Source organism: Drosophila mojavensis, unplaced genomic scaffold (assembly GCF_018153725.1).
Source record: "Drosophila mojavensis isolate 15081-1352.22 unplaced genomic scaffold, ASM1815372v1 contig_74, whole genome shotgun sequence".
In the NCBI taxonomy this organism is placed as follows: domain Eukaryota; kingdom Metazoa; phylum Arthropoda; class Insecta; order Diptera; family Drosophilidae; genus Drosophila; species Drosophila mojavensis.
The window spans coordinates 11,965,459-12,018,238 of NW_025318899.1; the positions used below are offsets into that span (position 1 = coordinate 11,965,459).

Genomic DNA, 52,780 nt, shown 5'->3' on the forward strand with positions numbered 1-52,780 from the left:
GCATTTATTTTACAACAACAACTGTAGTGCTGTATGTGTGTGAGTGCGTGGGTATGTGTGTGTGTGTGTGTGTTTGAGGCTGCTAATTGTTTGAGACACGCAAACAAGTTTAACACAAAATATGCTAAACATTCGCGACGCAAAGAAAACTGTTTAATAATTTAATGTTATTTGCATAGATTTGAGCTGGCGCGGCGCGTTGACGTTGCGCAATTAAGCTCGACACGCAGCACACTAAATCGCCAACAAACCAAACCGAACCCACCAAAACGCGCACCCCACCCAGCCCAACCCAACACCACACAGCACACAGCGCACCACTTGAACGGCAAGCGCATAATTTGTTTGTACTCATGTTGGCCAGACGAAGTTTTTGGCGACAAAACGTTTCACTCGGCACGCACACGCACACGCACACACACACACAAACACGCACTCGCATCTGCACTGGCGCACGCTGCGTATACGCAACGTGGCACAACAACAGCCAGCTTAAAGCCGTGAGCTTCAATTCGGTTAACAACTTTTGCCACAAGCATGTAAACCACTTGGGCACACTAACATTATCATAATTATAACATATATAGACAGACGCAGGCAGACGGACACTGAGACAGACAGACGGAGGGACACCTTTTGGTTATCTGGTGGCTGGCGGTGGCGCCACTTGAGCAACTTTTCAAAAGTCATTTAAATTATGCGCACAAAAGCGCGAAAATTATGCCACAACGTGAATTCAGGCGCCACTTACAGCCAGCACAAATACACACAAAGACACACACGCACACACATACACACACAGAAACAGAGCAGCGGAAACCACATTTGTCGGCAAAGTTTTGCCTACAGCCGCTTCAGCATTCAGCATTCAGCGAAAATAGTTGAGTGCAAAGCGTGCGCACACTTAAGATAAGCTTCAAGCGCAAAACTTTCATCTTACAAATTCGCAGAGCAGTCAGCAGCCAGCAGGCAGTCGACAGTCGGCAGCAGCCGGCAGCACCCACAGCAGCACGCGGAGCGTACTGTGATTTAGCCCAACCACCCAGAGCCATCCACTCAGATGCATTCAACAAATTAATTCTGTCTGTCTGGCGCACCGTGTCGCCGCTGTCTGTGTATTCGCGCCGCTTTTACAGCTGCAGGAAATATGTTTAATTTCATTTAAATGTAGTAAGTGCAACACTTTGGTTAGCTTTTGCCACGGCTTGCTGCGTCTGCTGCTGGTTTTTTGGCTGGGCGGGGCTCTTGGCACCATGCAAATGCAATGATAAAAAGCTCCACTCTTCACTCCCTCTCTCTCTCTCTCTCTCTCTCTCTCTCTCTCTCTCTCTCCCTCTCCCTCTCCCTCTCCCTCTCCCTCTCCCTCTCCCTCTCCCTCTCCCTCTCCCTCTCCCTCTCCCTCTCCCTCTCTCCCTCTCCCTCTCCCTCTCCCTCTCTCTTTCCATGTGTGCTCTGCCTGATTTTACACATGTATTTGTACAAATGAGCTGTAGCAGCATCAAAGGCTGCATTTGGTTTGGTTAATGAGTGGAGCAGCAGCAGCTTTATCAGATAGAGGAAATAAATCTATTTTTTATTTTTTGCCACTTTCCATGCCCAGCTCAACTCTTTAAAGTTCTCAACTAATTTCATGTTTATTTCACACATTTTCAATTGAGTTTTGAGCGCTTTGCAATTGAGTTTCAAGTTTTAAGCACTTCAAATTGAATTGAATTGAATTTTCGTTTATGTTGCGGCACTTAATTTTTGCCAATGCCAGCATCATTATAAACATTCTATAAGCCAAATAAACTTACAGAAATTACTACAACAGCGATGAGCGAAAACTCTTGAAGCCTGCGGGGATTTGTGAAACTTTTGGTGCATTTTTTAACAGACGCCGCAAATTGCAGTCAAACTTGTCGAGCAGTTAAATTTTTGTTGCCACATGCAGCATGCAGCATGCAGTGTGCAGCACTACTTACATGTATTTTACATACTATGTTGCCATTGCTGCTGCTATTGTTGTTGCACTTTCGCCCTGTCAACGCCATAGAGTTTGTTGCCTTTATTTGTCGAAACTCATCTGTCAGCTTTACATAGTGCCCCCCAGAGAAATTTCATGTTTGTTGCATAAAAATTACATAGCGCATTGTTCGCCAGCAGACTTTTGATGGCAAATGACTGCCACACTCACACACACACAGTCACACTCATACTCGCACACTCACATTCGCTCACTTAGCACTCGTACTTCAGCTTGTTTAAGTGCGTGTCTGTGTGCGTGTATATGTGAGCGTGTGTCTGTATGTGTGCTGAGTGTTTCTCTGTTTTTGGCATTTGTTAAAAACCAACGCAGCAGCTGCAGCCACCGCGGGGACTCATTGACGTGACTATGACAACAAGCGAGCTGAAACTTTGCTCTCATTTGGAGGGCTGCTTGGACCTGTGGGCGTGGCAACGAACTCATTGCAGACATTTTATGTGGTCACTCGCTCGAATGCCACATACATCATTCGAGTTGACGAACTGTAATGCCACAAAAATGACTTGACTGAGCTTTGATTGGGATTGTTATTCTTATTGCTATCGATATTCTTTTCATTATCATTATTATCATTGCAAGCGACATATTCCAATCATTAATAATCATTATTATTATCAATACAATCGACTTTTACATGTTTAAGCAATAGCTATTTTCAAAACCATTGACATTATTATGAATATTATTAACATTGCGTGATTAACAATATAATGTTCATAAATATATTAATACCTTTCCTTGATTATCATTATCAATATAAAACTGTATTTTTCATAATATTAGCATTAAAATTGTCAACACAAATTGTCAACTTTTATTTTAATTTCATTTTATTACATTTATTAATCCCATTAGCATTCAATTTCTCATTATCATTATAATTGTTACCAGCAGATGCACAAATAATATAGATATTTCACCCATACGCCTTTCGATCATTCACTAATTTAAGTTTTGACCCAGTTAATCATTGTCTAGGTGCATAAACACTCCCTTTCGCAGTTGCTCAAGTCAGAGCTCGCTCCACAGCTCCCAGACTCTGCAACTTGGATAGGTGTAGAGGGCAGATTATCTCTGCTGCGTTCTTGTAATTTGCACGCAATATTGTTGAAAGAATGAAGCCGAAGACTTAGAGTCGCTGACAAGGCTGTAATTGCAGCTGCAGCAGCAGCGTCTACTGTTTCCCAGGCAACCTTTTAGCTTATTAATTTTCTCACTTATTAAAGACAACTACTGCCAGCGTTGAGTAGAAACAAGTGAAAATTATGACAAAGCTGGCAATTCTTTAAGAATAAATTTGCCTTTGTCTCTTTAACTCTTTAAGTTGTCCATGTCTTGACCACCGCAGCTATGCAGTGAATTATATGGATGGCCTTTGGTGTCGCTTCTCTTGGCCATGCTGCACATTTTAGCCGTCGCGCATATTTGTTTGACTTTATTTTTTAATTTTCACAAGTTTTGACAGCTTTTCAGTTGGTCACGTACAGCCACCTCGCCCGTCTGGACCTCGCATATTGGCTATGCCGGGCATGTTTGTATGTCTGTATTTGCTTGCAAGCACATATACATACATATATACATATATATGCGCGTGTGTGTGTTGGCCAGCATCTGTGTTTGACGCACGTGCAGCTCATCCTTTTTGCCGCACCCAACCCCCGTTTCGTTGCCAATTTTAATCAAGTTTTCTCGCCTCTCCTTCTTGCCCTCTCTCGTTGTCCCTTTCCCACTGTTTCTCTCTATTTAATTGTCAATTTGGTCGGCGCGTGTCCTTGCTGGCCTGATAAATTATGTGCCAGCCAAAACAAATACCACAAAGGCATAAAATAAAATGCAATCACAGACACAAACATTCAAACACACGCACGTTAGACAAATCATCTTGGAGCAGCCTTAGAGACACGCACACACACACACACAGACGCACATGCACTATGTGTGTGTGTGTGTGTGTGTACGTATTTAACTGGGATTTACAAGTTGGAATATATGCAAACGTTAGCTCGGCTTTTGGACTATTGCGGTGGGCGTTCAGTCAGGCGTTCTTATCTCTGCCTTGCAGCCCGGTTCGGTTATCTTTTCCTAATGATTCCATTGTCAAACTCATTGCTCCGGAAATTGTGTACACAATTTAAATATTCAACAGGATATTGCATGCAATATACATAAGTACACTACCAGACAGGCACACACACACACACATACACACATGGCCAGAAGACCCTAATGTCCTGAGCTAGTCTTGGCTTGGCCAGTTGACCAGTCAACACTGCGGGCGAGAAAATCTTGTTGTACGCAAATGTCCTTTAGTTGATGTCCCTGTTTGCACATAGCATTTATATTTTTGTGTTTTTTCTAATCTCAGATTGTGTGTCACTGCAAATATGTGCTCGAAATATTTCTCTACCTTGCTAGCCAAAATGATTTACAAATTTGATTTACATCGAATGCAGTTAGTTTGCCAAATTGCATTAGAAGCTCCAAGGAGCGTCTGCCCAGTGAGCCTCAGCTTCAAGATGATAAACTAAAACTTTTCAACAGCAAGATTAAAATGCTAAACAAATTATTCACATGTAAATACTGTTTAATAAAGACGACAGACTTAATCACATTCCTTTTTTTCTTGTAAATAGGACGTGTGCAGATTTATTGCCATTCATACGTCTGTGGAGTGACTAGATAAATTTGAATTTAGGCATTTCAGGAGTGACAGTTAAATATAGAGGGAATCCAAGTTGAAGTAGCTGATGCTCCTACTCTTGAGCAACTAAAACATGAGAGGAAAAATAGAGGTAGGTGAAATGTTGAGAGCATAAAAAAAGGGCAGCTAATGCTATCTCTCACTATCGCTGGTTCTATCAGCCCGCTCTCATCTTCATATACTCTCCCTATCACATTCTCGCTCTTTGTCTCTATCTCTCTCTCTCCCTAACTCTCTTTTCTCTATCTGCCTATATTCTCTCCCTCTCTCTCTCTCTCTCTCTCTCTCTCTGACTTTCTCTCTCTCTCTCTGACTTTCTCTCTCTCTCTCTCTGTTGGCCTATCTGTTCTGTAACTCTCCCATTCTCTCTCCCTCTCTGTCTTTCTCGCCTCTAATTCTATCTCATTTTCTCAGTTGATCACTTCCTCCATCTCTCTCCCTCTCTCTCTATCTCACTCTCATCTTTATCTCAAATCTTTTATTACTTTATTATGTCCTGAACATTGATTAGCAAAGGAATTGAATTCTCTTACAGTTAGGCCTGTCACTTGAGAGAAAGTCCGCTCGCTGGCCCACGCACAAGGTCCTCAGAGACTGGACCCTGGCTCCCTTAAGTGGTGATGGGTTTGTGGCGAGGGGGCAGCTACCCCAGCCCCCAAGCGCGTGTCAGTAACAAATGCCATTCATTTCCGATGCCAGGCTGCACGTCGCTGCGCCCCTGTTGAGCTGGGTAACCGAAGGGTGGGGCCAGGCCTAAGCCTACGAGTTGCCTACTCCGAGAGCGAGTTGTGTCTTACTCTGGCGCTGTGGCAACAGTAGCAGCTGCTGTTGTTTATTGTGTTTCGCTGCGGCTCCATTTGTAGCAGTGACTTTGACAAGTTTGCTGTTATAACATTAGTTTGCGTTAATCTTTTACTTGGCCATGGTCACGGGGGAGATCAAGCCGGAGCGCCGAACAATTGAAACGGGGCATAGATTTGATGGACTTTCGCATCAACTTTTCTAATGCAACTTGAAAACTTTTTGATAGCCCAACAAAAGCGAGGAAACAGCAAGCAAATCACTTTATGCTGCCAACGCTGCCACAGGATGCCTCGTAAACTTTTACGCGCTCAAAAAATCAGCAGCAGCAGCAAGAGCAGCAGCAGGAGGAGTGCGAAGGGCAGACAAACGCGGCGAGGATTTGGGGTAGTCTTGATTATTGCGTTTCCATTTCATGGCATTACTCGGTTGCTGCTGCCACTGGTGCCGTTGCAGGTTTTGGTTTGTCGCACAAACACTTTGCCCCAAAATAGCTTTTCATTGTCTGCTGTTGCCGGCGCTACTCCTGCCGCTCCTGCCGCTCCCGCTGCTCCTGCTGCTCCTGCTGCTGCTGTGCGTTGCGGCTGTTAGTTTGTTTAGGTCGGCGGGCAGAGACAGCGACCAGGAGGCATACAAATGTCAATAAAATAAATACTGTTGACGCAGCGCGGTTATTTTCCAACACAATCTCCATTACGGCATTTCCATTTTTGTGTGTCTGTCTGTGTGTGTGTGTGTTTGTTAAACACGTCTGCCTCTTGCCCTGAGTAGCTGTATTTGACTTTAAGCGGCGTTAACGGCAACAAAGATAAAGACATGAAGCCAGACAGTGCGCGGGGTGAGTGAATGAGGCAACTGAGCTGCCTGCCACTCGCAGATACGTGGCAGCAATTGACGGTCATTGTCATTAAGACGCGCTCAATGAAGATGAGTTTTTCCATTTTTCCCATTTTATTTGGATTCCTACTTCTTTTTCACGCCTCGCTACTCGCTTAGTTCATTTGCCTTATCAAACTCGGCGACAGGACACGCCAGCCAGGCAAATGCTGAATCAGTTTCCTGTATGTGTGGCTAAAAAACATAGAAGTTAGCTAGGATTTTAGCTCAGAGAGTGGGAAAGGAGTGTAAACTAACTTCTAATTTAAAGTATATACTCCCCATTAAGCTGTTATATATCAAATTACTGTAGCAATAGCAAGATTTTGATTCATGCCTTTCGTCTGCTTGAAAATTGAATCTTTTTTCAACAACAATCCATCAAAGAATTACGAACTAAAACCTAAACAACTTCTGTATAGACCCTTAACAAAGTCTGGCCTTGATACCTTTGGCCAATTGCCACTTGGCTATAAAGCGCTTAGACCAAGAGCCAAACCACGTACTGGCCCACGTGCCAGGCCACACTGCTGCCCACTTTTGTTGGTTTATCTACTACTTTATTACTGTAAATCCTCAGATAATTTATTTGATTTGTACGCGTGTATGCCACAGCGTACCAGCAGACAAACATCCACTCTCACTCACACACACAGACACACCCGCACACACACACACACACAAACACACGCAGAGCAACAACAATAGAAGCAACAGCTGCGCTTTTGGGTTGCTAAAGTTTCAGTTTCTGTTGGTTTTCTGCTTATGTGTGGGTGCTGATTTCTATCTGTAGACTGTAAAGTGTATCGCATTACAATCAGATTAACTTAAAGCCCTCATATGTGTATCCCAGCAAACACACACAGAGCGAGAGCGAGAGGCTCTTAAATTGAATTTAAAAGTTGTATTGAAACAAAATTGAAAATGAATTTGCCTGCTCGCAGCTTTCGAGTTCACAGACTGGATTTGTATTTTAAGTAAATTAGGCAACGCCCCAGACAGCCGTTTGGCCTTTAACAGAGACCCCACGGTGACTTCAAGGCGTCGCCTAGATCGCATTTTAAATGCCTATAAATATTTATTTACAAAAAAAAGATGAGAAAGATAGGGGAAAGAGAGAGAGAGAGAGAGAGAGGGAGAGTCGGTCAGACCATTGCCGGTATTTGCGGTTAACCAGCCAGACACAAGCACCGACCCGCTGCGTCCCTCACTCTGGCTATTGGACATAAGTGGAAATTTATGGCCGGTCCTTGAGCAAGATATGCAATTGAGTATTCAGACAGACGGGACTCGCATGTGTCCATTTATATTCAAAAGGACATTGGCGTAGCAATTGATGAAGCGAGCGTAAAAAACTGCTGTACAAATGTTGTAAATGCAAAAAGGATACAATTGTCTGGCGTCTGGCTCGGCCTGACTCTGAGTGTGTGTGTGTGTGAGGGTTTGCATGTGTGCTTGGCTAATGTGATAAATCAATTTTATGCGAAAATCACAGTGCATAAATTCGCTTAACTAACGCATTTGTCAAGGCCAGTGGGAAGCGCATTAAGTTGGCCATAAATTCACAAAAAAAGCCAAGACACACATTTTGGTTACCTAAGCTTAAGCTGACAAATGCTGATAGTGGCAATCAAATCAATCGAATATGTTGGCATGCGGGATTCTATGAGCTGGCACATGCTTCAAATAGAATTCATAACTGTCTGTATTAGCAGCTTGTTACAATAAAAGCCATAGCTTTGCCCATCCAAAGTGTCCAATAACCGCACAGTTTGCGACAGTTTTGGGAGCTGCAACAAAGCGCATTTGGGAAATCAAATCGAATAATAGCTGCTCCTGCTGCTGCTGCTGCTCCTGCTGCTCGGTCAGTGCTATTTGATTGTCATTTGCCGCTGGCTATGGCTGCGCTCGACAATCAGAAAAACCACAGAAATGTCAGGATACCTTTCGTTCTTTCTTCGACAGCAGCGCCACCATTCACCACATCGCAGCACATTCCAGCGAAAAAGCCGTGACTGGGATTTGATTTTTCTTTTGTGCAGTTAGCACTGCGACTAATGCCCCAATAGCTGACAGGCTTTATTTCTGTTTGCGTTCCGATGGCTGTTGACCAATTTGTAGACCATCATCAAGTGTGAAATTTCCAATTTCCGTCAATCGAAATCCACGCAAATGGTGTAGAGCATGACTGCCACCCAACCACCCAACCATCCAGTCAGCCTCCATGTGAATGCAATCTGTGGGCTAGATTACAATTGTTGGGCAGCTCGCCCCCAGCTCCCAGCCCGAAATGCAAATGCAACGCTCAACGTGCGCGGTTTGTTTTTCTTGTATTTCATGTGTGCCCAATACAAATTGTGCAATCTGTACAGCGATACGTTTGTTTGAGCTAAGCGCTTGAAAACTAAAAAAAAAAAACTTGTTCAAATGTGGTTCTGCTTAATAGATTCAAATGAAGTTAACAACTATTTGAGCAGCTTAAAATATTATAGCAGCAGCAACAAATTGTAGACATTTGAGCCAGTCTCTAGCCTTCCCTTGCTTCACTAATTAGCCGAGCATTCCGCGCGAACACCTTGGCTTAGCGCATTTCGAACTTCAAAGCGGCAAAGTTTAATTGAATTTAATTAAAAGCCGACAAATTGATTTGGCCAAAAGTTCAGCCCCTCATCGCATCTCATCTCACAGAGATCATTAGCCAAAGGTCAAAGTCGCTCGCCTCCCTTCGCCGTCCTTAGCCGCCTCAATTAATGGCGTTCAAGCGAAAGTTTAATTGAAGTATTCCGTTGAAAGATATGCGTATCCTATCGACACGGCCTAAGCGACCCATAATTACACCTGTCCAAATTTGCTGTTGGAAGTATTTTAATGCCTAGACATCGCTGCTGTTGTTGTTTGTTGCCTTAATTTCACGACTGATAAAACACAAAGATTGAGTTTTAGTTCAATTTGCCAAAAAGAGAAAGAGAGAGAGAGAGAGCGAGACAGAGCGTGCTTGATATATTTAAGTGCGCCTTTAAGAGCTTGTTTGCATTTCCATGAATTTCACTCAGCTTTAGTTTCATTTTATTATAAATTCATTGAGCTGGGTCAGTTCTCTCTGCTGCTGTTGTTCAATCAGTCAATATGTACTTATGGCACATTATATCAGCTGCTGATTATGTGCTGTGCGCCACTTAAAGCCGCAAAAAGGGCATTGCCAGACATTTAATGGAAATAAAAGAAAATAAAATAAATATCGTTGGGGCATGGGGTTTCGCCGTCTTCGTCTACTACAACTTCTCTTCTTTTTTTTTTCACTGTATGCAGCAGACATTGAACTAAAATAAAAACCATAAATGGACCCCAAGCAACCCTCAGCCGGCCGTAGCCAGGCAATCAAACAGAAAGGCTGCTGCTTTATTTCCAATGTCTATGAGAACCCCGCTCCCTCTCTCTTACTCGCCATGTGTGTGTGTGTGTCAGCAAAATGGCTGCCGGTTAAATTGGCAACACTTTATCAAAAAATATAAAAAGCACTAAAAGTCAAAACGCATGGCAAACGGTTGCCAGGCCAAAGAAAAAAGTTCTGATATACATTTATACATATATATAAAAGAATAAAACGGGGTCTAGGCAACAGCCGGGATCTGGACGAGCACATGACTATATGCGGCTTGCATATAGATTGGCAATAAGGCCAACTTGAATCATCATAAAGCAGCATGGGAAAAAAGGCAAACACACACACACACATACACACATGGAAAATATGCAAATGTCGCAGGACCTCGCATAATTCCTATGATTTTCCATTTATAAAATGCGGCTAAAGTTGACGAGACAGTTGCAAAGTGAAGTTCAATTTCGTTGCATGTTCAAAGCACAATTTATGCATGCTAAATGTAAACAAAATATATGCATGTGTGTGTGTATGGTTGTGTATGGTATGTGCGTGAAAGCATTTGTATGTCTACTTTAAGTCTAGTTAACTGCTTCATTAAAAAAATGAAAAGTTGCTGCTAGACAGTAATCAAAAAAGAAATTGAAATATATCAAAGATTTTTCTGACTTATTGGAAAAGTTTCTTTGACGGAGGTGAGATGAGAGGTGACTGATTTTTGTGATTATTGCTTGTTTGGCTACTCTTATATCTAATATGCATATCAGATCTATATATTTAGAAGAAGCCATATAGTGCCAAATGACAACAGTGCAGCTAATCATATCAGATCTGTATAGAGCACAGTCTCTCAACTTGAACAACCTTAAATCATAGCTTTATATTGCACTATATCTCTTGTAGTTCATAATTGATTCCAGTAGTCATGTGAGCTCATGAAATCGATAAAAGTCGTTAGCAAAATAGATTTTTAATAAATAAGAACAAGAACAAACAAATTTGTAATGTTATATCAATATATATACAAAATATGAAAGTCGCTCAAAGCATTCTCCCTTATAATGCTTTCAGCTACAGCATTTACATTCCTTGTCTATGAAGTGAACAGAGTAAAGTATAACAAGCTGGAGATATTTAAATAACAGCACAGCATGAGGCTGAGAGTCAGTTACGCGCAGTTTCTCTAAGCCAAAGAGCATCCAATTATTTTCCCTAAGGAGCTACAGCAGAAATGGAAAGCAACAAGTATTAAATGAAGTCTCATTAAACAATGATATAAATGGGCTTAGTTTCAATTCAGCTGACCAAAACACATAACTAACAATGCTCATATTTCCACAACAAATCCGTTCAATCAACTGTCAATTAACAAGCTATTGAAAGCGCGTTTGACTGGCACAAAACACACAAACAAATATTCACCCACACACACACACACACACATTAATAATTGATTTAATTCAAGCGAGGGTTTATGACACAAAAACAAATCGCTGCATATATCAAATTGATTCGTTATGCAAACGCCCTTTCGCCCGTTCGCCCCCTGTTCGAAAAAACGCGCTGCAATCCAATCGCCGGCTGTGCTAATGTCATTTTAATCAGCGGACAAGCACCCGAAAAACATAATTTCAATAAAACGAAAATAAACAAGGAGCATGGCTATGCGGCATGCGGCATGTGGCATGTGGCGGCGTGTGACGTGCATATAAGGCCGCTGATTTTGTCAGTTGACAGAGTGTAATTAGCTTGAAATAACGAATTATTATGGCCTGACATTGTATTGTTCTATCGAGCGTAGAATAAACACAGCAAATTAGCTGCAATTGGTTGCAGCTCGTCAAGCCACACTTAAGCAGATAGAAAGAGAGAACGAATGAGCCCGGCAAACCAATTGAGTGTAGCCGAAAAAAAAAAAAAAATATATATATATATATAAATCAGTGCACAAATTCCATGATGTGAAGTAACTCAATGGCAATTAGGCTTTAGATACGCCCAAGTAGCAACTGCCGCTGCTGCTGCTGCTGCTGCAAGCTGCAAGGCAAAATAGAATCACAAAAGATGCCAAATCTCCAGACAATGGACAAGTACAATGTAAATTATTCAAAAGGTAGCTAAAAATACGAGTATAGCGCGATGGATGTCATTTACATTGCGGTTTCCTCAGACGGCGTACTCATCAGACAACAGACAACAGACAGAAGACAGAAGACGGCAGCAGGCAGGAGGCAGACTGTAGCAAATGCCAACGCTTGGAAATGGAATTGTTTGTCGGGCACAAAAATGCACTGAGCAGGCAAAGAAATGGGGCCGGCCTGCAAAAGTGCCTGGCGAATGCATTAAATTCAGTTTTCGTGCAACTGAGACAACAGTTGAGTAAATTATGGCTACGAGCAGCAGCAGCAGCAGGAGCCGACCAAACTGGCTGCTCGTCCTGATGCTGGCAGACGTTGTCCTGTTGAAATTTTTATGAAGTTGGCAGAGCAGCGACCGAGCCGAGCAGAAGCAAAATTTGAATTTCGCTGTTGAAAATACTTGAGAGGCAACTTTAAGTGCCACAAACTACAGTCCAGCAATGTTAACTAACACTTGAGCAGCAGCTTACCTACGGCGGCATAACGAGTGCAGCTCTATTATAATATCTATCTAAGAAGCAGCTACTGTTCGCGGTATGCTCAGACGGCTACCAGCAGCCGCGTCAGCGGAAAATGTTGCATGCATTTAACATAAATAATGGCCAGCATATTTTAGCGACAAGCCGTGTCTGCACAACTTGAGAAGAAGATGCCAGCCAACCAGACAGGCCACAGGCGGGAAGGCTGCCTCTACTGCAGGTAAACAGACGCCAAATCGAACCGAAAGCCAGCTAAGCCAAGATGGAGCATTCCGCTGCCGATGGCAAATGGCGTGCAATAAAAACCGCAGTTTAAGCAGCAAATATAAAGCCATCAACCGAACGCATTAATTGCCAAAGATTTTAATTAATTGCTTCTATAAAATGTTAATTGCGCCACAAAATTTCGTTATCTTCTGAAATGAAACAAATTTTATTAATATCAAAAAGCTGTTCAAGTTGAACTGTTAACCAATGTATTTGCTTGTTCAAACTGAACTGAAGTCCCGAACAACACGAGACTATAAACTCGGCTTAAATTCTGAACTTCGTCGGTCTTTCGGCTCGTTGTTCGTTCAGTTTTCCGAGAGTTTCGTGTATAAGAGACGAAAATGCCTCTAAAACTATGCGCTTGCGCTTAAGCTAGTTAGCAGAGTATACAGATTGCTTTTTCGACTATACATATATAAGAAGTAAAAGAAATATTACATTGAGTCTCTTTTTCTTTTAAATAAATATTATTTTAGCATTAATACTTATTTTATACTCTGAAATGCTTCCTAACTAATGATTATTGTTATAGCATATTCAATTTATCACAAACTTTTGCTAGCATACCAGAAACTTTGACTTTCTATTCGCTATCTCTTTCTTCGCCATATCTGTGATTGTTTTTCTTCGACTGTCTTCATCGGAAATACAAGTTTTTGTTTGCATTACAAGTTCTAGAAATAAACAAACGAAGCACTTCCTTTGTGCCACATCTTCAAGGAAAGACATGGCCACTGCCTCTGCCTCTGCTTCTGCCGGAAGTGCGCGCTTATACCAAAATTTGTTTTGTCTTACAGCATAAGAATCTTGTTTGCTTTGTGGCCAGATTGAAAAGGCCAAAAAAAGGCCAAGCAGACCGACAAGCCGGAGCTGTTACGTTAATGGACATTCGCTGTGTACTCGTTTATGATATAATACATATATATATGATATCATGTCTTATCATATCATATAATATTGTCGACAAAACACATCATAAAGTGGGCTCTGGATTTATGTATATTTTGGCTAACTTCTGCATATGCTCATCATCTTTGTATCTCTCTCTCTCTCTTTTTCTCGTGCTGTCTGAGTGTTTTCCCTTTTTTATATTTATTGCATCATTCGTTGCTGTAAACTCGCATATTAAGTGGATTGATGTATTAATATTTAAACGGCGATTTGTGGCTTCCATCAGCAGCTCCCTGACTCCCTGGCTCGCTGGCTCGCTGGCTCTCGGGGGGAACAGACATGTGAAACGACTCTGGGGCCGTTGGGTAACTGCACTCGACCCTTGACCCTTTCCCGCATATTTATGAGTGCTGGACTCCTGATAATGCTTAATCTGCATATAAGAAAATCGATTTCGGATACAGCTCGACCACATATGCTCGTCTTTGACTTGCCCCAATAATAATTACCTCTATAAAAAGTTACCATCTTCCCATGCAGACTCTCTCTCTCTCCCTATCTCTTTCTCCACTCTCCTTCTCTCTCATCTGGTCACATTAAAACGCGACGCGCATTGTGGGCCCTATGCTAACTTTTTGTGGGCGTGCTTTGGCTCATAAATAAAACATAAAGGCGTCGGTGCGTAGAATTCCTTTTTTATGATGTCGGCAGTTGCCTCTGCTGCCTCTGCTGCTTCTGCTGCCTCTGCAGACTCGCGCGGGCAGCATATTTTGAAAAATGTTTATAAAATAACACGGAAAACGTACAAGTCATAAATAATGCGTTCGAGGGTGAAAGGGAGGGGCTCTTCGAGTGTCGCAGTAATATAAAATTACCACGCGTTTGACATGCAAATATCGGAAAACAAGTTGAGACTGATCCCAACTGGCAATTATGGAAGCAGCAGCGGGGCGTATACTCAATATGCAATATGATAAACCAAAGGATATTAGCTATCGCAAATTGCGAGAATTAACATCGATTGCAAATACTTCTCTGGGGGTCATTCACATTGACGTCGTCAAATAAATTATTTGCATGTGACAGTTGCACAATTATTAACAATTAATTACGCAACTGACACACAAAGAACTCCTCACTCCCACTCCCTCTCGCCCTCTCTCTCTCTCTCTCTCTCTCTAACTCTCTCTCTTTCTCTCTCTCTCTCTCTATCGTTTCACTAAAATAACTTGAAATTGATGGCTCAACAGACAAAACTCAGACCAAGAGCAGCCCACAGAGGGAGGCAGCCAGAAAAGGTCATCAGCACCATCCTCGCTGTCTTCCCAGCCAGCTGCAGTTGATTATGCAAACTCACACACACTTCTATTTCTCTGTGTGTGTGTGCGTGCAGGTGTGCAGGTTGTGCTCTGTGCACTTGACTGTGGGTATTTCGAAGTGCTTCTCCCTTTCCAGTTGGCGAAGTGCACACACAATCGATTAACATTTAATTGCACCTGCGGCAGCACAAATTTCTGTTTCTCAGATGCACTAATCGAAATAATTGTTTGGGTCTCTTCAGGCTAAACAGAGGCCTGCAGTTCCGAATATTTGCTCAATGCTCGACTCCTGCTATTGGCAGCACCCACACAGAGTACGCAGAGTACACAGCCAATGCACACACCTGCTCATGGAGAACTAGTTGTTGTGCTCAGTGTTAGTTTTAACACCAAACTTGAATGTTCGCTACTCGCTTTCAATTTGTCACGCCTCCTTTGAGCAGCACTCACAGCAATTGGGAGGGCACTCAATGGTTGAGCAGCCATAGGGCAGAGTAGCTGGAATATTTGTCGCATTTGGAGTTTTGTTTCAGCTTTTGACGACCCCTGTTTATGTTTTGCGTGAATGCACAGCCAACATGAATCCTTTTCCGGCTTCCACTTCGACAAATAAAAAACTAAACAATTTAGCGAAGAGTTTGAAGGCGTTTCGTAGCTGCGGTCGCTCGAAGCCTTATCCGAACATTTCGGTGTCAACAGCAACAGCAACAACAACAGCAAGAACTTCCGCTTTTCACACGTTTTTCTCCTCTGCGCTGGGGCATCAGAAAAATTCCACAAATGCTGCGCCAAAAATAACATTTGAATACCAAAAAAGGTTTTTGTGCCCCGTCAGACTAACGAGCCAGAGACCAGACATGCGACTCAGATGTAGATGTAGATGTATGTGGAGACGACTCTATTTGGAGTTATTTCTGGCGTTGCCAAGGGGACATTCCGAGGATGAGCAGCACTCTGCGCTTTAAATGAAAACATATCTCTCTATTTTTTTGGTTGTTTGTTTATTCGGCAGTGCCTAAATGACAATTTGGACGATGTTTCATTCGTTTCGAAGGCAAATAGAGAGCGCATTGCATTGATTTTTCTAAATGGCGCTGTTTACTCAACGCCAGTCAACGAGCGAATCGGAATCGGAATCTGAATCTGAGTCTGAATCAGAGCTCCACTTGTCCACAATGATCAAATTGAAGCACCCTTTGGATATCGCGTTACAGAACATTAATATTTGATTTTACTGTTGCTGTTTGTTTTTAATTTAGTCAAAAGCAAATCTATCTAGATTTTCCCCATATGAAGCAGACGACACCCCAAGTAAATGTCTCCCTCCCTTGTCGCCTATCTCTCTCTCTCTCTCTTTGTGTCTATTTGCATTCTGTGCACTCATGGAAATCGATACTTTCCTACTTCCGACTTGAATTGCACTCGATTGCGACTGTTCAGAGTGGAGGGGGGAAGAGCGATACAAAAGGTGAACAGCCACGTGAAATGAATTCGCCATTCAGCAAACCATTGGCGGAACTGTAAAGGGATTGAAGATTGTTGTAAAATGTTATGAAAATTAATATCTAAAGTATTTATAAATGTTTAGTTTGGCACCTAAACAGACGTATTTAAGCTTGGGGCAGCTGCTGGGCCAAACAAAGCTGACTAGGCTAGTTACCCTGACTGCCTTGACCCACATTCTCGGCAGTTGGCAGTCGCAAGTTCACAAATTTGTTTGCCAAAATATATTTCAAAATAGTTAAATTCCTATTTTTCATCATCTGTGCCAGTCTCAGCCTCAGCTTCAGCCCGGCCAGAGGCTTAAGCGCTCACATGGGCAGAGAGCTCTGCTTGGACTTGGAATGCTGGAATGCTGTGCCAGCTGTTAATATTTTGACAATGACGCACAAGTCTCGCACAAAGGGCCAAGGGACAGGCAGACAGACAGAAACGGACAGATAGACAGCCAGCCTAATGCCAACCAGTTGGACAGACAGTTGGCAAGATGAATGTCGACAGTCGGATGAAATCCAAATTTCATATTCAGGCCGGGAACTCGAGCCTCAACACAATGTTTAACCCTCTTGTAGTAGTTGTTGTTGTTGCTGCTGTTTATGCTGCTCTGTTATTGTTTAGGCTGTTGTTTTTCTGGCACCTTCATTAGTTATTCAAAAATTGTCGAGATCGAGGTCGGAGCACAACTGGAATTATGGCAGAAGTGCTCAGGCTCTCTCAGCCTCGCCTGCAGACGCACATGTGAATTGTGCCCGAGGGGCAACTGAAGTGGAGTGGATGCGGATGACTGATGAGGAGTGAGAAACATTCGAATGTCCTTTAAGTGGAACTTAGGTTACCATTTGAAAAATTTTCAGTGATATCACATTTATTACGCTCTCAAGGTGTGAAGAGATGAAAGCCTTAAAGGATAATAATCTTGACTTATTACTATAATCTTAAAGTTCTTACACAGAGGAGGCAAAGGACACCTGGATGACCAGCAATTGATGTAATTGCTGAGAGACTTATCCAAATCAGCTCTGATTGTAGGGCAATCAGCAATTGAATGGATTTGTGGGATCTGCCTTCGTGACCATTCAGTTGTCTTCACGATTCAGCTAATTTGACAAGGGTTATCCACAAGAATAGATGAATGAGTGAATGAATGATTAAACAATTGTTAATGCTTGAATTACAGCTTTTTAAATACTTTAGCTTCCATTGCTGTCTGTTTGCCTTGCTGTTGTTGTTGCTGTCCTTTCCGCTGAATGTGTTAATGAGTTGTTAAGTTGTTCCAAAGAGACCTCGAGTGGGCGCCAATCTCATTGTATGGCGAGCGCCCAACTGCGATAAATGTCAATTGCAGAGCAGACGACAAATCTTCTCCTGGATTTCCGTTGAGCGAGGGCGGGCCACAGTTCAATTATTCTGCTCAAAAGGTCCACACCGCACACCAAATTTTGAAGCAGGCGGAGAAAGGGGTGAGCCTCATTTTCATACGAAGCACCAGCCGAATTCGTGCGGCGGCAGCTAAGTATGCAAACAATTGCTGGATTATGGCCACGATTCAGTATTCGCTCTCTCAATGGTCATCCAGTGGTCGAGGGGCGTCATAAATCGGCGCCTGCTAATGCCAAAATGTGCCCTTTCAGTTACTGGACTGTCGACCGTCTGCCTCTGGCAGTCATTGGGCACTGTCCGATGCATCCGATACACTCGGTACTTGGGACACTGACTGTGAATCAAGTTCAGAGTAAGCTGAGATTGTACTTAAATTGAGGAGCATGTTTCTGAAAAAGAACGAGGGTGAGAGAGAGAGAGAGAAAGTTCTCTTCTTCGTTTTTCTTGTAACTTTTTAGATTTTCATTGATTTTGAATAAGGCAACTGAATGCTTGATTTGTTTGTCTGGCCTTAAGAGGGAAAAGTGATACCAAAGTAAGCAGACACGCCCACTCACAAGTCTGAGAACAACCTTAATCTAAGGTCATTGTATTTGACAGCTTTTCGTTTGACGCAATTGATTGGATTTAATTTCAACGATAGCGGATAAAATGCCCTACAAATCTTTAAGCAAATAAATATTTTAAGACTTCTGTGAATGAAATATTATGATAGTTCCCTTTTATTGTAAACAAATAAAGTCTGTACTACAATTGCATGGCTCAACTATTATCTAACCGAAATGCCAAATTCCCACTGCAAATACAAATTTGCTCTGTTTGGCATGGAATGAACAAGTTCTAGTTCGAGTCGTGTCCCCAGCGATTAGAGGCAAATGTCAAGACGTCGGGCGAATTGATTTATTGCTTGGCAAAGCCACAGGTGTCCATCACCTAGCCCCAACTCCAAACCCAATGTCCTCGTCCTTGTCTTTGTCCACTTCCAGAGCTTGTCAGCTGTCCCCTGTTGACAGACGGTTGCGGTCGGCATCTGCGAATGGGTCGCGCATTTCAAATTTTCACGCTGTTGTCCCTCGACGGCCTCAATGGCCACTAACTTTGAGCTTCGCGTGTCCTCTGCGGTTTTGGGGTTTATTTCTGTTGACAGTGGGCCCACCTGCCAAGGCCATGCCCTCTGCTCCAAGGGGGTATGAAAAATGATAGCTTCGATAGCGATAAATCTTGGTAGCATTTAAAATCGAATTTTTCGCTGAGTGTTTAGCATAATCAGTAAGTGGGGCGAGTGAGGAGAGTGTTGCGGGGTTTGTATAGGAAATTTCTCACGCTGTTCCGTTGACGCCTCTCTGCTAATTCGAATTTAATGCACGCTGCTCAGCATGACAAATATTGCAGGTGTCGTATGGGGCAAGGGGGCGGTTGACGGGGGGACAAGGAGCACGTCTTGAGGGTCTGGCTTACCCGCTGACAGTTTAATTGAATCTAAATCCCGCTGTGTGCCAGACCAGACTGTGGAGAAAACATGTTTTTAATTCCATTGTTTGGCTGCCTTGAAATGGTAAACATTCTGATTTACGGCCACAGCAAATCCCGTGATTCAATATCCCAAGCATATTTGGAGACTCCCCTAAGCGCACAGCGTTGCCATGAAAATGCTAAGCAAATGTGAGAAAGTGCAAGCTGCACTCGTTCTCTCACATCAAAATGCATAGCAAACGATTTGATTACGCATAATTTAAACCAAGCAACGAGGCCATAAACCTTCAAATTTACAACTCTTGTTTATTCATTGTTGGCTTTTTGCTGCCGCTCGAGGGCGACTTTTAATAAAAACTTTTTGGTTTACTCAACTAACAGAGTTACATTTCTGATATGTGGCCAAGTTCTACCCATATTTATTTACGTATTCAATTATGCAATTGAATTGAATTTAATTTTTTTAAATCATAAAAGTTTGATTAATTTATGGACATTCAAGACACATTTGTCTTCTGGCTGTCCGAAAAATGTCAAAAGTTTCTTCTCAGATATATTTGCCATGAAATAAATCTAAATTTGGACAAAAGGTTCGACGCACATGTGAAATCAGCGCGTAAAAGATTTATCGCTCAGCAAGTCGCATAAAGCAGCTGCCCAGACGGGGGACTATAATAAAAACTGTGTGGTTTATGTGCGATACAATGGTATATGAGTGCAAGTATATAAATATGTAAGGAGATAAATAAATATATGAGGATATGTATGCACATATACACATTTGCCATTGACTTATATGCAAAGATTTTAAAGCTATGGATTACGCGCGGCAGACGCTGCGTATGCGCAATATTAATTAATATGCGAACTGCCTCTCGGTGTTGCTTCTTTTGCTGCTTGCCATGCTGCTGCATTATTATTTACCCTTTGCCAGTTGCTCTCGCCTTGCCACGCCTTGCCCACCTTCTTGGCCATTGCAGTGCTGGCAATTCATTAACAAAATGAATGTAGCTGCACCTGGCAAGCAATTGACGACTTACACGTCTCTCTGACATGCAGTATATGTAAACAATGCTGCCCGTTGTTGTTTATTGATGTATGTACTCTATATGACTGGCAACAGCTCTGGCAGCTGCTTTAATTTCGGTCTTAAATCTTATCTGATTTTCAGCTTACTGGCGTCTGGCTCAAAGCTCTTTATATACAGATACATATATTACGATTACTCTGGCTCGCCGTAACCAAATACTTCCACTGGCTGGCTGGCTGGCTGGCTCGCTTAATTTGAAAGATTTACGCACTTGGCTGGATTCTAATGATCTCGGATAAATCAAATTAAGGTTAAGTGCAATTGGACCTGTTTAAAGACCAGCTCGAACAATGTTTCGCTTTGTGCACTCCGCTCAAATAACTGTGCATTGTGGCAGCATGTACTGGCTCAAATACATGGCAAACGTCGATTCGACAACAAAGCAATTCGATTGCCAATATTGAAATGTAGTTGGCTCCTTTGTTGCGCACGAAATGCGAACTAGAAAAGCAGCATTTTAATTAACTTGTTGTTAAGACAACATCTGAACCATTCCGATTCATACTGAACACTAAGCAGACTAGCCAATACTCTGCCAGATGAGAGAGCCCGATATATTGTATTGACCCACATGTCAAGGCTTTCATCTTGCTCACATTTTGTTAGCAAAGTTATTACAGAAGTTTGAAACATGCCAAACTCATTACGTAAATTGTCACTAACACTTTTGACTTTCAATTTCGAAACTGTAAATAAAGCAAGTGAAAACTTGTAAAAAGTTTATGAAGCCAGTCAGCCAGCTTAGCACAGAGAGCTCAGGCACAGATGTGCAACAGACTTCATATGTTACTTCCTTGTGCAAACACACACACGCACACACGTACTTACAACATGGTTTCTTTCGGTCTCCCACTCAGCTATCCATATCCATGTGCACACATAACTCATCATATGGCAGAGACGCATGCAAAGTCATTACTCAAGCAAAAAGTCGTTAAGAGTGAAAGAAATCAATTCAAGAGTGAAGGTTAAGTGAAAAACTTTTGCCATTAAAACTGACAAGGTGAGAGAGAGAGCCAAGATGCGACGACTGTGGGCAAAGTAAGCTGCCTGTCTAATGGCTGTCAGCAGCGTAGGCAGGTGAGAAATGTGCCCCGGGTCAATAGACTATGCGGCAAAGGAGTAACTGAAACTCACAAATTCAGGCTAAGCACATAAATCACATTTGTTGCATACTTCAGCTAACTTCACGCAGACTCTGGTCTGCCAAGGTGTATACTTAACACAATTTTAAGTTCAATTTCTTCAGAAACAATTGTCTGCAAGAAGGCAGCCCTTGAGCAGATTCCATTGTAGGTCTCACGCGTGTAACCCAATTTCCTGGCCAACTTTTCGACTGCAGTTGGGCGATGGAAGAATATGTAAACGACAGGCAGAGCCAGCATTGAGCACCGCAGGACATTCATTCGAATAGCACACATATTTCATACGGAAGCATTTCAGTTCAAAATCGTTTCATAAATCCCCTGCATGCATGCCATAGTTAATTAAAGGAGAACTTCCCGCCAGCACACACTGGGCAAAGTGTGAACTTATCAGAATGCGACTTGGAAAACTATGTAAGCCTAAGCAATAAATATTTAGTTAAATTAAATCAGAAATTCGAATTTATTGATTGGATATTTTTAATACCCAAAGAAATGCTCTGGTTGCTTACAGGAAGTGTATATTTTATTTATGTGATTCTTTATTTGTATTAAAGTTTTCTCTCTGGCTGCATTTATTTTACTTTTATAAATAGCATTTCAGAATTTATTGTGCTCGCTCTCAACAGCCATTAAATATGATTTAAAGTGCACTCAAATGGACTTTAATAAAAGCAAAGCAAAAACAATTAAAGCGTTGACTAGGAGTTACCCTGTAAGAACTGATAATCAAACTCTTCAGAACTAAGCAACCACTTTTGATGATGACATATAAATATGTATATATGAACCAGAATTTTCTGTACTTCTGCATTAATCACATTTTCTATCTCTTTCGCTCTCCCATTTGAGCACTTTCTGCATCATTTACTAATTATTACAGAGTATTGGGAAAGGTAGAAATGTCACAGCTGGACAAGCTTTTAAATCGATTGCATTTATCGATTTTTATGCCTAATGCCAGTGCAAACATATTTGAAAGCAAGCCCAATTTGTTGTAGTTAGTAAGCGAGCGAAATGCGGGCATTGCTTAAAGCACAGGACATAGACGACCAACTGACTGCTATCTGGCCAAGCTGCGGAAAATCCTTGCACTTGCCAGCAAGCGGAAGCCCGCAACAACAACAACAGCAACAACAACAAGAAGAAGGGGCAAGTCATCAATAACAGAGGCAACAACCGGTAGCAGGAACTTTAAACAGAGCACAAACAACGTCCAGTCAGCTAGCCAGGCAGCCAGGCAGACAGCGCCAGTCTCTCCACGTACTTATCAGATTAAGATAGAAACACATGATCAGGAGCCAACAGCACCAGCCCAGCGCCAGCTTCTAAATTTGTGGCTGCACCGAGCAGGAGCAGGAGGTGCCACATCCGCTGTTTGCCCGCCGTTGTTTACGGCAGTTGCGCACACTAAATGGCCCTGCGGTCGCCTGCCCCAGCTGGCCCGCCCCCTGCCCCTGCTCAAGTCTAAGCGCGTCTGATGTGTTCTGCGGCTGCCTAATGAACGGCGACATTAAATAAAATGTCGGTCAATTGTCGTTGCGGCTTATCAGCGCCAGACAAGATGCCGCATCCGTGGCGCTCATCGGACACGTTGCGTGGGGTAATTGATTTTCCGAATGGCGACATCTACGCTTTTCACTTTCTTTTTGCAGTTACCTCCCGATGCGCTTGCCCCCGTTGCAGCATTCAATAAACTGCAAATATTGTTAGTCTAATGCACATCTGACAGTCGTTGTCCATGGAATGCTTAAAGGCTGCGCCACTTCCATAAACATCAGCGAAAGTCTTCAATTGACACGCGAACAGACAGACGGACAGAGCGACAACAGTGGAATGTGCATGCTGTATTGGAAAATAATTCAATGCGACGCGCACATTAAATATTAACAATTTAATCTAGTCGATGGCAGTCACTGTGTGTGTGTGTGTGTGTGTGTGTGTGCAACTTAACAGCTCTAAAAATATAAAACAGCAACATGAGTATATACAATCTAGACTGACAGACTTTTGTGCTGCATTCCCCTATGCCCCCGCCCCCCTGCCGCATACCCCTCACCAGAAAGCCGCGTCGTGCGCCGCATGTTAAACAGTTTTGCAGTGCGCACAAAACTTGGCAATTGAAAAGTAAAACAAGCTAAGACATAAAACTTGCCAGCAAGTTGTCGAGCCGTAGAGCTATGCCCGCACAGCACGCAAGGCCTTAGACTATAAATTCTCATGCCAAGCCAACACACACACACACATACACACATATACACTTAGACACACTCCCGCACAAAATAATTATATGGCTAAAAAGCGTGAGGCCAGACCGCGACCACAAATAAAATCAACATGAAACGCCCCGAACTTTGCAAAATATGAGTCATTAATATTCACGCCCACGTTAAAAGCACATAAATAGGCGTGGCACACCAAACTGACCCGGTACAAGGAAAGGCAGCCACGGCGGCAGCCGGCAATAGGTGCAGCGCTTTGTGCTCCACATCCGGACACCGTCTGAAATTAGACCACAAAATATGGCCCCAGCTCCCAACTAAATCAGCCAAAAGCAATGAGACAGCGGAGCAAGTGTTGCAGTTTGACACGCCCACAGCAATTGCAGTACAAACTGGGCGAAGCATCAGCATAATTGAATAAGTTTGTACAAAATACTAGTGTGGCCTCTGCCCGCTAACCCTTGAGAGACCCATGCGATTAAGGTAGGCAGTGTGAGAAAGAGAGAGAGAGAGAGGGAGGCAAATTCACTTGGATTTATTATATACACATGAAGTGAATCGAATTTATATTTTCGGGCTAATATCGTGCCCAATGAAGTAAGCTTGATCAGCATGATGAAGTGAGGCAGGCTGACTATGTTTTATATGAAAACTAAATATATGCTGCTTGGGTCAAAAAAAATTAGAAAAGACAGTCATTGAAGAACAAATTATTTGAAACTGAATTCAAGAGTTGCTCAAAAATAAATTGAAAAGCTTAGCTTTTACCCAAACAGCCTGTCTACGCGTCTGCCAACAAAATTAACGAATTAATATTGAGTTGCCATCAAGAGAATTGAGAGACTAATAGATATTCTATACGAAATAAATAAATGACAAAAATTCAATCATATTTGGTTTTGTTTAACTTAAATGCATAATTTGTATATAAAAGTTGCCTATTTAATTCTTTAAGCTCTATTCACGTAATCAATCGACTAAAGTCATACTCACTCACTCTCAATCTAAGCCTGTGACTTTGGTTCTATTCGTTCTTTTCTTCTATTGTCTTCTATTGCGCTCTGTTGAGCGTCCTCGGTTGAACTATTCGTGTGACGCTCTATGAACGAACATTGTTTATGGGGAGATACGATTGACGTTCGCAGAATGAGAGTCGGTAAGTAAACTCACATACACATGGACACACACCATACACGTATGCAGTTAATGTGCTCGCCTATATACCAATACATCTACAAACGAGTCTTTTCCTCAACTTAAAGATCGGAGAACAACCCGAGCGAAATCAGACAGCCCGAAAAACAGTAGCGAGCCGATCGCAAACGAACTTCTTGAAGAACCAACTAAATCTATTGCTCTCCGAGTGTCTTCACAGAGTGTGAATCAAAGAAATTGGCAGACATCAAGAAAACGGTACTCAAACATTCAATATACAAATAAAAACAATGACAACAATTAAATAGACTTTAAAGCATAGTATTAATTTAATTAAAATTTGCCTCTTTATCATATGTATATTTTTTATTGCTATACGAACTATACGAACTACTCCAGCTTAACTTACAGTGTTTAGCCTTGTTTCACTAAACCAAGGCCATAAATTTTGGAAGCGCTGACCACAAGGAGCTGCAGCTAGGCAGAGCTTGAAAAGATTTGATGCCACTGCAAATGGTGGACAGTAACTCAAGTGTTGTGTGTGTTTGTCACATACTTTTCCAACACATATTTTATAGATTGTGCAATAAAATTTCCAGTGCTCAGCGGTCCGTTGGCAAATAACAAAAGTTTCACATATTTAATGGTAGATCGCTGAGCGCTGGTCCTTCACACACTTCAAGCGCCACTCAAATATTAAATATTTACCACACTTGCCCGCATTTGCATTCATATTCAAATAACACTCACTTGTCCATGCAAAATAACTAACAGCTGCTCATGGCTGTGCTAATATGTGGGTAGTTGTCTCCCTCTCTCTCTCTCTGTCTCTCTCTCACTCTCTGTCCCTTTGTCAGCGTGTGTTTTGTCATGCATATCCCACACACATCATGAGCTTAAATATTGTGCAATATGTTCAACTGAGATTTGCCATTGATTAAATTGCTTTTTGTCTGGCTATACAAATGTTTGTTGGATTCCCGAATTTTAAGCTGCAATTTTCACATTACCGTAATTGAAACCTCATCAAATCATTTCCAATCACATTATTTGCTAATTGACCAACATTTTTCTAGCTTGATGAATTATACATAATAAATATATAACCAACTGTATGTTTATTAATAGCACTCAATTTCTATAGGAATTTAGATGAAAGTCATTTGATAATACCCTGTAAATAGCGAAGCGGCAAATTGTTTTATATCTGTCCTGCTCAAACTCCTTGCAAACTGCCTCTAGGGAATATCTAGCAAAGTGCCTTGAAACCTATTTCGACACTTTAGAAATTCTCTGGCTGACGACAATCAAATTCCACAACAAGGCACACGAGCGACTACACTCAATTACATATGTGTGAATGTGTTAAGTGAAACACAAATTAGTTAACGCAGGCTCATAGTCCCAAAAAAAAAAATACCCACCCATCACAGCAGCTCACAGAAATCTAAGCAGGATTTGATTTTGTTTGCTTAACTCAATGAGATGGCGATATTCTGCGCTGCAAATATTTTCACAGGGTGTAGCAGCAGGCAACAGCATCATATTACACATAAATTCTATCACACACACATTGTTATTGTTGTTGTTTCCGTAACGTCAATTGGCGGCGTCGACAACAGCAAAAAATATGCCACAAAAATGCGAAGCGGATGTGAGTTATGTGTAGGAAGCAGCCAAATCGAATCGTTTCCCACAGCCCAACTGCTACTCATGCTACTAATATATGTGTGTCAGTGTGTGTGTGTGCGTGTGTGTGTATGCTTGTGTTGAAATGACAACAACAAATAACACAAATAAACACGATTAGAGTGAAATTGTTTGGCAATAATGTTAACTTAATGCGTTATATTTGTCGCACTTCAGACCGATAAACACGCACTCAATTGTGCCCAGAGCGAGCGGCGAAAGATTTGTATTACTTATTGCTAACACAAGTGGTAAACATGTTCAATTGTCTTTTCTTTATTGAGCGAGCATGTTAACTTCCCGTTAACTGGGTGCCAGCGCAACAAGTTGTGCTGTATCGCTTAGCCACTTAATAGATAAACCCGCTAATGAGCTCACAAACAGCGCTCAAGTTCTTCTGCGCTTCTGTGGCAGGACGCACACATAGAGAGGGAGACAGAGAGAGAGAGAGAGTGAGCTGAGCACGCCTAAAGGAATTGGTTTTTATGAGGGTTAAGCTATGCTGACTGGCAGCGCGAAAGCCAAATTTAATTAGTTTGTTTTTATGGGCTCGATTACGGAGCTTGAGCTGCAAATCTGAAAATCTGTTCCAGATTTTGGCCATCATTTGGCAGCTTAGCTATCGTGACGTATACGTGCTTGGACTTTGTGGGCGGGCAAAACTTTATAATTTCATCAAATTCACATTCCAAATTGCGTGCATAATTTTATTATTTTGAAAGCACTTGAACGAACTTTATCTAAACATGCAGACACTCGACACGACTATCCCAGGCTCTCTCTCTCCCTTTCTCCCTCTCTGTCTCTTAGCAGAACCCTTGTAGAATTTTGAGGCTTTGGCCAAAAACTTGTTTCAAACAGCAATTAAAATAAATTACATTTTGCGATTTTAATTGCGTCTAATTGCAGGTAAAAGCCAGCAAATAAGTTCGCATACAAAAGTTCACAATTTTAGTCGCGCTGTTGTGGATGCGTTGCGATGCGATGTTATTTTCGATGGGCGTGCTTGTGGGCGGGGCTGATGCTGGTGCGGGTGCTGGGTGCTGGGTGCAAATTAATTTTGTCAGTTGTCAGTTATGAGTAGAGTACAGAAACTTTTGACAGCACTCCAAAATGGACATGCACACGAAATGATAATACAAATGGACAATAAATGTACGCGCTGCGTATACGTAATTTTCCTCGTGCAACTTTTATGAGTGACAATTTGAACAGTTTTTCTGCAATTTGCGTTGATTGCAGTCGAGTGCATATGTGTGTGTGCGTGTGTGACTCTATGCGTATGTGTGTGTGGGTGTGTAGAAACTATAGAAAACATTATTGCAACTACAATCAAGCAATGATTGCTGAGCATTATATTAAAACTATGAAATTAAAAATTGGAAAATAACAAATATTTCTCATGAAAGCTAACATAATTGCTGCAAACAGAATACTTTTTGAAGACATTTTCAATTATAATTGAAATTAGCAAGAATTGCAGCAAAAGTAATTTAACTTTTTCACATCACATCTTCAATTTTATTTGTTTAGCTGCCTCGCTGATTAAATAAATTTCACACAAATTAAGCATGTTTGCTTCTTGTCGATTATTTGCTTAGGCAAATTGAGTTTTCACGGTCTGACATGTTCGTTGAATTTGAAAACACTTGCGAGTCCCGTGTCTGTGGCACGTAAACTGATACATGTCATGAAATATTCAAATGCCAAAATCAATTTCTCACATTTTACTTAAGGCCGTGAGCAGCTCAAGTGAAATTTAAGTCACATCGGAATGAAGATAGACATTGTTTCTTTAAGGCCTTAAAATCAGCTTCGTTTATCCTAATTGGACACAATTTAAGCAATTTATATTGAAGCCTGCAAATTGAAAGAATTCTGCGAATCTGACAGGCAAATTTTAAGCAGATTAATTTTGTAAAATGCAATTGAAATAAGTGTAATTCCGAGCTGCATTAAAGCTATTTTTCAGCTTCTCTTCTGATAAGTATTTCCAGCACTTTCACGAATCCCGAGAAAAAGCAAATGGCAACAGTCTGAAAAATGATAATTCCATTTCATTTGCCACTATTATGTTTGGACATTTGCAAAGCAATCCTCCACAAGATAAACGATTTGCAATCACCTGAGTAAGTGCCAGCACATAAACCAAGCCATTGAATTGTCTCTACACATACCGAATGCCCAGCTAAATGGCCGTCCATTCGGTCGCTGGCGTCCGGTTTGAGAAATTTTCCAGCATTTGTATGCTCCACTTAAGGGCGCCGCGAGTCTGTATGCCCATTATAAACTCCAAGCACTGAGCACTGAACGCAATCGGAAAACAATGGAAGCGCTGCAGCGTTGAGTATCTTCTGAATTGCTCATACGCCCGCCCAGTGTGTGCCAGAGCTAAACGCTGCCAGCTACAGCACTCCACGACTGCATTGAATGAATTATAAATTGAAGTAAATATATTTTGCGGTTGGGATTACCTCGGGCTGAGAGCTATGGAAAATTTTCGATTGCGCGCTTAGTCACGTTTCGCTCTGCACGGAAATAAGTTGAGCATCAATTGTGAAATACGATTCGATACCTGAGACGATAGTTGTATCAATAGTATTGGGATTATAGAGCTTTAATTTAGTGGACTTTCATATTTTAATTTTTAGCTTTAAGATAAACTTGTAAAACAATTATGAGAGCTTATTGTAATGCCTCAGCCACAAAGTGCAATGCATTCCACTTTGTCTTGCTGAAGCCAAGTTTATGGCTTATTTGTTATAGTCGAAAAATAAAGCACAAATGTTTCTTGCGCTTGCTGGCTTTGGTAGCGCTGACTCGGATGATGCTACTGTTATCCTTTGGCCGCTTGCTCATCATGTTTTCCAGTGCCATGAACAAAACTGCGCGGCACTAAAAACAAAACGCAAAAATATGCAGCGGAAAAAACACTTAAATTTACATAATTTCCGCTTCACGTACGACTCCAGCCATTCCGCCCCTTCGAGCGCTGTAAAAGGCCGCTGGCAGGAGGCGACAAGGGGTTCGCTGCTTTCAGTGCTTTTAGCTTTTAAAGTGCTGCATGTAGCAGGTGCTAGTATTTGGAAAAAAAGGGAAAGAATTTCAATGACTGCCCTTTGGCCTGCATATTAACAGGTGACTAAAGACCCGCGGCCTCTATGGATAGTCAGCAGCTGTTGCACGTTGCACGTTGCGTATACGCGATGTGCCACTGGCTAGAACTAAACAGAGCTCCTTTGGCAAATATTTACAAATGTGTCAAGTGCAATGCAAACTCCACAGGCTGCGACTGTACTCAGAAAGCAAAAAGAAAGCAGGACAACTTTATGCAGCAGCACGAGCCGCAGTCAAGAGTCAAGAGTGGAGGAGACATTGGCGCACTGGGCGACATTTGCATGCAAATGTGGCAGCCTGCAAGTGGCAGGCATTGGGCCAGCCCAACTGACAGCCATATCAAACAGCGAGCAGAGTCATGCGCCCCGGCGGGCTGTCTAATGAACTTGTTTGGTAGCTAATGAGATAAGCATGCAAAGTGTGGGCGTGGACGTAGGAGTGGAGTGAATAAAAATGAAAGGGACGAGCTGCCAGCGGAGGACGACTCAATTAACTCACAGTTCCGAGTACCGGAAATTGAGAATGTTTCATTCTTTTTTCCGTTTTTCGTTTTTTTGTTTTTTTTTTTCCATTACTTTCTGTTGTTTTGAAAGGGTAAACCAGCTGATTAGCTAAATTATAAAGGAGTCCCTTAATAGCTTGTCTATGACAGATCATTTGCAGCGCAGAGCAAAGCAGAGCTTGATGTGAGTTAAGTGGACAGTGATGGGAGCTGGGAGCTGAGTGAATTAAAGTAAATTCTTGAATGGGAGCTCTTCAAGCAGACATTTAAAGAGTCGACTCTCTGGACTGCTATGCCTTCCGAAAATTTTGAAATTCAAAACAATGTCCTTTCGCTCTTAACTAAACAACAATTCACATGCATATAAACTTTTCATGACTTTTGACTCAATTTTCTGCATAGTTTCAGTTCAGTTTAGGCAACAACTTTTATTATATCTGTATTATCTGCCATAGTTTTTCGACTGCGCAAAAGTTTTGCACTTTTGTTGTTCAACAGCATGCGTATATATATACATATGTATGTGTATATGTCTGTGCAGATAAATAAACTAATTTTTAGAGGAACTTATCTTGCAGGTAATTAATTGAATTGCATTTATGACATTTAATTATCAACGTAATCAGCTGAAAACTCAACTCGAATGAAACATGTTCCCTGCCCTTCCATTTTGTATGACAATTTGAAATTAAGCACGCATTTAAAGCTGATACTCATGGCATGCTCAGAGCACATAAGCAGCGCCACCCATTAATACGTAAGTGAAAACGTAATTAAGCACATTTGTTGACAGCACAGAGATTAAATTATAAACCCAAGTGCCACAAAATCTAACCTTGTGTGCTCCAACTTTTATGACGTGTTGCTTTTAATTGCTGGAGTCATGCAATAAATACAGAAAGTGTATGAAAGTATTTTGAGCTTAAAGTCGTATTCGGCTTTAAGCAAATTCTTTGCTTTACTACATTTTGTCGCACTATGTGGAGTAAAGAATGCTAGCGCTGGAATTGTATAACAAAGTGGCCCGACAACATTGCGTATGGGTAATCTTACACTCGTTTCCCTTCGCACATAAACATGTAAACACATTGCGTTATTTCTTTCAACATTTGCCAGTTTCGTTTCTTCGTTCTTTTTTTTTATGACAAGCAAATGCATGCAAATCTCGAATTTTACAAACGATAAACGCCTTGAGGCAAGCTGCTGCCTTGGGGAGAACTAAGCATAGATTCTGTACCAACACAGAGACGGCTATTGCCACATGGCACATACAATTTATGCCACTTGCTCAAGGTCTGCGTGTGTGAGTGTGTGTCGTGTGTGTCGTGTGTGTCAGTGTGTGTAAGCGGCACAAATCCTGCTAATGCTCAAATGCGTACGTACACGTATTTTATGCCCATTTCTCTTCTCTGGCAGAGTGAGTTCGTTTTTCTATATACAAATCAGATTTAAAGCAAACAGTGTAGCATAAAAGTATCTCTACCTTTTAAATCGCATACCTATATGTTTACTTATATATGTATGTATGTGTAACATTCTGAGCAACTTTTCCTTATTTATAAGCATACTTAATTATAATCAAATATTCCATCATGCGAAAAGTTTACGAAACTTTAGTTTGATACAATTTATTTCAGTTAAGACCTAGGCGTGTTAACCCTCTTTTGAGACCATACAATTAGCGACTTAAAAAATTGTTGTTGGCCAGCTGTTTGCAAATATGTGAACTCATTTAGTACCTAATATACCACTAATGCCCAAACCACAAGCATTTCGGTAGCCCAAGCCCTAAGCTTCGCCAGCCGTCTTGCCATCTCTCTTTGCTCCGGCTTCGCCTTCAAGACGATTTCAGGATATATTACGTTATTCAACATAGTGAGCGACACGAGTTGCCGCAGTGAAACATCTGTTGTCCTTCAAGCAGCTATGTGTCTTCGTGTTTAGCTGTTGTTGTTGCTGCTACTGCTTGCAAAAAGGATAAGAAACATGGGCCCCCGGGGGTTAGCCCCAGCAACAGCTGCATTTGAAATGAAAAGCATTTGTTTCTGACACAACTCGTCTTCGCCTTGTTTATTCGTACATTTCTGCTGCTGCTGCTGCTGCTGCTGCTGCTGGAGCAGTCCATTGAGATAGCTCGCTCCAATGCGCTTCACTCATTATGTTGATTATCCCTAGCGGCTAGCTCAAGGATTCGTCAAAAACTAAGAATAAAATATGAATTGAAATAAATGCGCTTACCGCCGCTCGGCATGCCTCCACATCTCATTGCCGACATATTTTTCTGTCTCAAATTTCATTAGAATCGTTATAAATTCTGTTGCAAAAACAGAAGCAAAAAAAAAATGAAAACCGCACCATTAACCCTTCTTTGCGGTGGCTTAACCCAAGCTGTATACCATTTTTTTTTTTTTTTATGCTATCCTATGCTGTGCTGTGCCGTGACCTTACTGTCGTCCACTAAAATTTATGGCCACCTCTTTTGGGGTACATCTAATGCAATTTCATATGTCTGGCATTTCCATTACTATCGCATATTGTCAAAGCGACGGCAAACCTTCGACTCGGGCAATTGATGAGCCAAAAAGCCAACGAGCATGAAATGAAGCCAACTTCGGAACTTCCCTCTATCTGTGGCTAATGTGATAAATCAATTTTATGTGAAAATCACAGAGCATAAATTTATTTAACTAGCACATAAGTCATGCGGTCCCTGCCGCATTTGTTTCGTGCGGGGCGAGCGACTGGACTGGGCGAGAGACAAATAGTTAACTATTTTGGCTCTGACTCTTAAAGCCACAACAATTGTAATTCACTAACTGAAATCTCATCTCAGATGTGGCCGTAGATGTTGCTGTAGCCGATTTGTCTCACACATTGACCAGCAAATGGAGCAGATAGTCAAACGCTTTGGGTCATGTGACATTCACATCGTGCCCTTTATGACAGGCTAACACTGGCGCTTTGGTGTGTGGACGCTTGGGAAATCAAAGGACATGACGCCGCCAATCAGTTGACCTAGCCCGCAAATCAAGCCACACGGCGACTCAAGTTGCCCAAAAACCGATTAAGCCACAAAGGGCAACACATAAGCCCCCTTGGCAGGCCATGCACAAGTTGCCAACTGGCCATAAAGCATGTTGTGACAATTTGCGAAGTGAAATGCGAGACTAAGTTGAGCTAAGAGAATACAAAAAGAGAAAATATTAATAAATATCTATGTTTAATTTGTGTTAATATTCTTTATTGAATTTAACCAGCGTATTCTAGCTGCTATTTAAACCATTTCTATTTTGTTGGCCAACGCTTGAATCGCATTAAAAATTCATTTAGATTTTTCACCTTTTATCTTTGTATGCACAATGAACAGAATTAAAATAATCCGCGGCCAAGTGACTGTGAAGCGGGTATTTGATAATTTTATTTTTCTATTCCACTTTTTTTTTTTTTTTTTTTTGTTTTTGGTCGCTGTCCTGTTGCCCTGCCTGCTCTAGTTGCTGTGACGGCGGCTTCATTTGAATAACTGAATTGTTTAAGTGAGCGCCGTGTGACGAATGGACTTGGGCAGAGCTGCTCAGGTTCACTTGGCATTTATCTGCTCGAGTCGGAATGCGCGCAGACTTTTAATTAAATTTAATTACAATTATGCCAACAGTGAGAGATGGCGCAGAACTTGACTTTGATAAAGCCATTTGCAGTAATTTGCATATTTGATGCGTATTTCCAACTTGGAGGTTTCAATTGACAGCTCGCCCCCTTTTCTAAGTTAACTGGCCAGGCAGCTGGCCTACCTTCAGCTGGCAAACATCACTTGAAGCTTCTGCATTTGGATGTAACATTTGTAAAATATTACTGCATACTTTGCGGCGCCCACTCGAACAGATACTCGATGCGACCTTTATAGCATGTGTCGCACTCCAGTCACGTTCGCCAACTGCTGGAAGCATCAGCAAATGTTAAGCTCAAGATTTATTGAGCTACTTAAGCTGCCGTTGATGATGCTCTTTCTTGCCGTACGTTAGTCTGCTCGCAAGAGATTCCAGCCACTCAGACGCCCACGCGTTGCTCATACGTCTCGGCGAATATTTTATAGGAATTAAAGATATCGCGGCTACGCATAATGCTATCATAATTTCTAGCAAACAAAACCAAATAGAAATATCGTCGAAAACTTACATATTCCTTGAACACTTTAGAGCAGACCTTAGCAGCAAGCTTCTCATAAATAATACATGAGCATAACGTATATACATATGTATATGTGTGTTTTTTTATGTTGCATATTAAAAGCACAACAAAAGTTGCAAACATGAAACATACAAAACGTACAAGCCATAAATAATGTGTTCAGCTCCACAAAAAAATAAAAATAAAAGTGCTCCGTGCTGAAATGTTTTAAAATGAGCTAAAGGTACGTACGGTTCGAGTTCCTTAAGCACAGCTCAATATTATGGTCGACATGTGCAGCCGGTGCTCCCGTCGAAGGTCACATAAATGTGTCTAATGCGTTTGATATGCAAATAAAAGTCAAACGCTTATCCATTTTGATGACCTGGCTCAATGTTAACTGTTGTCGAGCACACGGCGTATGCGCAATATCAAACACATGCCCCGCCAACATTTTATGCCAGGTGATGAGATGAGCACACAGCCAAGGTCTACTTGCTCTACTACAATTTACAATTGAATTGAACTGTGTTGCAAAGTGTCCAACAAAAATATGTTGCACATACCATGGCTAGGCTTCAAGCTTAAATTTGAATCGTCAAAAATATAACGAGGTATTTCGCCTGCTGCCCCCCTGTCCGCTTTCCCGCTGCCCACTGCCCGAGCTGCTCCAATCGCTGAACTCATCTCTCAGTTCGTTGGCCCGTTGTCTCGTTGCGCTGACATAAACTGCATTGAAATGTCATAAAAATTGAAACACGTTTCTCTCTCTCTCGCTCTGTCGACTTTCGCGTCTGTCTGACAGTTGCCATCTGCAGCAAGGATTGGACTCGTTCTACTGCCTCCTGTACACTATGTCCTGCTCCTGTCTGACTTTGAATGGCAGTTGGCTTGCACTGTCGCATAATGCTGTTGTTGTTGTTGCTGCCGTTGTTGTTGTCGGTTTTGGGCTGCTGCTTTGCATACAAATAACGGTAATCTTTAGCTCGCCCCGTCAGTTGGCCCTAGTCGCTGGTCGCTGCGATTGCCCGCTTTCCTGCTGCGCTCGGCATTTGAACCATTTCGCTGATGTTGCGCTTTTGCACTTTACACGTGGCCACTGGCCAATGGCGAAAGGGCGTGGCTCCAAAACATGTGTGGGCGTCAGTCGGATGCTGAACGGAATGGGGTTAGTTGCGAGGCTATTATGAAAATTTATTGTTTTACGTGCGAATAATTCTGGGCATTTTTGAATAGGTTTTGAGTCGGGCCAAACAACTGAGCTGAATTAGTTGGCATTAGCGTACGTATGTATAAAACTCTTTAATCTGCTGTCAGAAAATGCAGCTGCGTCTTTAACAAAGCGCCCCTGACATTTGCACAATAATTTTCAATTAATTACATAAGCTGCATACAAATCGCATACCTCATAGCCCACACCATGTGCTGGCCATCAGTTGCAGGAGTCAGCCGTACAAAGCATTTGAGTATGTTGGACTACACACACACACACACACACACATAAATACGCACAGAGAGACAGGCTTCCGCACTTGATTGTATGGGTGTTGCCTAACCAATCGATTTACATTTAATTGCGGCATCAACTGTCCAATGCTGTATTTGAAATTATTGTTCGGATGCATTGCTTTATTGTGCTGATGTCCTTGCATCTGTTTTACAGACTGCACACAATGATAATGGCCATGTCATATAACACACTCCACACTCGGCTGTGCGAGCAGAGTAGAGTATGTATTTATTAGTTAAACCCTCTACGGCAGCAGCTTCATTTCAGCTTGTCTTTTGTTAACAAATGACAATGCAAATACACCGAGTGTTGTTTGGCTCGACTCGTATTATACAGTGATTACCATGGGGGCGTATACGTGTTAAATGCGTCTGACAAATATTTTAGCTTCAACAATATTTGCACAACACTGCCACTCGCTCTCCCCCTCTCTTTCACTCACTCCCCCCGCTCTATTTCTCTCGCTCTCTCCGTGTAGCATTCTATGCTAACTTTTATATGTACGTGACAGTAAGAGCAACGTAATCGTAGCATTATAACAAACAGATTTCAGATTTCAGATTTCAGTTTATTTGAGTTGAGTTGAGTTTTTCTGCTTTTGTTTTTCATTTGCTATTCCCATTGGTCAGAGTTATTGTTGTTGTTGTTGCTGTTGTTGCTGCTGCTGCTGCTTTGTTGCTACAGCGGCCGCCTTTTGTATTTGTCATATTTACGTATTTACCAAGTTGAATATTTGTATTCCCCCGAGTCGCATTACATTCGCAAAGTTTTTAGACACATTTATTGAGCTCCAAAGAGACTGAGCCAGAGACCAGAGACCTGAGACCCGAGACCTTCAAGAACTAACAGCTGAGCGGCTTTTGTTTGCCGACTGAATATTTTAAAAGGCATTATAATAATCTTAATGCATAGGCAACCTTTAAACCATTTGTAGCACTGTGCGCCTCACATTTAAGGACAAAACTTATAATGGAACGAAGTAGTAGGTCTTAAATAAATAAATTCATATCAGAACTGTTTATACAAGTAAAGTGTGTGTGTGTGGGTGTGTTTTTTTTAAAACAGACTTAAAGTTATTCACCTACAAACAGAAACTTCAAGTCTATTTATATGCTTGAATCAAGGTATATTTAGGGCACTAACTTCTTTGATCTAAGAGACACAGAAATCCATAAGAAGAAAATCCCTCTTACCTATATTTGACAAAGAGATTTAAGCCTCCCTAGATAGAGACCAGCTGCAAAGGCAGCCCCAGTTAATTTCACAGTCTCTCATTTGCCATCTCTATAAAGGGACTCTCATCGAAATCGAATCGAGGCTCTCTGCAATTCGAATTGTCGATAATTGCACTTAGTTGTTAAATTTTTGGCTGCCATTAAAACGAGTGCAGTGCCGAGTGCTGTGATTGATTGAATTTTAAGTGGATTACAATAATTCGCCTTTCATTTTCCAATTTTTTTTTTTTTTTTTTAATCTGCATAGACAGAAGAGAAGTGAAGTGAAAAGTGCGACAGATATTGGGAGTGAGAGAGCTAAATTAGTGCGCTTTGTGTCATTAAGTTTCGCTTCACTTGGGCACCATTTGCCGGCTGCTGCAATCAAGAGTACGCACTTAACAGTTTTCCACTCGACAACTGCAACTGGCCGCAAAACTCTGGCCGGGGAAAAGCGCTTTTCAATTTCGAACATTTTACGCAGCTCAGTTTTTGCTTTTAACCCCTTTTTGCCTTTGTGGACTTAACAAGAGTAGTCGTCGCAGTCGCAGTCGCAGTCGCAGCGCCTTTTCGTTATTTTAGGCGAAAAGGCCAAAAACAGTTTCAAAAAAAAAAAAAAAAAACTTTTAAGCCCTAAACAGACTTGTGGTAGCCCAAAGTTAACATAAAATCCACACATATATATACAGATAATATATATATATATATTTAGATAGCAGGCTCACCTTTAACAGAGAAAATTTTGATTTAAATAATATCGAAGGCTTGGGGAAAGAAAACTTTTTCAATTTGTTTAATACTTCAACTGATTCCCATTCACTGCGCTCAAACATAATTTTCGTTCGCTCCAACATCTTCTCAGCATTGGCAGAGGCGGAAAGTCAAATTTCGATTGATTGATGGACAGCCACAGGTGTGTGCTATACATAAACCTAACCTGCATGTGGCTATGATAAATTACTCAAATGGCCCTCCACTTCGCCCACATTTCATCTTTGTCTGTTATTGTATTGCATATCTGTCTTGTCACGCTCCGTACAGAGCTGTCAATAAGCAAATGGCCGCGATAAATCTCATGTGTAAATATCTTAACAACAATTTCCTCAACACACACACATACACACACAGCATGCAGCGAGCGGCTTTTGATTCAGCTTTAAATAAAATTCGTTGATATTAGTGACAGATTGTGTCCAACAGTGTGGCCAGTGAATTGTTGACAAGTTGCGGCTTGCTCTCTTTTGCTGACAATTTAATTGAACAGTCCCTTAGTCAACCACCATCTGTCCTCAGCTGTAATGCATCAGAAAAATGTATATAATGCGGCGAACTAGAGCGTAAAATGCAACTGCAGTATTGCACACGGAATGTATACTTAATCTCGTTTAAATTGCATTCACTCTGCTTATTGTAATGCAATTTTAATAAAATAAATGCCAAAGCTTTGTTGTCTTTGACTTGAATGCCCTGCTAGGAAGTTTTTTATGCTATCCTTCTTTCTCTCTCTTTTGATTTCAAAGTGAAAAGAGTGTATTGGTTTTATGTTGCAAAAGTCTTATTGTGCACCACTCCCCGTCTGGCTGTATTGAAGACTAGACTAGACGTCCATTGAGGGCGTGTCAAAGGGAAAATAATTATATTTTGAACAACATAAATACTGATGAAGCTATTTAAAATGTATAATAGAGTATTCAGTAGAATATTAAAAATGTCACGTAAATAAATATATGCGGTTTACCAGTTTGGCGAATGGGAGATAGCTGGTAATTTTGACGTTCATAGAGATAAACAACAACAAAAATAGTTGGAGTTGAGGCATGGATAGCTAATTGTTGCACATAGCTGCTTTTTATTAATCTCTATGTTTGACAAGGGACTTGAATTACTGCTTTGTTAGTAAAATAATTAATGAAAAGTAATCAATGTAACTTACTCTCATTATGTTCCCCCAATAAAATCACTTTTGAATTGAAGTTCGAGTCGGTCAGTCGTGATTTTCCTATTTATTGGCAGAGCAGAGGGATGAAGCCGAAAGTTGCTATTCGATTACAATTGTACATCGCCGGATGCTCCGCTATGAACGAGTATCGTGGAATTGATTACGCCCAACTCAAAAATGTTTACTACTTATAAATGATCTCCAGCATTTCAACTTATTGCTGCTACACAAGCGACAAAGATGACAAAACTTTGCCATTCGGCTTCATATCTGGACAATGCGAATCTATACAATGCCAGTGCAAAAGTCAGTAAACTCCTCGAAAAGCAAACTGTCGCAAAAATGAAAGAAGTGTCTGGCATGTAGCATCACAATGGTATTTATGACTGAGCTCTTAAACAAATATTAAACAGCTTCAATACCCTGCCATTTATAAGCGAATAGACTTCATCCCTAATAAAATTACTTTGAGCAGCAACTCTTTTCTTACGTTCAGCATACTCTCTGCTAGGGTATACCTAATATTTAACGCTGTCGAATGAAGCGCAAAAACTTTCGCGTTTATAAATCAAAAACTTTCAATTTTCTTTAGTTTTTTCCGGTTGCTTCTGCCGTTGCATTGAAACTTCCGGCGCCAATGGCTAGACGAGCAGCATTCAAATAAACAGTGAGAAAACTTTTCTTCCGTCATAGCAGCTGTAGATATAAGTGAAACTTTCAACTTCAAACTAAATGCAAATTGATCGAATATACACACAGAATGCCAACAAAAGTGCCATTTAAAGAGCTCCATTATAAGCGAATTTCCATAGCTGAGGGAGTCCGTTTAAATTTGGTCGTATTTGCGTTAAGTTATCGTAGAAAAAATATCAATGTATCTAAATGTATTTGTGCATTAGGCAACAGTTGTATATTTCATTTACATAGTTTTTGCCATTTTTTTGCACACCTGCGAGGTCTGATAAAAATATGAATAGTTGGCACAATGCCCAAAGGCAGCCACAGAGCAAAAATAATAATAATAAATTATAGTTATGTGCGCGACAAAAAATATACTAAAATAAATTATTGCATTTAGGAAAAGTGCAAATGGTGGTTAAGTGACAAAAACGAATGTGCAAAAAGAGAGAGAAATGTACATATACATATACATATACACATATACATATAAATACACATACATACATATACAAGGACTAAAATGTGCTTAAACTATTACAAACGCTCAATTATACATAATTGAGCCCACAGTATGAATTATTTATTACTTTGTGCGCATGTGTTTGTATATGTTTGTGTGTATTCGTGTCTGACTTAAATAGCAGACCTAAATATTAATAATGTCACACAGCGAGCAGCAGAAAGTTGAGCAGGACACATAATTGTTTTGGTAGCCTCATTAAGGGCCAAGATGTGTGTCCAGGCACAGCCAGAGCTGGCATTCATATGGTCAGAGCACAGCATGAGATTATTGCGATTATTCACTTAAACGGAAATTGCACACCAGCTAACAAACACACACACACACACACATACACATTAACACACACTCACGCGCGTGTATGTCCTTTAAAGCCTTCGGGAAATTGTTATAGCATTTTATGCTCATATAAATCTATGCCAGCAATAATTCCTCTGGAATCTTGAGTAACGCCTGCTTCGCATCGTAATGAAGGCAGGAAACTATTTCAGTCAGATTTATCAGGCAGAAGTATTCTGAATAGCAGAAAGGGTATATTAGTAGTGTATATAAAGTCCAGCTGCTAGTCACAAAATCGTTCTCTGCTCAATATTTTCTGTAAAAAATCAATTGATTTAATTGTCAACGATTTTCATTCAAATATTTACATATATACATATTTAATGTTCTGTTACATTTGTAATTATTTTTAATTTAATTAAAAAGTAATTTACTTTTGTGTTGCAGATGAAAGTTATTCAAATTGATTTTAAATGAATTGTCTGTTCAGCACAAATTCAATTTAATACGCAGAAGAAAAAAACAAGTGAAAACTGCTCGACTAGGAGATACCCTGAACACTCCAAGCTAAAACTCGAATCATGAATGGGAGATAGCTGGGACTGCCCGATTCTATAAAATACATGAGTCTACATTTAAAATTTGGAAGCTCTAGCTCTAAAGGTGTAGGAGATATAATAAAAATAACCTATATTCCATAAGATTTTTATTCGACAATAAAATATCGGCGGTAGTTATCGATTTTTGGAAAAAAAAAACTCGTTATGCGCGGACCAAGGAAAACAAATTTCAAGTCTCTAGCTCTTATATCTTTTACATACAAACGGGCGGACGGATGGACAGACAGACGGACGGGCTAAATCGACTCAGCTCGTCGCCCTGATCAAATATATACTTTGTGGGGTCTGCCACGCTTCCCTCTGCATGTTACATACTGTTAACAAAACCATTATACCCTGATTTCCCATTGAAATGGGTTCAGGGTATTAATAAGGCCAGGAAAGGGAAATACTTTATAAGCAGCAGCAAGTTTTCAGTAATTAGTTGGCTCAAATGAAATTGTAGTGCCAGCCACCCCTCTGCCCCCTCCCAGTACACCTGGCTTTTACGCTTTGGCTTTTCTCATGTGCAGCTGTCACTTTTAAAAAGTTGTCATCACCCTCAACAAAATTTGGCGCATAATTCGCAGCTCTGTATAAAATTTAATTAAGACGCTCGAAACTTTTTCACACTTTGACACAAGCCCCAAGCATATGCACTGGCCCAGCCACTGGCCCCCATAATACTTTAGCTCTTGCCGCTGTCGCTGCCATTGCTGCTGTCCCCAAGCTACGCTCCGATCTTGACGGTCTCAGTCGGTTAGCTCCAGGGGCGTTAAGGCAACTACTTTACTTTGGCTTTGGCGAAACTTTCGCATTTGGCCAGACCGCTGCGAAGCTGCATAATATTGCAAACTGTGAACTGGCAGCGGATAAAATTATGCGCCCTGCTGAGCGCTTTGTTAATTATGCTGCAGCCCCCGAGTAGCTGCAGCTTGCAACTTCTTACTGCTACTTCCTGCCATTGTTGTTAGCTTTCTTGGCAACCGCAAAAGTTTTGTTGCACAATTTGCGCTTAAACAAAGCCAAAACAATTTAATTGTCGCCGCGCAAGCAACCAGTTTCCTATCGCGTGCCAACACAGGGCAATCTTTATGGTGTATAGATTATGCAATCTGCAGACCCCAATCGAACCCTTGACACTTCCACCAGACAAACACAGCTCTAAACCCTACAAAAAATGAAAATGAAAATGAAAAAGCAACAAAAATGCCCAACCAATCCGCAACAGTCGTTTGGCTGCAGCCAGAAGGCCAAATCCGACAACTTTTTGTACGAATGGAATTGAATAAACGAGGTATCTGAGCTTTAATAGAATTGTGCGCGTGTATGTTTAGGAGAATGGCAAGGCCCGTTCAGGGTATCATCTAGTCGAGCTTATTGTCAACTAGAGTACTTTTGCTTGTTATTCCCAGGGCAAATTGAAATTGGGGTGAACAGATTAGATGGTTTCTCTTAAAATGTATGCAACAGGATGACAGAAACGTAGGGAAACACGAAATACCAAAAGGTATTTTTGCCTTTTTATAAAACCGAATAATATTGAATAATTTTATCAAATAACATACATTTTTTTTTTAAATATATAAATTCTCAAAAAATAATAAAAAAAATTAAAAATTTTCAACACGATAAAGAATCAAAATATTAAAATAATTAATTAAATAATATAATAATAAATAATATACATTTATATAATATATATATTTATATAATAATAATAATAATATAACTATAATATAAGCGCGTCAGCATCCACATCAAATTACTATCGTAAGAGATCAATATTTTAAAGAGATGGCATCCATCCATTTTCACTGTATTTTACAAAACGCACTCACAGCCGAACAGCTTGATCATGCTACTCCGACCTCATAATACGAACATAAAGAGATCTATTATCGTTTGATTAGTGCAGATGCTCATGCATGACAGCCCAGCTGCATATACATAAAATATATACGATTTATACAATTTACCGATAGTCGGACTGCAGGAGAGGCACAATTAAATGACTTTGAAGAGAATAGTAAAGGAGAAGAGCTACTGGCACGAGTTACAGAGCATCAGCTAGTCAAGCAGCTCTGTCCTAAGCACTCGAGCTTATTTTTTCTAGTTTTTTAGTGGCAAACACGCGCAAATCTACAAACACACTCAGCCAGCCATGTTTTGTCTCTGCCGATAGCTAACTTTTTTCCGGATGCCATCGATGTATTCCACGGCTCGCTAATGAGCAAGGACATTAAATAACAAGGCAACAGCGGCAGCTGCATTTGATGCAAGTTTCTTGTACGGAACTGGACACGAGCCGCACATACACACATAGTCACAGCCACGAGGAAAACAAAGGCTATTTGTAATTGATTTGCTAGGCTTTGGCTAACGTTAATGTTTTAACAAGGACATTCTTGAGGTTTTCTATTACAGCTAGCACTTTGGGGAAGGAACTGGAACTTTGAGCTTGCTACACGCAGACTGCGAAATAGAATTCCTTTCAAATTTAAAAATGCCTAAGAGCGTCACTTTGGCAACGCGCCAAGGCGCACAAGACGTTGGTCTGGGCCCCAGAACTTTTTGCGCTGACAGAAAGCAGCCGCAGCAGCAGCAGCAGGGGGGACAGGAGAAGGAACAGCAACCACCCTGTCCTAGCTAAAAGGCACTAAAAAGGCAGAAAAATGTCTGCAAGGGGGTCGACTGGCTGCTGGCTGCTGCCTGACTAGCTGGCTGGCTGGCTGGCTGTTTGGCATGGGAAAATGTTACAACTACTGAAAACTTGTTATCTTAATGGATATTTTGTACTTCGTTTGTGGTTTAAATTGACTCACTCGGCCGACCAGAGCTAGCTCGCTTGCCTCCCGGCGCACATAGCGAAAAACTAGCGCAAAAGAAAGAAAACTCTTTTACCCTCTTGTTGCATTATTTGTTGAATATGTTTGCCTTTTCTCTTTTTTATAATCTTTTCTTTTTTTGTTTGGCAATGAAGCTGTCAGCCTGTGAACTACATAAGTAAATTCAATATTTTAGTAGCATAGTTCTTATTAGATTTTAGAGTCTGCATTGAGCAAAGGCTAACTTAATTAAATTCTAGCTCAGTGTCACACGTCGTATACGCAATGATTGCTAATCCAACTCAGGCCACGCAAATGAAATGGAATCAATTAAACAATTGTAATTGGATTAGCACAAGAGCCTTGACGACATCTTGAATGCCAAACAGCGACACTGACTACCAAAATTTAATTATGTAAACTCACTTTGGGGGTATTTCAGGCATTTTCTATGGGAAAGTTCACTTAATTAAACTTTCACTGCTTGACAAATACGTGAAATATTTACGCAAAATTTAAAATCAAGTTGACTTTGGCTGCAGCTAATTAAATGGAAACGCGAAAGCGAACGCAAGGTGTGAACAAAACATATACTAAGCATATACATATATATATACTGCGAACATGAGTTAAAGTTAATTTTCATCTTGATTGCATTGCGCTTCATTTCCAACGTTTCCACTTCGCATAAAGTATCTCAATGCCCAGCACCAACAGAGCAACGCCATAGCTAAAGAGCAGTATTATCAGCGCCGAGCTTATGGTATCCATATCCACCTGTTAGTAAAGGTACTTTAAAACATAAACTCATTCCAACTTTGTTGGCAACCCACGTGCAAATCGGATGTCTCAATTTTCTTCACACAGGGCGGCTTCCTCGAATGCCAAATATTGAACTGATAGGAAAAGATGCCCGCCTCTGTAACACGTCTCAGACTGGCCAAAATGAAATCAAATCTTAAAATATTTTGCCAAGTTTTCACCATTCTCACTTACCCATACGATATGACCTTGCGCATAGGCGAATTCTTTTGGGTTATGCTGACTGTTTTCTGTGGGGCAAACATGCTGACCTCAGTCAGATCACAAATCTCACGCTCGTCAAATGTTTCGGCAATAATTTTATAGGCAGCCGCAACATCCACGTGAAAGGCAAAGCCTAATTGGAAATTATTTGCAGTCTATCTACGACACATGTGGCTCAGCTTACGTTCGTGCTTGACTCGGCGTAAGCCCGTATCCGGATCTAGCCAATTAGTCGCTGTGTTCTCCTTGGCATGTGCGCCAACCTCGTGACTGTGCAAAATATCGCGAAATGATTTGGCAATAGCCCCAGGTGGCGGCGGCTGTGACTCCTCCTCGCCGCCCGTGCCACCAGCATTCTCATTGTTGGATGGCACCTTGGTAATTTTCTTGGCATACAGCTCCATGGAAACGGGATCTTTAGTGTTCTGTGAAGTATTTGCAAACAAGCATCAAGTATTGTTCTAGCTGTGCCCAATGCCTACCAAGAAGTAATCACGATTGTATACAATATCCTCGACACCAACTTGCAGCGAGCTGTGCACCAAGTCGCTCAGGGTCTTGATAGTCTTTGGCTTCTCCATGAGCAGCGTGCCCACAATGCTGGCCGAGTAGAACTGATAGATGCAGAAGGAGAAGAGCAGACAGGTGACGACAATGGTGCGGCCCGAGATGAAGCTGGTGGAGAAGCCCAAGCCCTGCTGGCAAATGATCCCCACAAAGAACAGCACGGACTCCAGCAGGAGACCTTCGCGTGTTGAGCTCTTGCTCAATGCCTGGCGCTTGCTGATGTAGTTGCACAATCTCGCATAGCAGCGCTGTCGAAATCCACCGACCACTGGCAGCAAATGCAATGAGGCGACTGAGACATTATCAGTCTCCAAAGCAGGCACCTGCTGCTGCTGCTGCTGCTGCTGCTGCTGCTGCTGCCGCTGCTGCTGAGTATGATGATGGTGATGATAATGATGCTGTGGAGCACCGCCCTTTGGCTTGATGAGCGCTGCACCCTGCTGCGGCACCAGCTTCCACTCAAGGGTGGTCAATAGCCAGAGAATACACACAGTGACAACACCACACACCAAGATCAATATCCAAACATCGTTGGTGAATGGCTGCAGGAATACGATGCGATCCTTTTGTGTATTGCGAGGATGGCGAAAAATGAAGCACGGCCGACTCGACCAGCTGCGGCCGGCTGCATCGATCCACTTGTGACGCTCCAGCCAATAGAAAATGGGCGCACCGCCAATGTCCGTCTCGTTGCGTATGAGCGCCCCAATCATGCCATCGAAGCGGCCATTCTTCAGATAGCCCCAGGTGGAGGTGCGCGACAGCACAAACGTCCAGTTGAACATGTCCCGGACGGCCATCAGCAGATTGAAATTAAAGCGATTCATTGTATCGATATGGCCCGACACCGTGTGCGTCAGGTAGTGGAGCAGTGTGCCCGTCATGTTTTTGTTGGTCACCTGTCAACGACAACGCTTTCGAGTGTTACCAATGCCCGCCCCCTCCACTTCCCCGTCCCACAAACACCTACCACAACCATGCAGCGCACTTGGGCATGCTGCATATTGAGACGACGCAGCAGCGTCGATGTGGTGCGAAACCAACTGTGCAGCTGCAGTCCGTCTGTCAACGTGAAGCTGCCAATTTCCGTAATGTTAACATGTCCGCCGTAAGTGCGACCGGGACTCCTAAGTTATATTTATAAAAAAAATCAAATAAAAAGAATATCCTAGTTTAGTGAATCTACAAATTTGTTTCGTTTGCCTTCAAGTCTCATGTTTGAAATCAATTCTTGTCTAAAATGGGAACATCCTAATGCTATTCCAATCAAAGACATTCATAGTTACGCTCCTGCTGCAGCACCCACTTCTCGTTAACACTAACTGTCAGTAGCAACAAGTCAATAGCAAATACAACTGACAGCTGTTCCTAGCAGTGCCAGAGACAGACCGTCCCAACCCCCCACATGACATACCAGATGTCGTACAGTGAATAGCTGGCGTCTTGGGGCGTTCGCTTAGCCAGAGTTAGCTCCGTGTTCATGTAGAAGTTCAGGGTCTCCATTAAGCTTTCAATGGGCTCTAGCTCATCCGTATCCGTGTCTGTGCTCGTATCCATCAGATGCAGCTGCTGTTGGGGCCGCATCACGCCCGCACTTACGTGCAGCGCATAATCCTCAATCAATAGCCAGTGATATTTATCGTTGTAGAGCATCTTGGCTGAAGCCTTGCAAATAGTTGCAGCTGAGCACTCAATATGCATAAGGACATGCTACTGCCTGTCCGTGCCACTTACCATCTCCAGGAAACGACGACTTAGCATGCCACATGCCAAATCCACGGCCACAACTTGCCGCAGCGCCTCCACCCTCAGCACGCTGTCCAACCAATCGGCGCTGCCGAGAGCTGTGCCCGATCTGCCTCCCCCTCCACCTCCGCCACCGCCTGCCGGTCTGCCGCGCGGCCAGCCCCTGCTGCCTGACTTCCCCCTCGGCTGATGCAGCACATCCAGCATCACAATCCGCACAAAGGGCCTGCGCTGCACGTTGTCCCGATAGAGGCTACCAATCAGCTGCGCATTCTTGGCCTCGAATGCCGCGTAAAGTTGTTTCAGGTTGGCGCGAGTGGCGTGCACATTGCCCGTGTCATTGCTGACGGGATTGCGGCAGGTGAAGTAAGTTAACCTCGGTATTTGTTTGTGCCCCACCACAAACTCCAACATCAGCCGGCTCTGCAGCCGCGCCGTCCTCTCCGCCGGCTCAAACTCTGCCAGCCGAACGCCAGCCACGAGACTGAGTAATAGCAAAACGGTTGGGCAGCCAGCCATGTCTCCAAATGGCGTTTTGATGGCTGTGCCACCGCTCTTATAAGAACTTCCGCCAACTGCTCAATTATGAATAAATGTCACAGATATTGCGTGGAATTGTGGAATTGCCCGAATTGTGTTGGTCGCCGTAAATCAGCCATTGGAATTTCACTTTTCTTGTCAGCTTGACACAATTATTATTCAATTTTCATCAATTAGCTTTCATAATTCAAAGGGCCAGACCCACGACCACAGACATTTGCATTTACCCATAAATATGCATGTGAATGCCCATGTGAATGCGTATGAATATCTGTTCACTGGAAAATGCTGTCCATTGTAATCTCCCTGTGTGTGTGTGTGTGTGTGTGTGTGTGTCTGTATGTGGACGTTGTGTGTATGTATGTGTGCTTCTGTGTTTTGTCCTTTGGGTATTCATTCGGCTTTGCAATGCGCCCATGTCACACAAAATTTGACAGTTTGTCACTTTAATTGAATCTCTATGCAAAAGGTCCTCGAAAAAGTTTGCTTTACTTAAAAGTTAAATAGCTTTTGTTAAAGATATGACAGCTAAAAATGTATAAACATTTTCAAAGCAAACCAAAAATAGTCTTTAATTAGAGTATGAAGTCTATCTATACAATTTCCTTCTCAAGCATTTTTCTAGTTAAGCAACATTAAATATTTAATTTAAAGACAAACAAGTCTCTAATTGCTGACCTTACAACATATTAGGCTTTATGATTTCTCGTGTTTCCTTTTAATATTTTGCTCTTGCCATTATTTAATTTCTTTTTTTTTCCCTCTGCTCAGGTTTAAAGCAAGGCAATGGCCAAGGTCCTGGCCGCAAACTCATATTTCCTTATTATCTGCGCGGCTCCATCCTAATAGCAAAGAGCAAGGCAGGAAAAAAACGACTGAAATGGAATTATTAATGGCACTGTCCATTTGCTGCTAAGTGGCGCAAATTACATTTTTGTTTATTTTGCTGGAGGTTTAACGCTGTTGTCTTATTTTTTATTTATTTTTTTATTATATATATTTTTTTTTTCCTTAGCAAGTTGACTTTCTGGCCTTAAGGCGTTGTTGCTTCTGTTGAATGTCTCTAGCTCTCCCTCTCTCTCTCTATATATTTTTTTTTCTTTTAAATTTCGTATAGTCCCAAAGCGTACTTTGTATGGCTTTTGGGTGTTCGCTGAAATCCTTAATTGTTCTTGGCAGCAAACGGAGCGCGAAGACTTTGCGTTTTTGCCGAGCGCGTCGAAGCGCATCGCTTTAATGGCTGCACAATGCTTCAATACCTTTTTGGCTGTTATTTATTAGCCCCTCCGCGCATCCCTCTGGCCTTGTCCACATGTGAGGCAAGCGAGCACACACTGCGTATGTGTAATATTCGTGCTTGTAAGCGGATTTGAAGACTTTTGGAGCAAAACTACAAAGTTGAGCATAGCCCCGAAAAGTTTGAGCCAATAGCTCGAACGAGTCGTTGTTCATGCAATTAGAAAATGCTTGCATATGTATGAGGTCTCCGCTTAGAGTTTGCTTTGTCCTTAAAGAGCAAGCACTTACGGCAACCAACTTTTGCTAAACTGTCTCTAATGAGTGGTAAAGTGCACATTTGCAAGTGCAACGAGCAGTCAGCCAATAAAAAATAAAAATAAAAACACACAACACAAGCAAAATAAGAAGATGACAACAACAAATGACAAAAACTTGCCCAGCAAGAAAACTTTTTCATGAAAGCAGCTACTTTTCTTTCAGCCCCTCTCTCACACTCGCCATCTATCTCTCTCTCTCTCTCTCTCTCGCTGTCTCTATCTGCCTGACGTGCTGTGGCAATTTGCGTGCCTGGCATATTGGCCCCATGAAGTGTCAACGGCAGTTGCAACTGTCGCCGCTTTTGGGCTTGCTTTATGAGGCCCCGTTACTGCGGCTAAAAGTCACAGCCAAGTGCAGGAGTAAACCACAACAAAGGCGTGCAAAAGCGCAAACTGAACAAGCACAAGCTGAAAAGCAGCGGCACAAAGTGAACGAGTTTTTTTTTTTTGGGGTGGCCACACGAGGGACTTGTTGGTGGCTAAAAGTGCCAAACGACATTTGCATGCAAATGATGCAGGCAGCCAAGTGGCAAGCAGCAAGCGGCCCAACTGCCCAACAGAACTGACTCGCCCAATACTCGTAGGTACTGCAATTGCCCGGACGTGTAACGTGGCGCATTGGCCCCGGCCAGATGAGCTTGCTTGGTGCTAATGAGATCAGCATGCAAATGCAACTGCGCGCTGCTGCTGCCGCTGCTGCTGCTGCTGCTGCCACTTGCCAAGACTAAGAGCTAAGAGCCGCACTCAATAAGCCAGGAAATTGCAATGAAAGTAAGCCATTACAGCTGCACATTATACAGTTATATTATAGCTGAAAGTGCCTTACAGCATTCATCAGCATCAGCCCAGCATAATATGACAAGCCGCATTAATCAGCTCACGGCTCACAGATCACGAACCACTTGAAACACGTAAATTTAAAAGGCCAAAAGAGCTCAGCTCTCTCACCCTCTCTCTCTCTCTCTGTTTCTCGCTCTCCCTCACTCTGATGATGATTTCAATTTATGTTTTTTTCATTTTTTGTACTGAAATTTTCATTTCCATTTTCATTGCTCAACCTGACTGACTACACTCTGAACACGGCCAATGGTAATTTTTCCAGCTGAGCTGCTCCGACACGAAAGCAACTCAAGCCCGCAGCTAAACTCCAGCTTTATGATGTTGCACGTATTACACACACACACGCACACATGGGTCAAATGACACAGCTGTGCTTACACAGTTGACTGAAAAGGGACTCTCGACATGTGCACATCAATCAGCGCCAGGTAACATCAACTACCACCAAGCAAATTTACTAATCAAGACAGAGATACAAATATATGTTATGCATTGTGTCGATGAATAATTATTATTATATCAGTAGTATTTATATATTTCCGCTTCAAGCAATTCACTTGGCAAATCAGCCCTAAAAGAGTTCGGACATAAATTGCTAGACTAACTTTTTAATGAAAGACAAGATCTTTCACTTTCCATGGCCAAGTTTTTACTTTCGCTTTTATATCACTTGCTCTTCCCTTTTTCTTATTTTTGTATTTTCTGTGTGCATTAATAAACTCGACTGTCATGCGGCATTTTTCATCATTATGCAGATGCCGCAACTTGACAAATTTCCGAGACATTTTCTTATGCTTGTCGTTCCAGCAGAAAAAGAAGAAGGAGAAGCAGCAGAACCTGTACCCTCTCACTTTTATCCTTGAAACAAATTTGCATCTTTAGATATTTTGCTTAAGTCAAAACGCAGCTGTCTGACAGTTGTAGTCAAATGGAAATCAAAAGGAAAACGCTTCTTTTTATTTGTATTCGCCCTGCAGCGAAACAGTTTTCCGTTAGTTGACACTGAAAAGTAAATATTAATATTTTTATAAATATATATTTATTTGAAGAATATTAAAGAAATAATAATTGTTTAGCTACATGTGTTTTCTTATTTTCAGTTTTCTTTTTCCTCCTATCTGCCACATTCATGCCGACCATTAAGTTCTTTACAGCGCCAGTCATAACTTAAATACCATAAAATAAATCGCAGTCCAATCTTTTTGCCACTTTCCTCTCTCTCTCTCTCTCTCTCTCTCTCTCCCTCTCTCTGTCTTTCTCGCAACCTTTTGGCAGCTGAGCAAAAGTTGCGACGTCAACTGAAATTCGCGTTGAGTGCATTTTGTTGATTTATAATAAAAATAATGTTAAAAACATATTACAATATAATGAATGCGCGCGACGGGGTAGCTGGGCTACGTCAGATATAAAACAACCATGAAGTTTATGCTAGAGTCTAACTGACTGCTCAATACACTGTTTCCATTTATTATGGAAAAGGCGGAGATGCTTAGTATATGTTATATTTCATGCAATCTTTATGCTATCTGTGTGGGGAATAATATTAATGTCAAACTTATATACTCCTTTCTCTCTTCGTGCAGTGTATTAAAAATGCATAAGAGGTTGGACAAGAAGCTGAGCAAAAGGCGTCGTAAACAACTTTCGAGTGAAATAATAAAATGCGCTTTTTATGCATTTCTCTTGGGCGCACGAAGAAGACAGACTGGGAGGGAGAGAGGAAGAGAGAGAGAGAGGGAGAACCTAACGCCTCTTGTTGTGCTCCCTTGCACAATGCGTGTTGTATAATAGTTTACCCAGCTAGCCTGTTACTCTGCTGCACCTGCCACCTGTCCACCTGTCCACCTGTTTACCCCACCTGGCTGCATGGTTGCCATTATTAAGGCAAGCTGTCGTGACGTCCTTGCAACTTTGCAGCATATTTCAACGCTGTGGCAAAAATGCGCAAAAACTTTCACCCGCTGCACTCAAGCAACAGCAACAGCAACAACAACAACAACAACGACAAACAGCAACAACAACAGCAACATCAGCAGCAGCGAGTTAAAATAGCTAAAGAATAACATGAATAACCTGCATATGAAACGCACACAAAAAGCAAACGTGGTGCGGTGGTAAAAGCAGCCACAAGTTTTCACCCCACAATTTTGACACCTGAACCATTTGCCGCGATGACAACGTACCGGCATGTTAATCCGGCCTTTGGAGCAACAACTGCAGCAACAGCAGCAGCAGCAGCAACAGCAGCAGTGGCAGCCGCAACAGTGGCAGCACCAGCCGCAGTCAAAAGTGTAACAAAGGAGTTTGCCAAAAACAATCAACAGAATAAACAAACCAAGGCAGAAGTTTTGCGCCATTCACAGCTCAACAGGGCGTATGAGCAATGCGCTGCAGTTAACAACACGACTCAAGCAGTTTAACGGCTTGCTGGCAATGGCTAGCAATTATTATTTAGCTTAAGCTTAATTATTAATATGATGAAAATTACGAAAATTATATAAATATTATATGAAGGCCAGCACTCAATGTGCTTAACTGCATAGAATCAGCATCTGAGTATTTCTCTGAGTTTTGCACAATAATTTCCACTGGCTTTTCGCTTGGACTTCTGGTTT

General features: G+C 41.7%; 1 protein-coding gene across 1 annotated transcript; it reads right to left on the reverse strand.

Annotated features, from left to right (window-relative positions):
• Positions 1-44,374: 44,374 nt before the first annotated feature.
• LOC6582184 lies at positions 44,375-47,748 on the reverse strand. Its single transcript, XM_044010252.1, has 8 exons — positions 47,218-47,748; positions 46,898-47,148; positions 46,454-46,610; positions 45,399-46,382; positions 45,101-45,341; positions 44,887-45,049; positions 44,724-44,826; positions 44,375-44,667 (listed from the first exon to the last, which is right to left on the reverse strand). The coding sequence occupies exons 1-8, from the start codon at positions 47,746-47,748 to the stop codon at positions 44,554-44,556; spliced, it is 2,544 nt and encodes an 847-aa protein (XP_043866187.1). The 3' UTR covers positions 44,375-44,553.
• Positions 47,749-52,780: the final 5,032 nt, after the last annotated feature.

What these genes read in the sequence shown, in the direction of transcription:
- LOC6582184 (XM_044010252.1), bottom strand. Translation starts at nt 47,748, where the DNA reads ATGGCTGGCTGCCCAACCGTTTTGCTATTACTCAGTCTCGTGGCTGGC. An exon ending in GTCGTCGTTTCCTGGAGATG is followed by an intron (nt 47,149 to 47,217) that starts GTAAGTGGCACG and finishes ACTATTTGCAAG; the next exon opens with GCTTCAGCCAAGATGCTCTA. An exon ending in AAGTGCGCTGCATGGTTGTG is followed by an intron (nt 46,383 to 46,453) that starts GTAGGTGTTTGT and finishes TGTCGTTGACAG; the next exon opens with GTGACCAACAAAAACATGAC.